At 40.3% G+C, this 72,089-nt stretch overlaps 2 protein-coding genes across 2 annotated transcripts in view; one reads left to right on the top strand and one right to left on the bottom strand.

Annotated features, from left to right (window-relative positions):
* DPYS (dihydropyrimidinase) overlaps positions 1-29,154 on the top strand; it is a 30,015-nt gene extending 861 nt beyond the window's left edge. The window contains exons 2-10 of the mRNA XM_033066849.1: positions 2,740-2,898; positions 5,112-5,291; positions 6,138-6,327; positions 12,944-13,100; positions 14,012-14,153; positions 16,000-16,142; positions 25,380-25,587; positions 27,122-27,227; positions 29,068-29,154. Coding sequence (XP_032922740.1) covers positions 2,740-2,898; positions 5,112-5,291; positions 6,138-6,327; positions 12,944-13,100; positions 14,012-14,153; positions 16,000-16,142; positions 25,380-25,587; positions 27,122-27,196 — 1,254 coding nt within the window. The 3' untranslated portion in view covers positions 27,197-27,227; positions 29,068-29,154. The remainder of the gene's footprint in view (positions 1-2,739; positions 2,899-5,111; positions 5,292-6,137; positions 6,328-12,943; positions 13,101-14,011; positions 14,154-15,999; positions 16,143-25,379; positions 25,588-27,121; positions 27,228-29,067) is intronic.
* An 8,109-nt stretch (positions 29,155-37,263) lies between these two features.
* On the bottom strand, positions 37,264-52,598 carry LOC117007728 (dendrocyte expressed seven transmembrane protein). The gene is given in 5 exon segments (XM_033081045.1): positions 37,264-37,496; positions 38,234-38,516; positions 38,735-38,753; positions 44,135-45,198; positions 52,564-52,598. Coding segments are annotated over 4 exon segments (1,404 nt in total). The 5' UTR covers positions 45,165-45,198; positions 52,564-52,598; the 3' UTR covers positions 37,264-37,424.
* Positions 52,599-72,089: the final 19,491 nt, after the last annotated feature.

Below are 72,089 nucleotides of genomic sequence, written 5' to 3'. Positions count from 1 at the left end.
TTTCAACTTTTTAGCTGATCTTATTGTATTCCCTGCATATGAATAGTATATAAATTACTCATATTAACAGTATTGTTCATTATCTCCAAACAGTTTCCATAACCAAAATTTTCAAGGCACTTTTCTAAGAGTTTTATTGTGCAGACTGAAATGTTTTGTTCAGAGAAAGGATCACATTGCCCTACTTGCCTTGTCTGCTAGTCCTCATCTTCACAGAGACTGTTATACCCAGTTCCCCTCACAAGAGAACACAGAGACTGTTATACCCAGTTCCTCTCACAGGAGAAAAAGTAGAAAATTAGTTTTTAAGGTTTTCTGAATAACTTTGAGGTAGTTATAGGACAGGGAAGCTGCAAAATAGAGGCTGCATACACAAAACAGGATGTCAAGATAGTCACTTCAGTGCTTACAAGAAGATTCTAGATCCAGCTTAGCAATCAGATGTGAAAGTGTTGGATATTGTGAATGTTCTTAACTCAGGTCAAAGTGTGGAAAGTATTCAGACCAATTCACTGAAGGTCATCATCTGGCAAATATTTTGGCAAGAAATTCAGGGAGACAGAGTTGTATTCCAACTATTGTGAAATATGCTACAATGATTAGCTAAGATTTACCCATTCAGTTGAATAAGTAAAGGCATCTTTCTTTACAGATAGATGGGGGAAAAAGATGTCGGGAATAAAAAGAGACTTTGAGTGGAGTTGTGGAACCCATTACTTTTTTCCTTGAAATCTATAAATTTTCTTCAAATCCTGTTTAATAAATAAGTCAGTCTGTCTTGTTGAAAAATACTGGACAGTTCAAACAACTTTTCCTGGAGAAAATGTTTTGTTCAATTCATTAGATATTTGCAAATACTTGTGTCACTCTCCAAACTTCTCTTTTTGCAAAATATGCTGACATATTTACAATTATTCTTCTGATTTCTAAACGAACAGAAAGAAGAATGAGACTAATTGTTGTAGAAAAAGGAAGAGTAATACGGCATGAGGGACCTGGACAGGCTGGATAGATGGACCGAGTCCAACAATACAAGGTTTAACAAGTCCAAGTGCCATGTCCTGCACTTTGGCCACAACAACCCCCTGCAATGTTACAGGATGGGGACAGAGCAGCTGGACAATGCCCAGGCTGAAGGAGACCTGGGAGTGCTGGTTGACAACCAACTGAGCATGAAACAGTGTGTGCCCAGGTGGCCAAGAAGGCCAACAACATCCCGACCTGTATCACCAATAGTGTGGCCAGCAGGACCACAGCAGGGATTGGCCCCCTGTCCTGGGCACTGGTGAGGTCACACATCAAATCCTGCATCCAGTCCTGGGCCCCTCAATTCAGGAAGGCCATTGAGGTGCTCAAATGCATCCAGAGGAGGACAACAAGGCTGGTGAAGAGCCTGGAACACAGGGCCTGTGAGGAGCAGCTGAGGGAGCTGGGGCTGTTCAGCCTCAGGAGCTCAGGGGAGACCTCATTTCTCTCTACAGCTCCCTGAAAGGAGGGTGCAGTCGGGTGGGGTTTGGTCTCCCAGGCCACCAGCACAGCACAAGAGGACAGTCTTAATCTGCACCAGGAGAAGTTTAGACTGGACATTAGGAAAAATCTCTTCACAGAAAGAGTGATTTGGCATTGGAATGAGCTGCCCAGGGAGGTGGTGGAAGTCACCGTCCCTGGAGGTGTTTAAAAAAAGATGTGTCCCTCAGTGCCATGGTTTAGTTGATAACGTGGTGTTAGGTCATAGGTTGGAGTTCATCTCAAAGGTCCTTTCCAACCTAGTCAATTCTGTGATTCTCTGATCCTGTGAATTTGAATTATGCATCTTTTGATCTGAATTGGTTGTTACTGTTTTGCAAAGGGATGTTGTTCAGAGGAATAGATGGGATTTCTTTTGCTAATCTGGAAGAAAGCAACAGTTTCAACAAAGGCATTTCTGTATTGGATCAAGTTCTTTTTGCCAAGGATCTGGCATCTGAGTGACTTTTTCTCTCTTCGAAACAAGAAAAGTAATAATTCAGTTGTCCGTAAAGGAGAGTGGAAATTATTGGTTAAAAAGCAATTTCTGATCACCATTCATCTATTAAGTAAGGTGGTAGTTTATTTATTTACTTGACAACAATTATGTAGAGGATGTAAATTCCACATTCTATTTAAAACCCTCTGTGCAGTTTTACTAAATGGTATCCTGTTACTAATACAAATACACTTTTAAACACTTTAAAGTATTTCGGTGTTAGACAAGAGTTTGGGGATTTTCATTTTGTATTTTCAAACTCAATGGGATTTTTTGTTGTTGTTGTGTATTTGCCACTTAATACTTGCCTGTCACTAGGGCTTGCTTTTTCTGCCGCATAGATTCTGAGGAAACATGTCTCAAGTTGACTGTGCTCTTCTAATGCTCTTCTTCCTCAGTGATTCCACATATCTGAGTAAACTCACTGATGCATGAACACTACAGACACATCTCCAAATCGTTGATAAGTTTTTGTACACAAAAAGAAGTTTCTCCTTCAGCATTGAGAATTTCACTTGGACTTTCCTGAACGTGCTTTTAAAAACATTTTTCCCGAAGCAAATGAAATTAATCTCCATAGTCATTTTTCGAGTCTGGACTTTACTCAGGGGAACTTCTCAGTGGCTTTTGACTTTTCAGTGTATCCAGATTAACAGATATAAAAGGGAGTTGGAGAGGGTGAGAGGAAATTTACATTCTTTCTGATTGCTAAATATTAACTTTCTTCTTTTTAGGCAGCTATAGCAGGAGGAACCACTATGATCATCGACTTTGCCATCCCTCAGAAAGGTTGTTCTCTTACTGAAGCTTTTGATACATGGAAAAGCTGGGCAGACCCTAAAGTCTGCTGTGATTATTCATTGCATGTGGCAGTCACATGGTGGAGCAACAAGGTAGACACAAGAGCTGATTTAAATTCCATACATTTGTACCACACCGGCTTTGAATTAGTCTTCATCTGCTAAATATAACTTGCTGGTTACTGTTTCTGTGATTAAAAATAACATTTGAAATATCCCACACCCTTCTGAGAGTATATGTATTTGAAAAAAGTCTTCAGATAGTCTATATCTCTGCATAATACTGCACAAAGTTAAAGGTAGGGATTATGCAAGACCAGGACCAGGCAGGTTCAGAGAGGGAAGGAGGTGTTTACAATAATTTTGTCTTTTGTTGCTTGAACACTTGACATTTTATGCTTCTGATGAGTTTTGGTGGTTTTGGTTGTTTTGTGTTTCTTTTTTTGTTTTTAATAAGGGCATACCTGAAAAATATGGTATTTGACTTAATTTGTAGAGGAGGAGTCCTTTTCCTGGGTGACTGCAGTAATAGCCCCTCAAAGTAAAGCAGGACTGTAGCCAATATTATATTGAATATGAAATAATCTAAAAAACCTTTTTGAGTTTACATATGGGAGAATCACCTTTGTTGAATGAATGTTTGCTGATAGCCTGAAAGCTTTACTGATAATTTAATTTTTCAGGTGGTTGATATATATTGGAACGAGACCTATGTTTTACAAGATGACTTTGGCTTCTCAGAGAACTGTGCATCAGTACAGAGATATATGATATATTAAGTAAATTCCTATTTTATATATGAGTACTACTTCTAATTTTTAAATTCTAAACTATATGCATGAAAGCTTTCACTCTGCAAACAACACATCTTTGGTATTCTGTGTACTGAATGCTAAAATAGGCTGACCACAACTTCTAACTTAAGGCAAAGACATGGAATAAATTCTCCAATGAAATTTGAGCAATGTGCATTTGACACGGCCTCAGCAGACAATAGTGGAATTGTACTGACAAATCCAATAAAACTAGGGAGGTGTGAATCAATGAAATGTTCTAGTTTATATTAAGAATGTAACTATTTTTAAAGGCCAAGATTAAAAGAAATAGAAAGGTTGGGCATTTTGTAGCTGTAAAAGGCCTTAGTAAGGAGACTGATATCTCATGTCCATCTGATCAGCTCTCACCTTATCAGGATTTGAAGTATTAACTGAAAACATACATTCTTTACAATGCCTTCTGTTAGTTGTAGTAAATACTGAAGAGGATAAATTACATGCCTCTATATTTGTGCCAGAGCAGGGCCTTCTGTCAGGTATTTGTTTGATAATTCCCACTCAAGATGTGCTCCTGTCTGTCCTCTGGATAACTAAAAAAAAAAAAAAATTCCTGGAGTTTTAATATATCTTACCCTGCTTGGGAAGACCCAACCAGATTATTCGAGAGAAGATAAAAAATAATATTTTACTTTTTGAAAGTAATTCATCGCATGCAAATAGTAATAGCATTACAGATACATGTCAATTACTGTAACCATCATTTTACTGGGAAGGGAGAGCCGAAGTTACGTAAAATATGTTTTTAGCTAAACAGTCATGCAAGAAGCTTTGAGACTAGAATATGTGTCTTTCTTTCTTTCTTTCTTTCTTTCTTTCTTTCTTTCTTTCTTTCTTTCTTTCTTTTCTTTCTTTCTTTCTTTCTTTCGCTGGGCTTCATAGGCTCTAGCAGAAGCAGAGAATCCTAACAAGGAGTTAATAAAAGGGAAAAAAAAAAGAAAGAAGAAAAAAAATAACGGGCCTGCACTTAGCATTTTGGAGCTTCTTTGTTTGACAACAAAATGTCTCAAAAGGCTGCGTGGTGTATGTTGTTTAGAGTCGGGACAAAGCTCTAAAAGATGAAATATTTTTGTCATTGTGTTGTTTGCTAGAAGCTGCAGCCCATTGTAATACAGTTTCAAAAATCAGTTTTGGACAAAGGTTTATGTTGTGTAAGTTGGACTGTAGTATCAGAATGGGTGTTTTCAACATCAGGAGTTTTATTTGAAATTAAATTCTGCCTCATTACCTTTTGTAAAAAAGCATTCCCTCCTGCAATTAGCTTGTGCTTCCAATATTTGCACTGCAGTGCTACTCTTTTATATACTTTGAGAATCAATTTGATACAAGAATAGTCTAAGTCAGTCTTAAATATGTGACTTGGACTATTTGTACTGAACATATGTTTGATGGGTGAGTAAAGGCTCACCCTTCATACTTACAATTTCTTTATGCAGAATTATTAACGTAAAATATAATTGCTGTATTTTTCAGGTGAAGCAAGAAATGGAAAGTCTTGTCCAAAACAAAGGTGTCAACTCCTTCAAGATGTTTATGGCCTATAAAGATATATACATGGTCAATGATGAGGAGCTGTATGAAGCCTTTTCTTGCTGTAAGGAACTTGGGGCAGTTGCTCAAGTCCATGCGGAGAATGGGGAACTAATTGCACAGGTGCACATCTGACATTTTGTCCATCAAAGTCAGGAATATAGATGTTCCTAACCCTAGGTCACTCCAGACATAGTCAGCTAATGTAACAGAAGCAAATCCAGAAGTATGGAGAAAGCTTCACTTATTGAGCACAGAAATCTCAACATTCCTTTCTGGATAATTAGCTCACTTCATACTTGCTACTGCCACCTTAGTGCTGTGTGGAGGCACGGAGAGTTCTGAGGCCCTGAGGGTGTAACTACGCTGGTTGTACTCGACACCAGTGATAACTTGAGTGGCCGTAATAGCACAGTTTCTTCAACTGTTCCAGTCAACAATGCTTTGACTCTGCTCCGGGTCCTGTAAGGGAAATTAATTCATTGCTAAATAATCTCAAATCAGCAAATCTTCAATTCCTGGAACAGAGCAAGGACAAAACCTTCTGCCTCTTAAAACCTTGGAGTTTTCAGAGGCTCTGGGTATGCATCTTTGTACTTAGTAAGGATTTTTCCTTTTTTTCTCTTCAAAGAGGGTTAGTAGTGTCATTGGACATCATTAGCCATGATATTGAAGTGTACATATTGAGAGGGGGTAGGGTTTTCAAGAGCAGTGATTCAATCCTGCAAGCCACTGAAGTGCATTCTCTGAATTTACTTAGGTATTCTGAGACGTGAGTTTATTGAGAGATGTATTAGATTTCAGATAAAACTACAGTAACTTATTTTGGAAAAAAATCGTAACTGCCTAGTTATTTTTTTCCTTGAACTGGCTGCAATAGCTGTTTCAAAATCCATTTGACTGACAGCATGCTCATGACACCATAGATACACTTTAAGGGACTCTTACATGCTTTCATGTGGTCTTCAGGGTGCAAAGAAGATGCTGGCAATGGGAATAACTGGCCCTGAGGGTCATGAACTGTGTCGTCCTGAAGAAGTGGAAGCTGAAGCCACACAAAGAGCAATTACCATTGCAAATGCTGTAAACTGCCCCCTTTATGTAGTCCATGTAATGAGCAAATCTTCAGCAAAGGTGATAAGTAATGCACGAAGAGAAGGTAAAAGCCTAATTCTTATATGCTCAGACAATGGCACTGGGGGAAGGGTCATGGAAAACCAAACACAACATTGCTGTCTTACTTTTCATGAGTACCATAAGCCTCAGATCATGGGTAAATTCTTGCAGTGTCTAAACTCTGTGTGTGTGTGTGTGTGTGTGTGTGTGTGTGTGTGTGTATTTGTGTTGTTGGACACGAGGGAAGTAGTGTGGTAGTGTGGAAGAACAGCAACCAGAATTGGGACTTTCCCTTCTCCCCAGAGCAAATTTTTTTTCTTTGTACTGTACCTTCAAGGTCAAAGTGATGGTCAGGACAGCATTATTGCATTAAAAATTATGTGACCAGTTCTAGACAATAAATAGTCTACTGTTCTCCTCTCTTGAGTTTGTCTGCAAGACTTTACCAGATATCTTGATAAGGAATTCTGTAACAGAGACTACACCATATTGTCACAGACAGTGCCATGATGTGACCATGACTCCTATTAAGTGGGCACTTAAAAGTCACTGTGAAGAGGGCAGTGTCTGAAAACCTTGATTCCCACCAGTGCAGGGTGTTCAGGTTTGCACTGCAGTGTTCACAAATAATCTGGTCAGCCAAAGGGGCCTGACTTTCCTGGCCATCTGTTAGGCAGACTAGAAACAGTGTGAAGGCTGTAGGTATTCAGGATGTTTTTTCCCCTCATCTGTAAGTTCATACAGAGCAGCACATGGAACAACAGCACTGTGAGGAAACATTATCAAGGTGGAAGGAGCAGGACAGGAACCCAAGATTTGGAGGACCTAAAATTATCTATCCTCATTATCTTTTTACATCTTTTTTTACTATGTTTTTACGTATTTTGCATTTACAGATTGTTTTCACCTGACTTGGTATGAATTTCATACAGACCTCAGCTTCCCTATTTCTTGTCATTAGATAATGCCCACACAGGGGGCATAGATAGCCTGCATTAAAATGTAGAGTATGAGATGGTGTTAAAGCAGTGTTGTGTCATTGATTGTGCTAATACAGATGGATATGTTTATGCACAATATGTATGACCATGACTTCTAGTAAGACTTTGCAGTAATTCAAGACTGTGTAAGAATTTACCAGAATATATTTTATTGGCACATCTTTTTGTACTGTGCTATATTGGATTCCTCCACTAGATGCCAGTGCTGCCAGGAATGAGGATTATATCCATCAGTTGTTTGTACATTCACAGGTGTCGTGTGAACAGTAACTACAAAAAGCTATGACAACAGTTTAAACAACCAGATTAAAGATGAAACACTGGCTGTGAACATAAAAGAGCTAAGACAGTGTTTTATAATACACTGTTCAAATAACAAATTTTATGCTGAGTAAATACTCTCAATAATGATTAGGCCTGTGTTGTGAGAATACTCTGCAGTGCCAGTTTGATTACTGAGGATAGATGTATGCTTTTCCAATATGTACTAAGAAAAAAATTAGGACATTGATGCACATTGTGATGCAAATTGTATTTTATAGCTTCCTGGCTGATGCAGTCAGATTCACCAATGCTTGCCTTTGTGCACAGCAACATATAACCTGTCTGCATAATTCATATTGATCTGCATAGAAGTATGCTGTTTAGAAAAAAAGAAATATAAGATTGCTTAAGAAATTTCAAAAGATAGCTAGAGTACCACAAGGTAGTTACAAGAATTTGAGCTTTTAATGAGATTGATCTGTACAAATTTTGGTGATTGTAAAGTCACTATTGTTGGTTTCAGTAGCAGTTATTTTCCACTTTTTAGTAAAGAGTAGCAATAAAAAGCAAGGAGTTCCAGACAAAAAAAAAAAAAAATTCTCAAGCTACTGTATGAATGACATAAATAAAACTCAAATATTTTGATGAAAGACATTCAATTAGGACAGGTTAAAAACCACTCTAACGTGAAAGTTGTGTGAACTCTTGAATACTGGAAGCCTCTCACGCATTTGAAATACTCACTCTAAAACAGTCTATTAATGTTTTCAAGATAATTTCTCCATATCTTGATGCTAGCTTCCTGCTATCCACAATTGTGAAATTTTTCATGTTCCTTTCCAAGCACTTAGCATGAAATAAAAAGTGTGTGTTCATATTAATTCCTGCACATGTCAGAGGAAGACTGATATCCCTTCCAACTCCATCACTGATCTCAGAAGGGGTAAAACAGTGAGTGAAATCTGTTTTCAGGTTGACAGCATGATACCAGAATTGAATTGCAATTATATTGCCTCTCAAATTTTATGGGATAGTGATTTTCCTAGTCAAAAATGTAAATCAGAGCCCAATTCTTCCTTGCCTCTCATTTAGCTATACAAGGTGAGAGCTAATATTAGAGACTGAAGGCCTGACAGAGCTTGCTCAAGACAGAAGGCATAATTCTGTTGACCTCAGTGAGCTCAGACCTTGAAGGTTAAAAACAGTCATATCCACTGTAAAGGAACAGCAGTTCTTATTCTAGATTAAGCAAACTTTAAGAGAATGAGGTGAGCAAAAGTCTTTCCTTCTCTTTCATGCCAGAGTTCACCATCTATGTCTGCTCTGATCTCCAGCAACACCACTCAGGGAAGGAGACCTCCAAATTATAGCTGCATGTCATCTGTAATAGCTGCTGAATATTCAACAGAGAATCCAAAATTCCAATTTGTGACCATGTTGGAGAGGGAGAGGCTAACTCATGCCCCCATCCTGTTCTTTTTGAGGGGCCCTACTAACCTCTTTGTCAAAAACAATGCTTCATCTGTTCTCCACTGAGAGGGTCAAAGACAGCACCTCTCTGTGAGAACTGTCCTTACTTGTCTTGGTGGGCTGTTTCTTCATCCCTGTGCAAAACATGGCCTTGAACCTTTACAGAGTAGGTAGAGGAACTGTATTCTTCTACAGAAGAGCAGTCTGATATATTTGTGTGCATGGCACTCTCATTCCCTTAAGTGGGAAGACACAAGGGATTCTCTTCCTGCTATTATGTAAAATCTTCCCTCCAGCCAGAATACAAGACTGTAGAGCTCTGGTGTCAGGCAGTGCAGCTCCTTCTCCGTACCAGGATTACCTGATGTGAATTTACTGGGGAATATTAATGTGACCATGTCACCCAATCCTGCCACCAGAAATGTTTGTGGAGAGAGCAAGGCTAATAAAATGTGTTTAGGGGTACATGATTTATACTATCTCCCACTAAAAATGCTTTCAATCTAAGCTAAATCTCAGCTAAAAGTGGAGACCATAGAGGCATAGAATGGTTTGGGTTGGGAGGGAGCTTAAAGATCATCCAGTGTGATGATTAAAGATCATGTTCCTTTCCTCATTTAATGTGCTGCTACAACCAGGAAAAGGGGGACTTTGTAGTGGAGACCTGGAGAGCACAGTCTTACAGAATTACTGAAAAAATATTTTTTTACAAAAGTTTCTCCTTTTTAAAAAAATGCATACAAAAATATGTCCTTGACCAGATTCTAAGAAGCTTGCTTAGCCTTACAAGATTGGTTCCTACCAATAGTCTCAGGTTATGTCTCTTCTTAGTGAGAGGAAAAGACATGTCCATGGCTGAGGGAATACAAATTCTCAAGCTGATCCTGAGCACAGGAATGCACCTAAAAATGTCAACTTTTTAGCTATCTCATGCAGGACAGCTCAGGTCCAGACTGTATGTAGCCTAATGGATGCAATGCTATCCCTGATTCAATAAACCCTGCCTTGCAGTTATCCTTTCAGAGCATAGCTTGTGAGTATCTTTGCCCCATATGACCTTATCTAAGTGCTTCTAAAATTTCTACTAGAATAAGAACATACAGACTAGTTTTTCAAATCTGTAAATGTTAGTTCGGGTTAATCAGTATTGCAACTCTTTTTGAGTTCTGGTAGGTGGAAAAAGAAATTGCAATTGAATGCTCTTCTTTTTGATAAAATAATCTATTTAAAAATAGCTCTGACTAGCCAGTTTGGGCATCTGATAAAAAGTCACCAAATACACAGCTATTTACCAGCTGCTCAGAGGTGTCAGGAAGATCAAACAGCAGAACACTTGGTGGTTCCTGGGTTTTATTGAATGCTGGAAAACATAACAATTTGAAAGACATGATTCATTACTGCATTACTTCACTTTTATGCCTATAGGCAGAAACCAATCAAGCTAAAAGAACCTTAGTGCAGAATTTCCTTTTTTACTAGGTTTAAAGAAGAATCTAGATATTATTGTATCCTTCAGCCTGTCTAGTCATGGCCCAAATGAGATGCAAGAAATTGCACATTCAGCAGAACTGTCCAGAGGTAGTCGGTTGAAACTGCAGTGTTCAGACTCAAAATCACTTGAGGGAATAACTTCTACTCCTCCCTACTCATGGGAACAAAGAGACCTGGTTAGTTCAAACTCTGACTGCAGAAATACTGTCATCAGCTATGGTACATGAGTTAGAATCAGTTCAGCATATCCAACTTGGAGCTTGGAAACTTATTTTCATGTTGTGAAACTATGATGAGAAAATTATTTTCTTATTATTTGCTGAAGTATTTATTAAGCAAAAAATTTATTATTTTCCTGCAATTTGAATTTGAATAATTTGTAGCTATGTCCTAATGATTCGTAGCTCAGGTTTACTTTGGATGAAAGCTTTTTTAGCTTGTTTAAATGCAGGAGAGACACAAACCACACTTTCCTCTCCTTTCCCTTTCTGGTGGCTTTGGTCATGAAAAATCTGTCAAAAGACTAATAGGTAAATATGACAGATTGGTTGTATATACCAGACCTTCTCTATATACATCTAGATTTGTGGCAGTCTACCCTCAAATACAGTGTTTGGAGCTGGCCAGGGAAGGCCAAGAATTCCTGCAAGAGTCAGGGAAGACCCTGAATTAAGGTAAATCAGGTTTCATCCTAATTTCATCCGTTCTCTGGGTTTTATCCATGCCTCTTTGTAGGTTTCATCATTCAGCTCTGAATTAAGAAAACACTAATCTGGTCAAACCTCCACATCAGTGAGTGGTCATATCACTTCCATGCATGGTCTCAAAGTCAGTGTTTTTGAGTTCTGAAAATAAGATGCAAAAAAACCAGTAAATTACTGTCAAAGTCATGTTTTCAAGTCTAAAAAATGGTGGTCTCCCTCTGAGCTCAAGTATTAATCTATAACATATCTACATAAATGGGACTGAGAACTTAGAATGCTCCAAGCCAAAGCATCAATATGGGACAAGCACATTGTGCATGTCAGAGACACTGAGGTGATTGTAGGAAATTAATAATGCTAATAGGGAGTCTTTAGGCTCTGGACAAAGTTGTACTAGGTAGTACTTGGAATAAATGTACAATACAGTAGAGACCAAAGCAAACCTTGACAACATGTAGAAATAAAATTGCAAAAGGCCTTTTTACAAATTTAGCAGCAAAGATTTCAGGAATGGCAGTAGTGCAATGAGAAACATATTTTGAAAATAACTAAGCTCCTCAGCAGCTACATGCCAGTGCAGGAGTTACAATCCAGTAGCTCACAGAAGTAGTAGTCTAATGTGCCAAGAGAAATCTGCAAAGCTTTGTTTTCCAGCAGTACCATGACGGCTTGACTTGCACACAGAAAGTCAGAGAAAGGTCTCAGTCTTGTATCACCAAGCAATCTCCAGCTGTGGCCTTGCTGGGGCAATGCAGTGATGGTTCTAATGAAAACTGTGTCTGGAGTGAAATCTGGCATCCAAAGCAAAATACCGACTGACCGCAGGGATCAGGGGAGGGAGAACGCTCTTGCTGGAACCTGGAAGAGCCTTTAACCAGCACCAAGTGGCCTCTGAGTGAGTGTGGAAGGTCCCAGCTCATTCTGTTCTTTAGTGACCACTGCAGTTGGAGGCATTACCACCTGTCAGCTGTAGAGCTGCAGTGTCTGGACCACTCAGGCAGTGAAACATCTTGTTCTGATTAATTCAAACCCATGTTTCCCAGGAGAAAAAAGTAGTTAAAATATGCCAGCTGTGTCCAAAGGCTAACAGCTAGTCTGGGTTGGTGTCCTGTTCTGAGGGAAATAGGATACTGTGCAGCAAAGGATAAAAGATTCAATTTCAGAGATAACTTTTAAAATTAAGTTATTTATAGTTTTTTATTTGGGAAATCTTTCTATACTTTCTGGTTTATGTCTCCTGCCATATTCTTCTTCTGGTATAATTATACCCTGACAATTAAAAGTGCCACCTTGCAAAGTCTGTATGCTGTATATAATAACTTACATTGTTCTGTAGTCAGTAATTTAAGAGCACTAAACAGGTGCTACCAAGTATATGAATCTTAAATATAATTAATGCAACTGAGGACTGCATTCCTTTTGAAATCTCAATCACATTCCTAGTAAACAATGTGTAAAATCCATTATAGTATATCTGTCAACAATTTAATTAAAAAAACTTGCCCAAACAATGTTCTTAGGAGGAAATATATTGGGAAATCACTAGCAGAATATTCAGAACAAAGATGCTGTTATATCTTAATTTATTATGTCCTTCCACATGTTGGTATTTAATTTGAAACTCATTCAAATTTAAATTCATTGCCACCAAAAAGATCCTCAACAGAGAAATACAAGTTATGCATACTTATGTTGTTTGATGATGACATCTTTGCTTTACATTTTTCAGGAAAAGTGGTTTATGGGGAGCCTATTGCTGCAAGTCTTGGTACTGATGGCACCAACTACTGGAATAAAGATTGGGCTCATGCTGCAGCATATGTGATGGGACCCCCACTGAGACCAGATCCATCTACTCCTGGTTTCCTCATGAACTTACTGGCCAAGTAAGCAGATGAGTCAGCAGTGACCACTGATACCCAAATGCACAGTAAATTTTGTCAGGAGTACGTAATAGAAGGCTCATGCTCTGGAGATTTTCTAAGTACAGAATGTTATGTTATCAGAAAGGAGAAGTGGAGGGTGAAATCACAGAAAAAAGTTCCATTTCCATTTTCATATTTTATTTTTCTGAACTCTTATGGTCTTCTGTCCACATACGATTTCATTCAATAAACCTTGCCTTGCTTATACCACAGCAAAAATTGCAACATGACCAGGAAGACAGTAAGGCTGTAAGTCAGTGGGAAATGTGTAAAAGGTGACGTCAGAGCTAGATTTTCTGGGGTTTGTTGTCAGCTGCCTTTTTCACTTGAAATTCAAATGCTGCATAAAAACTAAGCCTACTAACTTCTGAAGGTACTTGTAAGGTACTGATTTAACAAGATGTGTGGCTTGCTGGTATTTCATTACCAGTAAAGGTTAACTCCACCAAAAAGCCTGTAAAGGTATGCCTGAACATAGGCTAACTGTTGTGCAGATCCATACTAATTTCAGAGGTCATATGAATGACACAAACTGAATTTGCCCAAAGTGAGGATGAAACCAAGCTGCTTGCTCTGGGCAAAGTGGACAGTCCTCCATTTGTGGGGCATCTTTGACATATCCAGAGCAAAAGTGTCAGTGCTGGTGCTTGTTTTCTTCTGAGGGGTTTCTGAAGAGGAAACTGCTTCATAGGGCAACTGGCTGTTACTGTGGAGCCAGTCTTGGAGGATGGGACTGAAGGCAGACTGGCAAGGAATATCAGTTTTTGTCCTGAAGGATGGATGTCTTGATCTACCCAACATTACAACAGATTTTCCTCTGTGGTACTGTCTGGTACATACTCTGATTCATAATGAACTTTGCTTCTCTGCAGTGGTGACCTATCTGTGACAGGGACTGACAATTGCACCTTTGACATATGCCAGAAAGCTCTGGGCAAAGATGACTTCACAAAAATCCCTAATGGAGTGAATGGTGTGGAGGATAGGATGTCAGTCATATGGGAAAAGGGCGTTGTAAGTATATCAAAATGTCCAAACATAGAGGTAATTGATTTCTCCAACAAAACATAATCTCTCAGCAGGTATTAACTCTTCAGTTTTATCAAGTGTGTTTATCATAGGATAACTAGTTCATTTAAAAACTGTAGCACTCCTTATTAGCTCACACTTCAGGCTCCTGGAAGATGGAAGAAGATTGTTGGTGCTTAAAACATTTCACTAAAGAATAATTTCTATTGTTTAGCAGTAAGGGATTGCTATTTTTTCAGTGGTACTGCAAGTATATTTCCTTGAAGCATTTTTTTCAGGTAATGAAATTGAAATAAAAGGGAAGAGGTGCCTACATTTTAAATTCTATCAGCTGTGTATTTTTTCCTCTTTTATCTCTCTTCAACTCAGCCATTGGAGGAGTTTGCACAGTGGTGTGCCTGTCAACTTCTAATTTATGTTTTAAGAAATGCTTCTGTAATATGTGGTTCAGTGATGTGATAAGATGAAATTAGTGCCTTCAAGTCCCACTGACTTCAGAGTCTCAGTACCAACACAAGAATGGTCAGCGCTTCTCAGATAATGTCTGATGAGGAGGGAGGTAACGAAATCTCTTGAGGAATCTGAGACATGTCAGGTGCTATGATTGCTCTGGCTAGTGGAAAACTGTTACTTTTTGGAAGCTCTAGCTCTATTTAAGTTCTCTTGCAGTAGTGAAGTCACGTTGATAATGCTCTGTGAAGCATATTCATTTGCTGCAGTATAATTACCTACCTCACACACTTGGTAAGAATGTGGTTCATGTTGTCTCTTGTTCATCTGTATTTGGGATTCAGCTCCAGTTGGTATGTACAAAACACACACACTTGTGCCTATACTCACCTGTGGCACAGCTCTAGTGAGATTTCTCATGCTATAAACAGAAATCTGGCTTGTTTGTATGAAACTGAGACATGAATGTGTTCAGCAGTGCTGCTTTTGAACAGTGCATCCTGTTGGGCAAGTTAATTTTTTAAAGTTCTTTTATTGATAATATCCTCCCTTTTTTCACTTGTAAAATATTACACAGCTATGTGAGTTTGTCTGAACATCTTCCCTCCCTTCCCACACACCATTACTTAGAAGAGCAGTGTTCACCATTTTCATTATACTTTTCTTCTCAGATGACTGCTCACAGGCCACCATAAACAGCTTTTATTACATTCTGATTCCTAGACTGACCTATGCATAATATTACTGCCAGAGTAGGTGGCTTTCCAAGCAAACAACACTCAAGGAACCTGGATTGAATTAGTTACACAGCACTGGACAGTCCCAAGATACATGTATATCCACTATTATTTGCTTTTTTGCTGAAATGTCACATCAGCAAATCTAGTTTTTATACTTCTTGACTGCAGCATTTACTGATCACTGCTATACTCTGTGTCATTGCTAAAGAAATTTGCAAATCAGTTTTCCTATATTGCATATTGTACCTTGCTTTGCCATTATCACCTTCTAGGTTCCCTTTAATATTGTATCATCATTTTCCAAAACCAAGATGTTTTGTTTCCTGAGGAAACTGCTGAGCAGGACTAAGACAGACTTGATTTCAGTTGATATGAGGCTGGATCCACAGAGTGTTTGGTTTAAAGTTGTCTTTTTTTTCTCTTTGCTGTGGGATAAAGTAAGATAAAGTTACTGTATTTAAGGAAAATACATTGTATTATGGGCACCTGACACAAATAGTTAGTTTTCCTTCTAAACTCTTCAGTATGACATTTTTAAAAATTGACATGATGTCATTCATCCTAGTTTTTCAACCAGAAAAGCAAATTTTCATTCCTTATTCAGAAAAGTAATGAGTTCGCATTTGTGTATTCTTTTGCAGCACAGTGGAAAAATGGATGAAAACAGATTTGTAGCTGTTACCAGCACAAATGCAGCAAAAATCTTTAACCTTTACCCAAAGAAGGGCAGAATTGCTGTGGGCTCTGATGCTGACATTGTAATTTGGGATCCTAAAGCTACAAGGTATGTATGGGAAGTTATTTCCACGCCCCCCCTCCCCACCCAGTCTTTCTACAGGAAAAAGCATCACAAAGCCTTTGTACAACAAAAAGCCTATGGTGGTTTTAAACAGCACCTCATGTGAATTAATTGAATCCACAATAGTGCATGTAAAAAGAGATCTTTGATCTCTAGATGGATTAAAAAGCATTCTCTCTGATTGCTGATCAAGTGCAAAATTAAAAAGTCTGTATATTATGCAACCAGGGCTTGGTATCCTAAGAGTAAAAGTAACTCCTCTGGGATTTTAGAGCTGAAGTATGTTTGAATTCCTCCACTGCAAAGGACAGGGTGAAGAGCCTGCTGCAGCATGGCCCATTACAAACTTGTGTTTTGAACTTAGAGCCACTTCAAACACATTCAAAGGTGGACTGAACTTACTTCTGAAGCTCAATCTGCTCATGCTTATGCTTTTATTTACGGAGTTTTCTGATTGTGTGCACAGTAATTCTGCTAGAATAGAGCTTGTCACACCAACAGATGCACAGAGTGTCCTGATGTCTCATCCTTCATGACGTGATATCATGGTACATTTTTGCTAGAAAGGGCATGAAGTGTCTTTCTAGGATACTCAACTCACACAGTATACTGTGCATTACAGCTGATTCCTGTCCTCAGGTGTATTCACATAGTGAATGACATAGTGACAACTCCATAGTCAGGACTCTATAAATATTTCAGGAACTATGTCTTGAGTTTTGCTCTGGCTCTTGTGCCCATCCTGGTCTTGTTCAAACTGCCTGGAAATGGCAGCTGTCTGTCACAGAGCCAGATCACCTGTGGAGTTGTGGGATGCCTACGAGCTCTGTGAGTGCATCTCCACTGTCCCAGTACTGCTCAGGGTAATTTAAGTTTGCAAGAACTTTAACAGCCAAGCCCTACCTCTGGCCACCCATGCACACAGCAGCAGCAGGTCAGGAAGTGCTGGGGTGGTGGTTTTCTTCATGGGCTCAGCTCTAGTGAGCAGTGTGACCATATAACTGTGTTTTCAACCTTTGATTTTTGGAAAGAAAAGAGTTGAATACTCTGCTCATAGTGTAGGAAAGTTCTGAAAGTAACTGGACATGTCTGATTTTTGGCCAAATAGATAACATGTTCCACCCCCTCTGCCCAGTCCTAGATTTAGCTTACACAACAGAAGTATTTTGACCGATATTTTGTGTATTTTTTAATTTTTGATATGCAATTTTCACTCATTTCAGTATATTAATGAGTACTAAAAACTTGCAAAAGTGTGAAGTCTTCTGTGTTTTAAGCTACAACATTTGAGGATATTCAGAAGTCCCACAAAAAAAACTGACAGCACCAGCAAAAGAAGTTTCAGGAGTGTCAACAACCCAAATAAATATAGAGGCCTGCCCAGTGCTGGGTCAGGGAGATTTGTGCATTATGCCTTCTGGCATGTTGAGCAAGCAAATTTAGAGATACCAGCACTGAGCTATTTCAGGACAGTGAAGCTATGAACTCTGATTTAAAAAACCCTGAAGGATTGTTTTCTGAACTCTCTTCTGCTCTGCCTGGGGACAAATGAATCCAGAAGGACAGCAGAGTTCTGACAATGTTCTCAAGGTGCTTTGTCAGCTCTTGTAATTATCTTTTTGCCTCTCAAACATTCCTTCTGCCTCCCTTCACTCTCTCCTGAGTGCTCTAATTGTCTTTTCAACCACTGCAGCTGTGAAGGGGCAGTTTTTCCTTAAGCATTTTTTAAGCATTTAAACTGTATTTTCTTACTGAACAAGCTTATTTTAAGTTTAGCCAATATTTTTCTTCCTGATCTGGTACTGTTCCCATTGTGTATCCATTTGCTGGGAACAGTCTCTCTGCAGGTAGAAGTTTGTGAACTATATGAGAAAGTATAAATAAATCTCACTGGAACGTGCCTATTAATTTCACTACAAATCCTGAAGAGGGCATAAACAGCCCAGAAGAAAAAAGGGATCTAGCTAATGTATTTCAGCCATTTAAGATGTTACACAAGGCACATCCTTGTGTACTTTGTTAATTCTGGGGAGTGATTTTCAGTTTCACAATAGGCTTGTTCCTATTTCTTGCTAAGTTCTTCCTCTTTTGTGCATGACTTTTTTTCTTGTTTGCAACCTTAAGTCTTGCGAGAGGAAAATGCAACTTTCCAATTCCGGTTTGAGGTTGTTTTGCTGTAATCTTTAAATTCTGATTGATACCAGCCTAACAAGTTAGACAATTGCTGAAGTATTGCTGTGGGGAATTGATCTTATCACAATCTGTCAGAGGAAGTCTATACCAAAGATTCTAGAGTAATTTAGAAAGGTAGTCCAGCTCTTTAATACAAAAACTTATATCCCTACAAAATCAGCTGCATTTCCCCGCCCACATCATTGCACAACAGCATGTTGGGTGCTATCTGAGCATACAGGATTTTCTCCTTCTAGGTTACAAAACCCTAGGGAATTCAACGTGATGGCTGTGCAAGCTGGGAGCAATTGCAATTTAAGGTTCTGCTTCCAGCACTCTGCTGCTCTAGCTGAGGCTTTCTTTTTAAGTTTCAGCTTCATTGACTGGCCTATATCTGTAGCATTTTCTGGTAATTTCTGCAGAAAATACTATGTCGACAATTATCACATTTGCTACTGTGTTTAAAAGCATCTTTAGCAGGTGTTTTTAGCAGGTCTGAATGACAGCAAGCATTATTGGGAAGAAATATTAAATGTACGATTGGTTAAAAACTGCCTTTCAAAAAATGCATTGTAAGTCCTGCCAAAGCAGGTCTTGTTATCTTCCTTATACTTATCCCATTCATTAAAGGGCTGGAAAATAAAAAAGAGATCTGTTGGTTTGTTGCAAGCCATGTGCTACCAAATATCATATTGCAGACCTCAACACCCTCAGCATCCCAAGTACAGTCTGTGCAAACAGGATTGTTCTGTGAAAACTCCTTGGGAAAATGCACGTAGGCAGCAAATATATACTCACTGTACCATCTTATTTTAATCTGTGCTTTGATCAAGACTGTTCACTGACTTCTTTCAGCTGCACACAAATAATGAAAAGGCCCCAAGCCTGTGAAACAAAAGCAACTGTAAAGACTTATTCAGGAGGAGAAGGCAGAGTAAGTAAGGGAAAGGGAATTTCACCTGTCAGCAAGTCAGTGTCCTCTATAGCTGATGCCTTTAGCTATTTGAAAGCAAGCAAGAGTATAGAATCTCTAGGGTTTGTTTCAGAAATGCTCAGCAAGGAATCTAAACACTGCAGTACTCAATTCAGGCAGTGAAAAGAGATGAGCATCCCTTGTAAAGTAGATGCAGAAGGTCCTAAAGATCTTGTAAAGAGGCATTCGGCTCCCAGCAGATATTAGGGCTCAATTAATTCACTGTAGCCCATCGGAGCCTTGCAAGTAAACTCTAGGTCAGGTCCCAAAGGCAAATTCAAACACCCGTAAGGACAAAAAACCTGTCTCAAATAGAGTTTAACTTTCTAAGTCCAACCACTTCTTTATAACAACATGCAAATTGGGAAGCCACACTCCCCAGGGTTTTCCCATCATTAAATATAGCTGAGAAGTTAGATACTTCTGATTGCAAAGGCAGAGCTGGCTGTGCAGGTAGCACCATCCTCTTTGGGCTTTGCTGGAGGGGCCCACTCCTCTGGCAGGCCCAGTGTGTGCCCCACATGTGCTGGTGCATTTTAAGGAAAACAGTCACTGGATGTGAATTAGCGAAATGTCAGAGTTCCCCTGTCTGCTGGCATATGTTTGCTCAATGTCTTTGCTTGCATGTAGATATGTTCATGGCTAAATCTTCTGCATTTGTCAGAACCAAAATCTGTAGCCTATGTCTGTCTCATTTGTAGTCAAGTCTTCAGCCTCAGAGGCTTAAGCGGGGAGGATACAATGTTTAAGCCCTCTGCCAAATAACTGCCTGTAATTTTTAGTAACATAAGAGAGGAAGAAACCAAGATGTTAGCAGAAGATTAGAATAAATAATACTGCAACTGTCTTACTGTTTTGATGAATAGCATAATTTTGAATACTGAATGTATGGATGACTGCATCTAGTCACAATGAGACAAAATGAAGTAACGTGACATACAAATATCTTTGCATAGGACAAGTATTTTCAGTTTTTATCTCAACAAACATATCTATGCTTCAGTCAGAGTTTGAAATATAAACAGTGAGTTACATTTTCAATAGCTCCATGTTCGTTTGCACAAGTGAAGTGGTGTGCATGCATGGATGTGCACTAATCCACCAGAATCCTGCCAAAGATGTCTTATGTCAAATTAAGAAAATGGTGAGAAGGAAAAAATAGACTTAAATTAAAATATAGGAAATTCCATTTCAACATAATAAATAATATTGTTTTTATGTGATGGTGATCAAACACGGCACAGAATGCCTATGGAGATTGTGGATTCTTTGGAGGCACTTAAAACCCGATTTAACATGGCCCTGAGAAGCCTGCTTTGACTGACCCGGATCAGAACAGAGGGCTTGGAATAGATGATCTCCAGAGATGCTTTCCAACCCCAGTGACACTCTGGTTCTATGAACTGTAACAAGATAAGCCTCTCTGAGAGTGCGTGATGTACGTTTCCCTAGTAACTTGCTGTCTCCAAAATGTCACTTGGTCTCTTTAGAGAAGTGAATCTCAGAAATGTTACCCAAAAAATTAAATCATTCTTTATTTTCACCTTACATAATTTTGACTTTTTTCCCCCTTGTAAGCACTTCAAGACCTTCTCTAGTAATGACTAGAGAAGAGACTAGACTAGAATAGACTAATCTGTGTTCCTCTCTTTTTGTATACTTTTCTGCAAGCTAATTTTTCATTACCATTTTTCTCCTGCCCACAGTTTTTCACAAATGTTCACTTCCATCCTGTATCAGCTCAGAACAATTGGTAGGACCAGACTGGATAATATTGTTGACAAATGAGCTACTTACTATAACAACAAAAATTATTTTGTTGTCATTCTCTATGCCCCTCAAAATCACAAATTCTAGGAGATACGATTGCATGAAAAAAAGATCCCATTACTTCAGGTAAGTCACTTTGATCTGAAGTTCCCAGACATAACTGCCTGCCTCTTCTTGCATCTCTTTTTATCTACAGATCTTTTCAATGCATATGACTACTCAAAAGTAATGTTTATTGACAATGTTTTTTAAGAGACTAGGAACACAACTTTACAAATAGTTGCCTGCATATATTTGCATATGGAGTTATTGCAATTCCTTAATATAAAGTAGGCCATGAGGTTTTTAATCCACATTATAGGCTTATAGCTAGCATTTTTTCAAACAGATTTTAAGACTTTCCTATTTTTCCTCTATTTTATTTTTCCTGTTCTTTGCTTTTCTTTTTAATAAAATTCTTAATCATCATTATAAATGAGTAGTGACTCAGAAAACACAGAAAGGTGAAAGATTTATTTTTTTCTAGATTTTAGAAAAGCAGGTTAACAAAATGTAGAGTTCAAAGGCTTCTGAAAGTGATGAGAAGAGGTAACTCGCAAAGTTTGATACTGTCCTCAGCAAAGTGGCAATTGTCACCTACCCCAGCTCTGAAAAGCTCAGAGATACTGCACTATAAGCATTGAGAGAAGTTACAGCTCAAATACTCACTCCTACATAATCTTGTTTTCTTTGGCAGCTGTCAACAAAGCAGCTGTTTTCAATGATAGACTTTGTTACTATGTTTTAAATTAGGTAAATTGATTATAGAATAGGTTTCCTCCCTTGACTGAGATGTTGAACAGCTATTCTTGCCTAAGGGCTGTTGTCTACAGCATTCCTTCATAATCCTGTATCTGAAATTTTAAAATAAATCTGGGTGAAGTATGTAGCTATTTCCATTGAGTGTAATTAAATTGTTCATTTGCTTGCTTATGTGACCTTGAAAATTAAAGGGACAATCCATATGGTAGTCAAAGTTTTGGTTCTAGAGCTGATGTAGCTTCATGTCCTATGCAGTACCAAAGGTATAAGATCACTGTAATGTCTAATGGTTTCCCTTCATCCAAGTCCTCCTCCTGCCCAACTGTAATTCACTGTTTATATTTCAAACTCTGACTGAAGCATAGATATGTTTGTTGAGATAAAAACTGATCCCTCTAACTCCTTAACAAAGTTTTAGGTTATAAATTGAGCTGACTACCTGTATAGTTGTGAATTTCACCCTATATGTTGCTGCATTAGTCTAAGCTGCTGCTCTGCTCTGCTGTTCCAAGTTTCAAGCTGCAGTCTGCAGTTTATTTAGTTACAATACTCTAGGAGTGGCTGTAAAGTCCTTTCTCACATACGGCATAAATAAATACCATACTACTAGTCACTGAATCACCGAGTTCACACAGTTACAGCAAATCTCAGTTGTTCTTAGACTAAATTAATCTGAATCTAAATTAGTTGGATGGAAGTATGGTGGTGAAAAAAGACAATTTCAGGAGCAAGTCTTCCTCTTTGGTACAAGAGGAATGGCAATGTGTACATTAATAGCTTCAAATCACTTTGCAAGCCAGGTGTATCAAAAGCAGCTGAAGTCAACTGCATGGAAACACTGATGTGAGTAAGAACAACATAGGACTTGATGTCTTTAGAACACCATCTCCGTAGAAGAGAATGTTCTTTTAAATGTTGAAGTAATTGTTCTGATCTCAGTCTCCATTTGAGAAAGGGTTGTCTGAAAGAAGAGCCACTGCAATTTATAATTAGAATTAGAAAATTTTACAAGTTTTATTTAAAAAATACAATACATATTTTGAAACCTGGACTCAGAATCTGTTCTCATCATGAGTAACCCCTTATGTCAGGCTTGCTGGAGACAGCTGTTAAGTTGCACTCTACTGTGGTGGCAGTCTTGGTTTCTTGGATTATTAGTAGGTTACAACAGTTTTGCCATTAGCTGAGACCAAACATCAGAGCTTTGCTAAACTGCCTGCTACTGAAATTGGTGACACAGCTGTAAAGAGTCTGTTGCATAAGGTTGCTGAATTGTGAGCTTCAGACCCGAACATACCATCTAGTTTTATTCGGTTACTTTGCTTGCTATCCAAAACTTATACTGACATTGATAATGTCAAAGGGTTAAATCATGGGCAAATTTTGGTGATTTCCTTCAGGGAAAATGAACTTCACCTTTAGAAAGAGCAGCGTGATCTACAGCTTGTTTCAACAGAAGAGTTATAAATTAATTCTGTAGAGGTTTGTTGTTGAGGCAAGCTCTGGAAATGTGTTTTGTCCAATTTCAAGGTTTCGCTGTACAAATGGATATTACTTTTAAATGTGCCAACTTCCATTCATTTTGTATCTTTAAATAAAGGACATACTTACCTCTGAGGCATGCTTACCTCTAGTGATCCTGTTCTAGCAAATTTAAACAGCTCACATGTTGATGAAGGATCTTGATTGTTTTTCTGTTTCCTCAAATTGCCTTCTCCATTTTTCTTTTCATATCCTGGTGCTATTGTGCAAGTAGATAGGATATATGCACAGAGAATGCTAAAGATTATTATATTACAGTTGTTCTTACTGTTCTAGCAATTGGACCCACAAGAGTAATGCAATAAGCTAGAGGAACATGTTCACAAACTCCTTATAGGGCCATTACAACAACCACGTATAGATGTGTTTGACAGCATTCAATAGGACCAGTGAAAACAAGAGAGGTTTGATTTTTTCCCAGTGTGAACCTACAAGGTGATGCTGATATTGGTGACCAGGCGTGTGTAAGTTTTCTATCCAAGGTGTGTTGTAAAAGGCAAAATTTTTATTCCTATGGGTAGACTGACATAGATGGTATTTACATTTATATGTGAAACTAAATATAGCCTTGGAAGTGTCAATTACCACCAAGATTTAAATGTAGCCCAAGCAAAACCAATTGCTTTTAGTTCAACAGAATGATATGAAAGGAAACTAAGTATCATTCCATGATTTTTTTGTCTTTATAAGTAATAATTTCAAATATTTAATATAATTGATTTTGAAAATGGCTATACTTCAAGGTACAGATTTTTTGTGGCTTTCTCATTTTGTTAAGGATATTGACTGAAGCTTAAAAAAAATTATTCTCCAAACTGATCAATATTTTAATCTATTAATATTTCACATTGCTTTTGACTTTAATAATTCCTTTGCAAAAAGATGTAGTCTCTGGAATAATATGAATGCACATATATGCATTATAATATATGCATGGTAAATTTTTGATTGTGTGAGCACCCACCCTGGAAAAAGCCCAACTAGTAGGCAAAAGCATGAAGCTTCTTTCTTTTCAGAAATTATAAATGACAATAAAAATATAAACTCTGTAAATAATATATAATCTGTAGCTTGGATAAAGGAAGTTAATAAAATAATTAACTGAAATTCAAAATCTGTAGGTAAGTATATAGTAAGTAGCATACTAGGGAAAAGAGACAATGAAGGAAGTATACACAGCCTGGACTTCCAGATATTAATGTCATCCTCAGCATTGGTTCTGCCTTCGAAATAGCCAGTTAGGGTTGGAAAAACTGCCTAGAAAAATGGAAATCATATACAATGAGTTCTATATGTACACAAAAGCAATAATACCATCATTCAAATGGGTACTGTTGAAGTCTGAAATTATAATTTACTTAATACCCTTGAGGAGAGGTGTGTAGAAGTGTGATGTCATTATTATTTAGCAGCTTTAAGATATTTGGGCTGTCAGTCATTGAATCAATTGAGCTCACACTATGCATTACCAAAAATCATTACCATCTACTGACTTTCCAGTGTAATGGTCTTTGTGCTATTTGTGAGACTCAGTCTTTGAAAACATTGCAGACATGCTTTTCAAACTTGAAATTGCAAGTCATTCCAGCTAAAAGGTCAGAGCTTTTTCTGATCGAATTGTGCATAGATATTTGCTTGACAAGGCAAAATGAAATCATGTTATCCAAAGAAAATATTACAACCTGGTCTTTTTTCCACTAATCTCTTTTGTAGTGGAAAATTTTGCATTTAAAGGCTGCTGAGTTCCGTCCTTTTGACTCCCTCTTCATTCTTTTGAAATGCAATTACTGTTCAATGAAATGTTATTGCGCTATCCTATTTTTACAGCTGCTCTATGATGTACTGTAAAGTGTTGTAGTTAAATAATGTTGCTATGTTTTCTTCCTATATCAATTTATCAAATTTTTTTAATGAAGTCAAATACAAGAATCATAGTAATTTTGTGTGTTGTTTTGCAAACACAGGACAATATCTGCAAAGACACATCACCAGGCAAATAACTTCAATATATTTGAAGGAATGGTCTGCCATGGGGTTCCAGTTGTGACAGTTTCAAGAGGCAAAGTGGTTTATGAAGGTGGAGTTTTCAATGTCACAGCAGGAGAAGGCAAATATGTCTCCCGTCCACCGTTCCCTCCATATGTCTACAAACGAGTCAGGCAGCGGGAACAGGTTAATTAAACTAATAAATCTCTGTAATGCCTTGTACAACATGAGGATAACTAGCTCTTGGGAAGAGAAGTTTGGGGATTCAGTGGTAATTTTCCTTACTAATCAAAATATGCCAAGGTGGGAGGAAAGGAAACGAAGGACTCAAATTTTATTGCTCTTTATCTTACAGAAAAATATCACAGACTAGCTCCTGCTCTTGCAGTAATCTGTACAGCTCATGAACTAAGCCTCAGTGTTTTTAAAAAGAAACATGTCCTACTGCAATAAAAGTGGACAAAGTTTTGCTTCTGAATAATCTATCTGCTACATTTCGTTACTGATTTCACTGAAAATCAGAGAGCCTAAACTTCACATGCAGGAAGAAATATTGCACCAAGAAAGAAATTTTTAAAAATTAATAATTCTGTCATGGATCAGATATTTTGACCTAAACCATGAAAAGTGTTGAACATTTTGCTGTGCTCCAGCAAGAATGTGTTAAAACCTGAACATGTGCAAAGGGCAATGCTGGGCCAAGCAAGATAGCTGTGTTCAAGCTTTTGTTCTCTTCTGTTTTTTAAACAGAAATATTTCAAATACGTAAAGATTGGATTTTCAGTGCCTATTTACTGTGCAAGCATTCATAATGCTTTTGCATCCTTAGTGTACTGTGAATAGGATTTTCAAAAGCACACTGAGTAAGTACATTTAAAAATCACCACCTGAATCAGTGAGATTCACTGCAGGATCTAAAAGCTGTATCAGGCTATCCATGTGAAATGAGCCTCAGTGAAATGCCCCCAAGATAATTCTGTATATTTCTTTCTGCTGTTGTCTTGATGGACTGAGAAGGGCATGTAAAATTGGCTGAATGATGCTTTCCTCCAAAGACCAAAATTTCACAGGATGTAGTGAGCTGCCTGCATATTCATACACATAATACAATATCAAAACTAAACTAATCTGAAATTTATAAGAAATTTAATAATTACACAATTCTGAAAGACTTCCAGGAACATAGTGCTTTCCATTTCCCATCAAAGCTAGAGAGAATTTTCCCTTAACCTAAATATCAATTGCAGCATGTCCTCAGAAGTGATTTTTCAACCGGCTCAGCCTCCTGTAACCAGCAGGCGGAATAGTAAGTGATAGATACCCACACAAGGCAGAATTTGCTTTGTTTCATTGATATTTATTTACCTCTCTTACCTGATGTATGAAAAACATCACTGGAAAATGTCAGTACTCTTCAAAATAGAAGAATCTATAAAATTAGGTGGAACATGTTTTTGTTTCTTTAAAAAATTGATTTAGAATTGGATTGTTACAGTGTCGAACAGATTTAGCCTCCCAGCTCCTGATGAAAGCTGAGAACTGAACATTTTAATCCCAGTGCAAGGGATCTTTTCCAGAGGGAAGTTAGATGAAAGTATTGGGATGCAATTCATAGAAAGATGGATTATCACAGGGTTTCTATTTCCAATTAACAATTTTATCCAATTAGCAATTGCAAGAGAAGACAAAATAATGAAAGATTTAAAACATTTTATTGCAGGTATGTCAACCTGTTCCTGTCAAGAGGGCACCATATACAGGCACAGTCTCAGGAGCATCCATCATGAGAAAATAACAGGCTCATTCCCCAGTTTTGGCTGTTGCAGGTAACCATCTCTTGCTTAGTACAAACTACTTAATGCTTCTTTGAAATTTCAAGAAAACAAAAGGGCAGCAGGCTGCCTATCTGGTGACAGGCTTGCCTGAAATAAGCCCTCTCAGAAGCTGAGTTGTCTTGGTATCTGTAAATTCAACAAAAAATGTGGCAGCCCAGGCATGGAGAACCTCATTTTGATTGGAACCTTATTTTAAAAGTTCAGTTGAAAGAACCTGATGAAGTTTAGCTGCTAGATTGAAACATGGGTTTGAAGACCCATGAAAAACCTGAGTTCAGTTAGCAATAGGAGTAACAAATGAAGAATGACTGCTTGACTTGCAAATTTACAGAAAGAAAAACAAAATCATGAACGAAAACAGCTTGATGGGAAAAATTAAAATTTTTAGTGTCCCTGTGTTTCAGACAATAACCATCCCCCCAAAAAAGTGTGCTGTTTGGGTTAAGCTGACAGATTTGTTTTGCAAAACCAAGAGCTGTCTTCATGAAAAGAGAATGCTCCAGGGAGACCTTAGAGCAGCCTTTCAGTACCTAAAGGAAGCCCATAAGAGAGCTGCAGAGGGATTTTTTAAAAAGGGCACGGAGTAGTAGGACAAGGTAGAATGGCTTTACCCTGAAACAGATTTTAGATTTAGAAATTAGGAAGAAATTCTTCACTATGAAGTTGGTAAGGAACTAGAACAGGTTACCCAGAGAATTTGTGGATGCCCCATCCCCGGAAGTGTTCAAGGACACTGTTCAAGTTGGATGGGGATCTGAGCAGCCTGGTCTAATGGAAGGCATCCCTGCCCATGGCAGAGGGATTGGAATCAGATGATCTTTAAGGTCCCTTCCAACCCATGCCATTCTGTGATTCCACAAATAAAGGTGCTCCAGGCAGTGCCAGCGGTGTTTGAATTAGTATGAGCTCATCATTGCTAACAGGAATAACACCTAGCATCCCCCCTTCCCTCCTCTCCAATGTTCACAGTGTGTAACTTGGTCATTGACAGTCCTTGTACATGCCCTGCTGCTTGGCAGATCTTTTTGTGAGCAGGAATCAATTAGCTTTGTTTTCTGGGTTAGTTTTCTGTTGCCTTGGTGAGTTGAAGTGCCTCTGGTAAGAACCAAGCAAAGATCAACGCAGTGCAGCATATGAGTGGGGTGAGACAGCTGAGGACAAGGACTAGTGAAAACACCTCACTCTCTGTTTAACAGGCAGAGGAAATGCTTTAGGAAAAGGTAAAAACTAGGCAAGTCCTTCAGCAAGCACTGTGGAGCCATGCTGCTGCTGCTGTGTGCCAACAGCAGCTGAAATGTTGTCTGCTACAGCAGAGTTGATTAATATGGGTTGGGGGAACAGTGAGTGACAGGAAGCATGCCAAAATCCAAGCTGCAGTTTTGGGTGCATATGTGTACCAAAAATGAGATCAGCTAGTTTGAGAAATTATTTCCCAATAGATGAGCAGAAAGCTCCAGTTTGCACCTCACATAAAATGAGTTCTTAGTGCTAATTAATATGGGACAGGAACAAACCTGCTATGGTAGGAGGGTAAAATTAGATTTTCCACGTTTCATGATATCACTCCTTTAAAGCTACCTTAGATTGAACCTCATCCAGGGCATCAGTAGCAGCAACAGAGTGCAGCATCCTATTTGCTTTTCTTTGTCCTAAGGGAAAAGCTTTTCTAATAGAGAGGACTAAAGGCTAAAGCTTCAGTGGAGTGGGGGAGCAATAATCATTCTTTCTAGCTCCTAGCGCTCCTTCTCCATTATTACCTCTGAGTGACAAATTGCAAAGAAGAGATTTTCTTTTGAAAGATGATATCGTATTGTCTTTTTCTTCACTGTAGATAAAAGCAAATGAAAATGACCTTGCTGCCCCCACCAGCAGTTCCTTCTGGTCCCAGCAATCAATCCACAATCAACTTCTCAAGAACCAACATGAAACAATAGTAAACAATAAGCATTATATTTGGCTTCCTACATAAAATTGTCATTGAAATTTATCTTTGAAAAGACTTTTGTTGTAAGATTGGGAAAATTATTTTTAGAAAATGGAGCAATAATAAAAAACCCCTAAAATTATAATGTGGTAACAGCTTTGTACATTCTTAAAAGTATGTAAGTTTTGGGATGGTATTTCTTAATGTTTATCTTTAGAAAGTATCAGCTGCTCAATAAAGTAAAAGCAATGAACAATGGTGTTTAAGAACATTTTTTAAACTCCTGCTCTGTTTGGTCCCAGGAGATGAATCTTTATTTTCTAATTTTATATGTTAGGAAGATCTCTGTTGTGCTTGGCAATGCAGAGAATTCTGAGAGCAGATGATTAATTTTATTTTTTAAATTTTCCCTATCTGGAAGAGGTCAGTACAGAAATATGACAGTTCAGGAGAACACTCACTATATCAGAGCTGCTTCCACGTCTCCATTTCCCTGTCTTTAAAGAATTTTATATATTGGTCCCTGCCAACTGCACCACCAAGCTTTTTTGGGTAGGTTCAACTATTTCCTCTGCTACACCTTAGGCAAACATATGCCAGCCATACTCATGAACTTGCCTACAGTGATAATTTGTGTTCTGGCTGTAATGGAGAGGCACACACCCACCACCTGAAAGCTTATGAAGTGAGATCACCAGAGTAAAACCATAATCCATTAATGTCAAAAAAACCTTTATAGCTGAAGATGTGAGGTTTTTCCCAATGTAACTAATACTTTGGTTTTGGTAGGGTGGGATTTCTGATTTAAAAAAAAAAACCAAAACACTTTTTCTCAATATATCTAATTTCCATTTTCAGAGGTTGTTGTACTTTCAGAATGTTGCACACAAGCAAAGCAAATCAAGGATTTCACCCCCCATTGTCAGGCAGGTGTTCATGCAGGAAAGCACTATGAATGTTCCCCCTGCTCCTTCCCCCAGTTTTACATGCTGAGCAGGAGCATATGGTCTAGGGTGTTCCTGGAGTCAGCTGAGGTCAGCTGTCCTGGCTGTGTCCCATCCCATCTCCTAGTGCACGCCCAGCCCTATTGCTGGTGGGATGAGGTGAGAAACAAAAAAGGCCTTGATGCTGTGTAAGCATTGCTCATTGATAATGAAAATATCCTTGAATTATCAATTCTGTTTCCAGCACAAATCCAAAACATAACTCCACACTAGCCACTGTGAATAAAATTAACTCTGCCCCAGCCAAAAACATCACAGAGAGAAATGAGGCCAATACAAAATCGCCTGTGTACAGCAAGCTGGCTGTCCTATGTACATAAACAATGTGACCTGTACTGTGCAACTCACAGGCTAAACAGGCACAGAAAGTGAGGTGTATACACATTAAACATATGATAATTAGTATTATTTTTGACAGTGAAAACAGACTTGCAGTTCCTGCTGTACTCACCAGCATACATAGTGTGTATGAGCTTGTACGAAAAACAAACTCCTATTAGGTCAGTAGTTCTTGTGTCTCTAAACACAAAAAGAGGTTTATCCTTTTAAGATGATGGAGGTATGGTCGAGAAGGTCTAGCACCAGTTCCCATTCCTCAGGTTTATCTTTGGGGTGGCAGAACAGCAGAGCAAACAGTCCAGCACTATTACAATGACTGTTACAAGGAAACTGAATTCAATGTTCAGTACAGACTTCTGTACTGTCATGCTCCATATCTCAGCTTGTTGTCCAGTCTCCCTTTACAATCAACAGAGAAAGAGATGCTTCTGCAACGTTTTTTTGTGTCTGCATCTAGATTTCACACGGGTTGGATTAATCTGTCTGGAGCTTTCTTTGGGATGAGGCAGGCAATTTTCTTGCAATGCTGGTTTGTCTCCATCGGCTACAAAATTATATAGGCTGTGTAACTATGGTACAGATTTCTACTCTGCAGCTGTCTTCCACTCAACCCATCTTTGCCTCTCAGAATTGGAACTTTTCACGTATGAAGGATATCTGTCTTTTCTTACATTTTGTCTCATCAACAGTGCAGGTCAACCATTAATCCATTCTTCCTAATTAATCTTTTGCTACATTGGAAGAGGAGCAGAAATTCCATAAGAGTATTCTCCAAACCATTAGCATGTATTATCTATGAAAAAAATATGATATTTTTAGGTTTTCTACCAATTTTTATTAGATTAGAAATGAGTGAACTTCCTCCTGTATAATTAGCAAAGAATCCCTGTTCCCTATGTTGATACTTACTGCCATGTATCATGGAATATTCTTCTTATAGGGCTATACTATTTTTGGGTAAGAAATACCTACTTTTTTTAATTGCAGTGAGTCTTAACTATTGTGCAGATGAAATTACCCGCATATTCTGAAATGGGATTCATACAAAATCATCTGCTGTATTTTTACATTCTTGGGGGCAACAAGCTATTGAGCCTGTCGGATTTGTTATATTTACAAATACTTGTTTTGCCACGACATGTGCTGGCCCTAGGACCTGAATCCTGCCTCAAGCCACAAGGTGCCAAGTAATAGCCCTTGAAGAATATGTGACATCAAAAGAATTTCAGCTGTGCCATTCAGGCACTCCTATTAAAGTTGAAACTGTCAGCAAATCTGTCATCCTTGGTTTTTTTCCACTTACAGGGCTAGGCTATAATGGTGGGATATTCATAGGGATGTAATTTTGGGACTGCCCAGGTCTCTATTCTAAAACAGCAGTAAGGAGTGATAGCACAGCCAAAAACGGTAGCATGGGATTTTTTAGTAGGCATGTAGTCTGGGATTCAATGGGATTACAATTATGTCAGCACAGGTTCTGAACTGGATCACTGAAAGGAGCACTGACTGGTCTCTCAGTTGTACCTCAGTCTCTAGACCCTGACAGGACTTCTAAATTCATTCCACAGTCTCACCACCGAGCTAGCACTTGTTCATTACATTGTCAAGTTGTTGCTGTCTGTTCTATAACTGTTGTGCTAAGACAACAGATGCCATAAACCAGGCTGGAAAGGTGGTTTAGAGATGACTTCTGCAGCCCACACAGTTGTCTTGAGCCTTTCATGGGAAAGTAAGACAATAATTGCTTTCTCAGATGTTTGAATCCTATCTCATTTAGCCATAGTCCTCAGGCTTCTCTACTGAGAAAAAGTTTTGCTTGCTTTGACTCTTCCTTCAGTCTGTTGGTCACTCTAACTGCTTTGAGAGATGATACTGCTGCATTTAAACCCTTTTTTCTGGAGCAGTCTCTGTGCAGAGGAGCAAAGGAACTGTTCTGTCAAGGCTAAAACCACAGAACATCCTTTCTTTGCTTAGCACTTCTCCTTGGAATGCTACTGGTTTCCATCTCTTTCTTGTCTGGAAAGGTTAAAGATTCAAACACTTGGTTAAAGTAAGGAAAAAATATTTTCATCCCTCTCCCCATCCAGACAGAAATTTGGGATCCTTAGTACTCCATTCCCTGTGGTGATGTGAATTCCAGAGGCAGGAGCAGAAGAGCAGTTTGGGAGGTCTGATCCCTGCATGCTTTCATCCCCACCATTTGCCATATAGCCAGTATGTGTTGACTGCTGGCACTCAGCTCACCACCCGTGCAATTCACGGCTGTGGTGCGAACACCCACACCTCAGCCTGAAGCATCAGCGGGTGGATCTCTGCAGAGCAGCAATCCCGGGCCCTGTGGCTGCGCGGGGCCACTGGAGGGCAGGGCAGGTTTAATGTATCAGCAGCGAAACGAGGAGGAAGGCGCTAACACACACAGCAGCACCCGCGCTCACGGTTTGAAATCTGTGCCTCTAAAGTCGACACTAACATCCCTCTTTTCAGGCTTTACTTCAGCAGCAGCAGAGAGTGATCCTTTGATCGTTACTTTCCACTTTTGCGATGTAAAACGGAGTTAGAGGAAAAGCTTTGATTATGCATTTATTTTTTAACTGCATCTCTGGGCTATTTAAACTGCGATGAAAAGAGTGAGTCAATGTAATAATATTGACAGAGCACAGGTCACAGTGACAGCAGTTTTAAACCCAGCATCCTCTGACTTTGCACATCCAGCTGCACACATGAAATGCTGCAATAAAACAAGCACAGAGGAAAAGAAGCCTTTAGCTTGGCTTGGCTTTAGAAGCCAGGCAGGTTCGGGGGTATGGAGTGGTGATAAGGAGAGGTCCATAAACACAGTTGCTGAAAGGAAATGTTCTTGCTTGTATTCCACTCCAGGAGGGTCAGGAGCACCAGCGTGTCTCTCTGAATTACCTTCACAAGACAATCAGGTCAGCCTTTCATTAATTTTACAAACCAGATTTGATCCAATTGGAGGATTTTTCACAGTAAATCGAACAGCTCTTACTCTAGTGAAGGACGTTTAAAAAGGAAGTTGAGTTCTGCTGTGAGCTGAGAGAAGGACAGGGATGACTGAGTCAAAACCCAAATCTGGACTTCTCAGACTCTTGTTTTTAGCACTGAATGTGTTTCTGGCAAGCCACAGAGAGTCATTTGAGACAAAGTCCAGCAACATGATATTAATAGACATGAAAAATTTCTATTACACCAACAAATGAATAAAAATTCTTAATTTCAACTGCACTATAGCTCCCTTGTACTCAACAGAAAGAAAAGCATTGCATGCTTTTATGGATGAGAAAGAATGATCTGTTGGAGATGAAGAAAACATACTAAAAGAGGAAAGAAGACTATGAATGACAGAAGAAAAGAGCCAAAATAAAATGTAGGAAATCTGAGGAGAGGGTAGGCAAGAAGAGGAACAGAAATAATTGTGGGTGAAATGCTGGGTTTTTATTCTAACTTGTAGACATTTTTTTTTTTTTTAAGAAAAAAGGAACAACTGAATCCTGTGGTTGAGGGTTATGGTAAACAGAGAGGCCAAGGAAATAGCTGAACAACTTGCAGAGGAGACAGCTGAAGATAAACAAACTCCTAGACTTCCCCTAGTAATGGGACAGAAACAAATGGAAGAAAACAAAAAGAAAAAAGGTCTGGAGAGAGTAAGAAATATGTCTCTGTGTAATTTCAGGAGAGGAACAGACCTGCCATTTCATCTGTACTAGCTGAAGAAAGGTACTGGACTGCTGAAGGAATAGGTCTAGTACTGTAGGTCAGGCTAAGAATTGTCCTACCTCTGAGATAAAACTCAGTGCCTTTGAGGCATAGGAGGTGAACTTGATTTAGGAAAATAAAATAAAAGGTGTAGAATGTGCCATTTTCCCTGATAAACCAGGTTTAAAGAGATGGGGGGAGAGCAAACAGATCTTTGCCTACCATTCAGCTGATATTCAGCATACAGGTATACATGTGTATGAACAGAGAAACAAAGTGTGCATTAGTCCACTCAAGTGTGTGACTCTTGTAAGAGTGTAATGGTAATAGTATTTGTCAGGTGGCACCCTTGATGCTGCCACAGCATATTCACAAATTAAAACAAGCTTTTGCTGTGCATATCTAGTATTTTTCTTGCAATGTGCTGTATTAAATTCAATAATCACAGAATGGCTGAGTCTGTCAGGCAGCTCTAGAGATACCTGCGCCATCCTCTGAAGTGCTCAGAGGCACATCTACTGGCTTTTGAGTATCTCTAAGGATGGAGATTCTGTGACCTCTCTGGGATCCCATTACAGTGTTTGAACACCCTTACAATGAAAAAGTTTTTCTTGTGTTTCAGTGACACACCAGTCAACTTCCTGGCCTTTGTGTTTGGAAGCATCTACCAGGGGAAATTATTCCATCACCTTCCCACAGATTGAGAGGAGTCTGACAAATCTGTAGTTGCTCAGGTTTTCCTTCTTGCCCTGCTTGAAAATGGGAGTGACATGTGCTTTCTTCCAGTCCTCAGTAATCCCTCCTGATCACCATGACCTTTTACAAAAAAGCAAGATACCTTTCTGTGACATTAACCAGCACCCTCAATACCCATGGATACCTCCCATCATGTCTTACGGTGTTTGAGTGCTCCTGTGTGTTTGAATGCTCTCTAACTACAAGGGGTAAGTCTTCCTTGCTCCAGCCTTTCCTTCAGGTCTGATAAGTCTGCTATGGCTAAAGATCAGTCTTACCTGGAAAATGCCTTGGGTTTTTCCATGTCTTCTGTCAATGGTAGTGGTGTCAGGCATCTAGGTAAAATATTTATCAGAACTGAACATGTTGTACAGGATTACAATTAGTTACCCAAGAAGGCTTGTTTTTTTATCAATTTGAAGGGCAAATTTAGGAATATTTATTTGTTCTGACAGGTTGGGTGGCGGGGGAGGATGCGTCCACATTCAACATTGGCTGAATTTCCTTAAGGAAATGAAAAATGCAGATATGGTATTGTCCTGAGAGTGTACTACAGAATTCAAAATCCTAACAGATTTAGGCATCTCTCCCAGTGATTGACCATCTGAGTTATTTTGATGAACCATTTCCTGCAAAGCTTTTGCTTGCTCCTTGTAGAGCAACAGATTGAAATGTTATTCTGAGTGACAACTCCACCTAACTGGAAAGGCAAGAAACTCCAAACCAAAGTTTTCCTTCTGGTGGTAAGTGCATGCTGTTTTGTGGTTGCCCCCTATATTTGGGATTCTCACCAGCTTGTCCTTTGGGATTGGGAGGAGCACATCCAACTCTTGCCAACAATTAGTCAGAACTCTGCCAAAAATATTCAGCTCTTATTGGCGTGTAACTCTCCCCCTTTCATCTGCAATGATAACAAGAGTGTAATCTTCTTATCAGTAGTACCTGGACAGCTATTCTGTTCTGAGTCCAAATTTAGAACAACCTTCTAAAGGCTTCTCTCTCACCAGAATGCTTCTTGCTACTGGTGCTTGACAGTAGAACCTAAAATACAAGCTGACATCCTGCTATATTCAGGGCTGTCCCACTTTAGCAAAAACGACATAGTCAGGCCTCTCAGAGACATTCAGCACAACCCTCAATAATGCATGACTTTAATCCAGCACCATTTCCCAGAGAAAAATTTATTGTCACACCAGCAACCTGAACCACCTGCATACATGGAGAAGTGAGACTTTGGAAGCCAAAAGAAAAACAGTCTTTGTGGTTTTCAGTGGTTTAAGTGGAAAATAACTTCTGACACTTGCTACTGGAGAGTTTTAAGTCTTAATTCATTCAGATAATAGAGACATTGATCAATGGCTGTCCTGAAGTCATGCATGTATTATACAAGAAGAGAGCAGAATTTTTTATTATCCGGACTAAAAAAGGAAGTTGGCTGTGGCTGAAAATCAGAAATACACTGCCTGGTGGGTACATTTTTTAGCTCTACATTAAATCTCTAAAGCTACATAAGTCATTCCTATGTCTTTAGGCATTTTGCATTTGTTCTTGTATCATATGGAGATCACATCACTGAAGTTGGTCAAATAGGTGAAGCACTTCAGTATTGGCTCAGCTTTATTTCATTGAAGTCAATGGTGCTTACGCAACATAATTAAGCCCATTTTTGTCCCTTCTTCAAGCTTCTGCAGTCTGCAAGATTTGAAACATTGTTCACCTCTTCTTACATGCCTCACCCTTTAAAGACACCTTGTTTGTACCCACAGCACCTGATTCCTCTCTATACTAGCTCTTGTGATCATTCTCACTTCTACCTGTTACATGACCTGTTCTGTGATTATCAAAGGCATCATATAATCTGCACTAGGGATACAATCTATGGATATGTGGAAGTGGGAGACTAAGACCAAGTAAAGAATTCTGTGTGGGAGACTAGGTAGGAGACTAGAAGTTAGGGATGGCAAAGATCCAAGCTGAAGGGCTTGAGGCTTGAGAAATAGATAAAAATGTCTAGAAACATCTAAGTCCTGGTTTTGTCCATCCCAGAAGGCAAAGGACAGCCCCTGCTGTGTCTTCTGTCTTCAGTGTCTGGCAAATGTGAAGACAAACCTGCTGCTGCTATTATGTCCTCTGTTAGTTCAATCCAAAGAGCTTTCTGCTGCAGTCCTAAAAGCTCCAAACTGTTTTATTGCTTTTAGACAGAAGAACAGATCATCCATGATTTTCTCAAGTACCAGATAATGCAAATCCCAAGTTGAAAAACAACTGTTAATGCAGTCCAGAGCAATCTGTAGTGAACTGCACACTATCCACAATGGCATATTTTCCAAAATACTGCTGCTCAGCCTTTGAGTGTGAGATTTTTACATTTCAGAATTGACCTTCCATGGGAAAGATGATGTAAAACACAGGTGGAGCTACAGCATCTCAGCCATATCCAAATATTTACTTGGTCTTTTTCACATCATCCTTTCATTCTGCTACACTCCTTTCTTTCTTCCTCACTGCCTCTCTTGCCTTGAGTATTGGAAACCAAAAGTTCACCTGAAAGACAGAAATATGATCTATATGATAGTATTACTGAGTTAAGACCACCCAGACACTAATACCCTGTATAGTCAGTATTGAAGGCTATTGAGAAAACAAACTTAAACAGAAAGTCTGTAGCTTTCTATCTGGATATGCCATAGGTATACGCATGTGTTAGTTTGTTCCATTAGTGTGTTTCTCTGTGAATATAAAAATAAATAAATAAATAAATAAATAAATGTGTGTGTGGGTGTGCGCGTGCACATAAGATAAATGCTTTTGCAAGCAAAAAGTTCTGTATCCTAATGGTATTTGTAGTTACACTGTGTTTTAGAACAGAAATCTATCACCTTCCATTTTGCTAAGCAATACCAGAACATCTTTCTCTACCTTTAGGGCTGCTCTTACTGCCTAGCACTTGCTGTCTAGACTGCAGGAATACCCTAAATGCTTTCCATATGTTCATGAAAACAAAGTTTCTTCTCTGGAGAACTCTGAATCTGAGAAGTATTTTCTTGCCAGCACATAGTCATTTGAGCATACCAATGTCATGTCTGAGGCATGTGTGCTGAAGTACAGAACAAAACAATTAGATGATCTAATCTTACCATTAGGCAATGTGTCTCTGGCTCCTGAGCTTTGGGGAAAGTCTATTAGCACATAATTGAAGTTAACAAGTGTTTAAGTATTTCCTGGATCTGGCTACCACCCAGTGAGAATATTTTTTTTTTTCCCCAGATCTCGTGGCTTACCGTTCTGGCAAACATGTTCTTCCCAGTTTCCTCTTGTATCTTTGCTCTTTTTTTGAGTAATTTTGCATGTAAATAATGTATCCGTTTCATCTCAGTATCAGGATAAAAAGAAGATGACACAAGTATATTAAGTTGGGTCAGGAGGCCAGAGAATAACCCAAACATTATTAAGAAGAAGATGATAACTCCAAGCTGAATCCATGCTGTGGAGAGAGCGAGCTCTGGATGAGGGATGCAGTTACGCTTAAACAAAGGGATTTTGAAAGAATCAGTCTTCTCATTCCTCTGCAGAAGAAAATGGGAAAAAAGCATTGGTTATATATTGGTTATATATTGGTTATATTGATTATCTAGACCATCTAGTGTCTATTATATAGTATGCTCAAACCAATATATTTATTGGCTGTTTATAAATGTTTTGGACTCTATTTTCATGATTTCTCTTGGGACTATGTCCAGCATTTTGGACCATTAGAAACTTATCTTCTCAGTGGTTCTGACAGAGAAATATTTAGTTAATCTGGTTATAATGGTTTAATATTTTTCCACTCTGCTCAAATGCTCTGTTGGGGGGTCCTTCATTGAGAGCAAAACTGCAGAGCAGAGTGTCTGTCCCTTTGGTTTAGTCTCAGCACACGATCAACAGTGCTTCCACACCATGGTGGTTTAACATCAGCCAGAAATTAAATTCCAATTAAGCCTGTCCTCTTCCAGTAAGAGAGGGACAAAGAGACTGTGGGTTGAGATAACAAGTTACTGAAAGCAGCAAGCAATGGAATAAGAGATGTACAAGTAACAGCAGCAACATTATTAACAAAAGTACAGTAATTTCACAACTATAAGGCACACCCTTTTGACTAAAATTTTCCCCCGAAACCGGAAGTGTGCCTTATAGTCCGGTGCGCCTTATCTGATGTACAAAGTTGCAACATTTGCCACCCCGGAAGTGCGAGCCCGCCGGCACTGGGGGTTCCCCGCGCAGGGTGGGCCCGCCGGCATCAGGGAGTCCCCTGCGCAGGGAGGGGGAAAGCTGCCGGAATCGGAGCAGCCGGAATCAGGGCAGCGGCGGCACAGGGCAGGCCTGCCGGCATCAGGTCACCCGGAGCGCCAGGGAACTCCTGGAGCGCGCCAGCAGTGCGGGCTTCCTGGCGCGCCAGCAGGGCGCATGACATCCGGAGCGCCAGGGAACTCCTGGAGCAGTGGGGCCCTGGGGACGCTGCACGGAGCGGTGGCGGACATAGCCCGGCCCCGGGGACGCTGCACAGAGCGGCAGCAGACATAGCCCGGCCCCGCCGGGTACAGGCGGGCCCGGGGGCCAATGGCTGCCGGGTTGAGGCGGGGCCTCGGCCAGCAAGAGCGTGGGGGGAGCTGGGGGCAGAGCCTTGCTGCAAAAAAAAGTGCGCCTTACAGTCCGGTGCGCCTTTTCTGATCTACAAAGTTGTGAAATGTGCCGGCTTCCGGGGGTGCGCCTTATAGCCCGGTGTGCCTTATGGTCGTGAAATTACTGTATATAAAAAGAGAAGGTGGTTTCCCTACAAAAGGCATTCACCCACTCAACTTAGTTCCACATGGCCCTGGGACAAAGCCAAGATGGTGGCTCTTCCTATGCCCCGCATCACATGGCTGTCCCCAGACAAAGACAAGGTGGCAGGCACTCACCACTGCACTCGAGCTGAGACAGCAGAAAACAATGACAGACAAACCCCTGAAAGCAAGATTGTCCCTGCCACACTGCGCCACTGCTTCAGACGTGTCACTCAGCTCTGTGCAGCTGCTTCCAGTACTGGCCCTGGCACTATTGACTGCTCCACCCAGCTCCACTCAGCTCCTTTCAGCTCAGCTCCTTTCAGCTCAGCTCAGACTTGGCTGGTCTCAGGCCTGCCTCTGCCACTCTGCTCCCTGCAGCTGCCTCCAGCACCAGTGCAGCTTTTCAGCACCACATGCTTGAGTCAAGTCTTGGACCAACAGGCCGGCAATGGGCAGCAGAGGATGGAGGAGGCAGGGGCAGGGCTGGTCCTGACAACCTTCCTGATGGACAGAGGGAGGCAAAAACGTTGCACATTCAGGGGTGCTCACCCTTTCTTCCACCTGAAACCACACCTGCAGTGATGTTATGGCTGGTATAGAACAGCAGCAACCCAGCCATGCCCACATGGCACTCAGCCCTGTCCCCTCTCTGCAGCCACACACTGGCCTAGGCAGTGCTCTGATCAAAGGTTGTCACACAAACGAGGCTGCCTGACCTCCTCTTGCAGCTGCCTTTGCTTAGCTGATGTCTTTCACTGCTTGTGGACTAAAATGCTGAATAAAATGGGTAAATTAGGCATGTGCTGGGATGATACTGGCAGGCAACTTTCTGTTCTGTGTGTAAAAACTCTGTAGGGACACTGAATAACCCAGCCTCTTTGATCATGTCAGAGGAATAATAAGCTCTTCCTTGTGGCTTTTCTAATCACCCTACAGAGGCCAGGCACTTCTGTTAGATGCTCACTGGAGAAATCAAGTTCCCAAAGCATGCTACCCAGCTTCAGTCTGTTAACCTTTCCTTGACATTATCCTGTTTCAAACTGTCTCAGGACATTTTATCTCTAAACTGAACCGATGTATAGCCAAGGAAAATCTTCATTAGGAAGATTCAATATGAAACAGGGGTACTAGTGCATGAAGAACTTTATTGCTCATGCTAATTAATAAACATCTCAAGTCTCTTAGTCTTTCCTGCTCAGCCAGCTTCCTGGACTCCCTGAGATCAGTAGCCCTGAGGCTTGATATAACAAATTTGCTGGGATTAAATGTTACATTTTAATGTAATTAGCTTTCCTTAGGGAACTAGAAACAATCTGATGATGGCATTAGTTTTCTGTTTTGAAGGAGTCAACCAGCTTTCCACAAGAGTGAACAATGCACATGAAGAGAGCAAATTCATAGTACAGGACCCTGAATCAGCCAGACATGGTCAGGCTCAGGACTTCTGTCCATGGGTAGTGGGATTAAGCTCCTTTGCCCTGATTTGGATCACACCCAAGGCCATGTCAAGCAGGTTATGACAACAGGATACTGTTGTGTGTGGTTTTGCCTGTATTTCTAGAAACACAGTCAAAACCATGCACAACAGCAAATAGCGAGGCTACAACAGGTTGATTGGAGTCGTGATCTGCTGGGTTTTTATTATCTCTCCAGGAATGGAGATCTCACAACCTATCTCAGAAACTTGTTCTATTGTTTGATCATCTGAAGAGTAAACAAAAAAAAAGTATTTCCTTTAATTTGTCCTAATTTTCTCTTCTCCCTGCACTGTGCACCACTGAAATTCACAGAATCATACAACAATTAAGGTTGGAAAATACCTCCATGATCATTGAGTCCAATCTTTGACAAACAACACCATAATAACTAAACCACTGAGTTGTTTCTTGAACATTTCTAGGGATGGTTACTCCATTACTTCCTTGGGCAGCCCATTCCAATTCTTGACAATCTTTTCACTGAAGAAATTTTTCCTGTGTCTGGTTCCTCTTTCTTACATCCACTCCCATCACTTATTTACACACACTTATAAGATCCCCCTGAATCATCTCTCCTTCAGCCTGAACAGCCCCCACCTCTGCTCATGTGACAGATGCTTTAGTCCCTTAATAATCTTCCTGACCCTTTCTTTGACTCCTCACTCCATTACATGCCCTTCTTGTACTGAGTCTCAGCAGTGCTAAGCAGCATGGAAGGATCACATCCCACAGCTTGCTGGCAATGCTCTGCCTAATGCAGCCCAAATTAGCATTTTCTTTGCCATAAAGGCACAACTTCGTCAACTTGGTGTCCAACTTTCAGGGCCTTTTTGTGCAAAGCCACCTCCCAGTCAGTTAGCTCCCAACACGTAAGTGCATGGAGTTATTTCTCTTCAAGGACCGCAAGACATGGCATGTTCCTTTGATGAACATTTTGATGTTCCTCTGGGCCCAATTTTCTTCTGAATGACAGCGCAATCCACTGGTGTTTCAGACATTCTGTCCAGTTGTACAGTGTCTGCAAACTTGCGTGGCTATAATCTGTTTGTCTCTACAGGTCATTAATAAAGAGGTTAAATAGTGTAAGTTCCAATGTCTACTCCTGGGAAACATCAGAAATGGCTGTGTTCCACAAGTCAGAGCTTTTTGCATCCAAGAGTTCAGTCAGTTTTCAGTTCATGTCATTCTCCTTTTATCTAGCCCTCAGTTCATCAGACTGTCAATGAAGATGCTGTGTTTCAGTGTTCCAGCAGTGGAAGCCTTAACAAAAGCACAATCAGCATCCTCTGTTCCCCCTTCATTCAGCAACCCAGTGTTTTTATCATAGAAAACTGTTAGATTGGTCAAGTATGATCTAGCCTTTATAAATCCATGCTTAATAAAACAAATAGATTTCCTGACCTTCACATGTATGAAAATGCCTTCCATGATTATATCCTCTGCCACCTTCCCAGGGATAAAGGTGAGTATGACCAGACTGTAGTTTCCTGGATCATCCTCCTTCCCTTTCTTGAAGATGGAAGTAATATCTGCTTTCTTCCTCCCTTCAGGAACCTCTCCCAGGCCCCATGATGTTTCAAAGACAACAAGAAGTGGCCTTGCAGTGACATCAGCCAGCACTCTCAGCACCCATGTGTGCCTCCCATCAGGTCCCATGGTTGTACATTTGCTTAAAAGTGCCATAACTTGATTCTCCTCCACCAAGGGTAAGTCTTCCTTGCTCCAGTTGCCCTTGTGTCAAAGGCCTGGGATTCCTAAAGGCTGGACTTCCTAGGAAAAGCACAGCTTGAAGACACCATTCAGTACTTTGGACTTTCTGTGTACTTTGCTGCCACCAAGACCTCCCTGCTCTTCACAGCAGACCTACACTTCCCTTTCTTTTGCTGCTTATGGACCTTTGTGCTGCCTTTCTCCTGCCTCACCTCATTCAGCTCCAGGTGGGCTTTGGCTTTCCTGCCCCTATCCTTATACAGTCAGACAGTGTATCTCATTCCTCCTGGGACTGCTGTCCCGTCTTTACCTCTTCTGTGCTTTTTCAGGAGCTCCTTGCTCACCCAGGCTGGCCTCCTGCTGTCCTTGCTTGATTTGGTTGGGATGAATAATTCCTGAGCTATCAAACCTGGCTTTACTTTGCACTAAAGGCATTGCTCCAGTGGTGAAATCTTCATCTTTAAGAATATTCAGACAATATCCTGAGCAATCTGATCTGTCTATGAAGTTTGACACAGAATCACAGAATATTCTGACTTGGAAGGGACCCACAAGAATCATCAAGTCCAACTGTTAAGTGAATGGCCCATATGAGGGTCAAACCCACAACCTGGGTGTTACTAGCACCATACTTTTACCAGTTGTCCTTGTTTTGAGCATGAGGTTGGTCTGATGCCCTCCAGACTTATTTTCCAACCTAGTCAATCTATTGTCCTCTGTGCTGCTGCTGCTCCTGCTAAAGGAACCTGGAGATTTTGGCAACACACCATAATTTTGTGTGTATGTGCCCATGTACATAAGTGATGAGCTCCTCACACAGCTCACTTAAAGAAAGGTAGGCATCATCTCTTGTCACAGTGACTTTTGAGTATAAAAGTAGTGCTTCACAAATGTCAGTTTTGTGAGTTTCCAATTTTAAGCTTCTGGTTTTCTTCATATGCATAAATGGAAGAATGAAAGTCCTTCTTCTAAAATTTACCATTCTCTAGAAATATGACAAAGGAAATATGGAAAGGACTCTCTGTTTCCATCCAACATACATATCTGTAGAGCAATGGCACTTTATGAAATGAATGATATTCCAGGAAAGAATTGATGGCTCATTGTTATATGTCTGCTCTCGCAGCTGCTGAAGAAGGGAAATTTTTCAACACTAAACAAAGAAATATATGGTACTGGTAAGTACTTACATTCTGAAGGAGACTGACTTGAATGTGTAGATCCGGTACTTCTTGGAGATATTTGTTCACAGAAATAATTAACAAATAAAACAAAGTGTCTACTGCAGTAAACAGAAGCCAGATGCAAAGATGAATAATTACAGGGAGAAAAGAACACAGCATTTTTTTCCTGTCCTTCCTTGTGAAGAAGAAGGATGGGATTGTCATGTAATATTTTCTCTCTTTTCTGTTAAGTGGCAGAACACAAGGTCTTTGCTGTTGCTTTTGGCCCTCATCAAATGCAATGAACTGTTTTGTGATATAACTATTCTTAAATTTGGTACTATGAGAGCCCAAAAATTTTTTGATAAAGAGGCCAGTTCCAAAAGAAACTAGAAAAATCCCAAATATAGGCAACACCTTCTGACCTATATAGGGCAGTATAGTCAACATAAAAGATATCTGGTTAGCAATTCTCTGGATTTCTTGCTCTGTGTCATTTAGCTCTTGTTTTAATGCATCATCTGAAATTGAATAAGATGGTGTGAATTTGTGCTTTAGGACCGCTACATCTTCAGGTAACTCAACAGGAAGCTTGGCCACCTCATAAATCCATGTTATTGCCTCAACATAATATTTTATCAAGGCAAATTGCTCGTGCTTTAAATGACAGGTCATGCTGTCTGCCAGAACCTTTAGATTATGAAAAATATTTTGAATGTTGCTGGCCACCACAACACCTGTGCCAGCAGTAATAAGAGCATCCCTGCCATTTTTCAGTCCACAAGAAAGGAGGAACAGAACACTAAAACAGCGCAGTTGCTTGAAACAGAAGAGCATGATAGAAAGCAAAATCCAGATTAATGCAGAAATCAGTAAGGGCCCCAAAGAGTGGTGTGCCAAGGAGAAATGCATGCTAAGGAAAAATAGGAAGCTGGAGAGGAAGCCAACTGCAGAGCAAATTGCAAAAAGCTGCATCTGATATTTCCAGTCAGGCCTCCTTTCAGATATAAAAATTTCCCACGCGTTCCAAGCTATTGAGATGAATTTTTGCATTTTCTTCTGATTGCTGACACTGCAATGGCTCAAACTAAATGGAAAGATAAAGAAAAACAGTGTTATTTACAGGGTCACACCACTGAGAATGATGTGCTTTTAACTGGTTGTCTGAAACTTCTTCACACTGCAAAATATGCAGGTCTGACTCACATGGGGTTGAACCACCGCACATGAGACCAAAATTTTTGTCCCCAATGTCACAGATATAAAGATTGAAGAGATGACTCTGAAAGGATTCTATCTCTTGTCCTTTTATGTATTGCACACTTTGATTAGCTATATAGAGATAATGGTTCACATGCACATGTGTGTGTGTGTGAGTGTGTGTGTGTGTTTTATGTATGAGAGACATCCTCTCCTGCAGCACCCACTGCTCCCCACAGATGCTAGCTGTGCCTTGTAGGCACCAAGAAGGGAAAGACAGGAGCACAGAAACTTCCAGTTGGTAGTTCCATGAAGGGGAGCATGGCTCAATCTGTGGGGAGCAGCCAGAGCAGCTGCCAGGGAGGAAGGAGCTGGTAAAGCAGCATGTGCACACTGCCCAGGGATGGGGAATGAAGCAGAGCTTCTTCAGGTGGAGGTAGGTTAGCACAGAGCAAAGAAAGTGTGCCTCAGAGGCACCATTCCTTCTTTGGTCTTTCCTGGGATAGCACACCTACAGATTGGTCCACATAGAACAAGCTGTCCATGAGCCAGCAGTGTGCCTCATGGCCAAGAGGGGCAGTGGTATCCTGGGGTGTGTTAAGAAGGACATTCACAGCAGACTGAGGGAGATGATCCTGCCCTGTGGAAGATCAGACAGCTGCAGAAGCTGAGCTGGGTAGCACCACCGACCTCTTGGTCCTGGTACCGTGGAGGCTGTGGGAGAGATAAAACCAAGGCAAGAACAAAAGTGAAGACATCATGTCTGGTCACTCTGGCTGCTCCGACAAGAGAAGATGTAACAAGGACATTGCTGGTGCAAGAATACAACAGGGACTTGATAACTGAAAAGATTGTGTTGCTACGGGAACAGAGGCAAAGGGGTCAGAGTGGAAAAATTTGTATGGAAATTAGAGAACTATAAACACTGGTGACTAGTATAATAAACACTTTGCTTGCATAGCATGGTCTGTGTCTCTGAATCCCTGCACTGCCCCTCTGCACAGCCATGGAGAGGCACATCTGGAGTTCTATGTCCAGTTCTGGGCTCCTCACAGCAAGAGAGACGTGACCTTCTGAGACAGGCTCAGTGAAGGGCTATGAAGATGATGAGGGAACTGGAGGAGGACAGGCTGAGGGAGCTGAGCCTGTTCAGCCTTGGGAAGAGATGACGGAGGGGAATCTCATCAATGTATACAAGTATCTGAAGAGAAGGTGTGAAGAGGATGAAGCCAGGCTCTTCTCAGTGATGCCAAGCAACAAGATAAGAGCCAATGGGCAGAAACTGATGCACAGGAAGTTCCACCAGGACTTGAGGAAAAACTTTACTCTTGTAAGGTCTCCAAAAACCTTGCTCGACATGGCACTTAAAAGGACTTACAATTGTTCTTGTCAGCTCTGAGGTAGACACAAGGGACAAATATGGAGAAGATATTCTCAAGAGGTCAAAACAACTGAAAAACTTTACTGGCAACTTTAGAAAAACCGAGAAATCTTTGGCAAAAGATTTAGTGCAACATTCAATCAACAAAAAACACTTCTCAAAGCATTAATCTCTAAGCCTGTTTGATGTTAAGTTACATAAAAATTCTGAGAAGAAAGAATTACAAAACAGAAAGACAGAAGAACAAAATACATATAAGAGGAGCCACATACTACCATTCCTGGGTTCCAGTGGTGTGCAGCTGATAGAAATTCCAAGAGGAGGTAGAGTCAACACATGCTTGCCTCATGTTCCCCTTTAAACACCCCTTGGCCCTTCCCCCAGGCAGGACTTGTAGTTATTTGGCCGCTTAGGAGCTGGGTAAGGGGCTCCAGGGGCGGGGTGTGCAGCACTGCCTCCAGTGTGCCAGGGACTGTGATACAGGGCTGGGGGCTGCAGGGCACTCCTCAACAGGGCGAGGCTCAACCTGCCCCTTCCCCACACATGTGCACCCCAGGATGTCTCGAGGCAGCCTCTTATAACTGTGAGGGTGAGCAGGCACTGGAAAAGGATGCAAGAGAGGTTGTGGAATCTCCCTGGATGCAATCTTGTGCCATTTGCTCTGGGATGATCCTGCCTGAGCACAGATGACTCACTCTGGTCCCTTCCAACCTTGCCAATTCAACAATGTTGTGTATTTAAGGGTTTTTACAGTTAATAACTCGTGCTTGTCACCATCTCTCCTGCTTAACCAGTATGCTCGTTATGTAAATAACTAAATATTTCTGTGATCCAATTCAGTTTGATGGAAGACAGTTCAGTGCATGCATCTTTCCTTGGTTTTTTATAATACTTATCGTGCAATTTGTCCAAAGATGCAAGGTCAATTCATATGTGTACTAGTAATTTAACATTCTAGAACAAATGAGATACTAATTAAATAAAATAACACAGTGGTAAATTTATCTTAAATAGGGAACAGTTGTCTTTTTAAAATCCATCCTGAAGATATTACTTTGTCTTTTGCTTAGCTTGAACACAGCAGGTAGCCAGGAATTAAACTATAATTTTGTACACATACTGTATTTTATTATCATTAGACTTTATGAACCCTGCTAGCATTCACTGCACCATTTACCCCTCCTTCTCACTGTTATTAGTTACTAGTTGTGTCATTATCTCCTTTGTGTGCAACAGGAGCTGAATATTATGGGAGCAAGCATCCATCACCAGCTGGGACCTTCTTGTACTGATATTATGCTTTTCCTTGGCTTTACTTGAGCCTGATCCTTTATAGTGCTGAGGACTATCCTGAAAAATGCTGAGCGTTTTCCATGTTCAAACACTTCGGCACAGGCGAGCAGTGGGCAGTAGGCTCTCAGGGTGGGCTTAATTCCTGGCACTATCACATGGCCTGGCAAGGCTGAGGAAATTGCTTCCCTCCAGGGCCTAAGTGAACTCAGCTGTAAATGAAGTACAAGAGCAATTAACAGCTCCTTCACAGGAGCAAAATTAGCTAATCAGTGTCCCAGAAATAAGTAGATGTCACCATATTTGGGGGGGGTGGGGGGTGGTGTTAAGTGAAATGGGGAGAAGAGTTAGCTCATGAACCACCTCACTCCAGCTCTGCTATGAGCAGAGCTACCCTTCTGCTTATGTGGATGAGCTGCTTTGTCCTCTTTCTACTGAAAGACATTTTTAGGCAGCATAATAAAAAAGGAGATGTTTATGATCCTGAAATCAAGCAGAACCAGACCTAACAGCCAGCAAACCTTGTCAGCAAATCCTGTACCTCTGTGATCAGATCATTAAACAGTATGTGCTGCCACAACTTCTTTGCAGATCAAAGAAAAATTGCCTTGCACAGTGAAAACTTCTGGCATTCTGTTCTTGATTTAAGAAACCTTAACCAAATAAAATGCAAAAAGGCTAGCATTTATCTAATACTATCTAAAACAGCTGTGTAAGAAAATAACACATTTTGAGTTTTCTTCAGCAGCACCAATTTCACAGTTGTTCTCAGGCAGTTTTTACATGGTTTTGAGCATTTGTATGTATAGGTATGGTGAATTGGGGTTCATGCTTATAAGCATTCCATAAACGTCTGTAATATGTGACTGAGATTTTGGCACGACTGCACCCTTAGATTTAATAAAAGTACTTCTGGACTGGGATGCTGAAGACTTGAAAAGTATGGACAGAACTTGAATCAAAAAGTCTGCTTTTCAAGCAGGTTCAATGCTGTTACATGAGATCCCTGCAATACTCAGAACATACATGGTAGGTTTGTCCTTAACCTACATGAACCCAGAGCTTTAAGGCAGGAAAGGCATTGTAAGGACACACTGAAAACTGAAGCTTGTGGCATGGATGCTCAGGTGTCTCTCCATGGTCACTGAACGGAGTCTTCTCATCCCCTCAAGAGCCCGTCTCTAAGCTTAAATGTTCCAGGTAAAAGTCAGGCTCACAGTGTGCTTTGCTGTGGCTTGTCTGACACCTCAGTTTTCCCCACATAAGGCATCAGCAACAGGCATAGATATTCAGCACTGAGTACAGAAGAATCACTTAAAGGATGAAAACTCTGAACCTAAAAAGAATGTCTGAAAAAACTCTAAACCTAAAAAGGCTGAATATTCTTATGTCACCGGGCACTTAAACAGCTGTGAATGCTTTGGAAAGGAAAATAATCTGGCTTAGAGGTAAAAGTACAGTAATTTCACAACCATAAGCTGCACCATTTTGACTAAAATTTTGGTCCGAACCCAAAGTGCGGCTTATAATCAGGTGTGGCTTATAATCGTGAAATTACTGTAAATGTTTAGCATCACTAAAGAGGCTAATCCAGAACTTAAAGAAATAGTAAACTTTGAGAGCTTTCTGGAAAGATTCCTCTTAAAAACGTAAATCACAAAAGATTTCCTGAAGCTGTTTGGTGCAGTTAGGAATTCCAACAGGAGGCTGACAAGAACAAAACCTTAATTTCAGTTGCAGTCTGAAGCAAAGTACTTTTTCTTCTGTCCTGTAACATAAACTAAAGTGGGAACTGCTACCAATATTTATGTAGCATAAGGAAAGACTTATTCTTGGAATGCTGTTTCTTGCTCTGGACTGCCAATTTCTTTCCACCATAGCTCCTAGGTATGAAAAATTCCCACTCCCACAGAGGGGAGCTGGAAAATCTCGTGCTCTAGTTCTGCTTCTGTAACTGATTTTTTAGTTGGGTCCAAGGGGAACCTCTCTATGCTATAGTTTCCCTCTCTAGGAAATGTTTACTCAGCTCTGGAAGCATGATATTCTTCTACCATATGGCATGCTGGCAGGAGTAATTATAAAAACACATTTTCCAAAGGAGCTTCTCTGGCAAGGATGTTGGGCCACAGTTGACTTGTGATGTACTGAATTTAATGCAACATATTTAAAAGATATTTTTCTAGTTTCATTTTAAAATAGACAAGAAAAATTTTAAAGCATTTTAAGATCCTCCTTGTGGTATTTCAGATATGGCTACAGATTTGAGGAAGCAGAAAATAAGTACATAGCACCAAAAGTTCCTAGAAAATGTCCTTCCAGCTCAGCCATGAGCCCTGTGCTAGAGCTATGTAATTTTTTCATAGTATGTGTTTATTCTGTATATGATTTCTTCCCTGGTTTCTATGGACACTGCTCCATATTCATCCTCCAAGTAGTTGTGGCTGCCTTTGTTACCAGCTTGGTCCTGTCCTAGTCCCTTGCTCACCCTGCAGCTGATGATGGCTTGCTACAGATAAAATGGAATAGAATAGGGCAATTGAGTTGGAAGGGGCCAACAACAATCATCTAGTCCAACCGCAATGGATTGAAACTCTAAATATTTGCAGAGAGTATTTGTGAAATACCTAGGCTATTGCTTGCTTAGAGGTGAACAGCAGGTCTGCATGTCTAGTATATGGATTAGTCACCCATGCAAACAGCTTTCCAATTTTTAATATAATGGAAGAAACAGATATCTCCTAAAATATATAGTGAGTAAAAGAATGGGATTTACTAAATAATTAGGGTTTTTTTTAAGAGACACAGCTAACTTGACAAAGCATGACAAAAGGAGTCAGATCTCTAAGTCGACTTTCTACTTTGATACAGACCTAAGTCAGGCAAATACTGGGGACTGCAAGTGCCATTGAGTTAGGACTGAATAGTACCACCCAGTTTTCGCACCTTCACACCAGGTCTGATATAACTTTCTTTGCACAACACTGTTGTTTGGGCTGATCTCAGGAGCAGTATGGAAGTTTGGCAGACCCTTTGCCCAGAATAGTGTGCGGCACCCTTATACATAAAAACAAAATCTTATTAAAAGAAACTTAGATTAAATGGGAAACTTAGATCCCATTGATGCTTAGCTTCACAGTGATCTTTGCCTCATAAATCCTGTCGGGATTTAATACAGGAATTAAAGAAGAGTAAGTACACAATAAGAATAAAAAACAAATATTTCTTTTTTGGCAGTTTCAGGAGCCTTCTTTTCTCGCCTGAATGAGTGGCACTGAAATGTAAGCAGATTACTTCCCTCTTTTTGATACCATAAAAATATCCAGTGCTGAACTATGGCATAGGAAAAGCAAAAATACAGGAAGGAGTCCCATATTATTTCCTTTGGTCAATGCAGAGCATTAAATAGAAAAATAAAAGCCCAGTCAAAAATCCAGCAACATTGCTGCAGCTATTCCCAGAGTTTCATTGACACCCTCATAATTTCTCAAGTTCACATTATTTGCTTTTAACTGCATGAGGAAGGAAAGTAAATGGTACTAAACACATTAAACAGAAGAGGTGACTAAAATATCTAATCATATATGTGCTCATAGGAACTTGAAATACTCAACAACAAAGCAGTGCAGATAAAATTTATACAGAAGAAAAACAAGCAAAAATAGCAACTGAATGAGATCTCTTTTTCTTCATGTATTGAAAATAGATAGCCTGGGATAATTCTAAACACTACAAGATATTACAAGTTTTTTAGGATGCCACAAATTGACTAAATGTCATCTAATATGAGCTGTCTATAGCACTGGAGGCTGGAGTCAATGATCTTTTAAAAATGTTCTTCCAACCCAAGTGGTCTGTAATTCTGTGATGTCCACATCTGAGCTGGCTATATGTCAATGAACAGAAAAGAGCAGTTTCCCAGAACCATTACTTCAGACGTGTTTTAAAAGTCCACCCTCTCAGAAGATGGATTGCATTCTATGAAAACTTTAGCTCAACTGTGAAAAGTGTCTGGGTTACTCAGACAGAGCTATCCAAAGCCTAGGAAGATTAACCTCTCCCTGTGTTTCCTAATTGCCAGCACAGGTTGTATTGGACTAAGATGGGCACTCAGAAAAGGACACAGAGAATGTGTTGTGTGCAGCCATAGAATATGGGCAGCTATGGAAGGGACATAGAACAAGAAATCAAATTTTCTTACAACTCTGTGGGCTGTGTTAGGAAGCTGTGATGCAACAAGTCCTCAGACACATTCTTCCCTTAAAACACAGGAAGGAATGTAGGCACAGTTTGGGAAACCCAAATAACAATTTTCCTATTGCCAAAAAAAACTCTACAAAACACAGAAAATTCCAGTGTGAGGAAAGGAAACTAACATATGAGATTACATAGTCGCTCTCCCACATCTCTGCGTAGTTTTGGGAGAGTTTAGGAGTAAATTGTTTCACAAACTTTAGGAATAGACTCTCCAATCAGTACATTGACAACAGTTAACTTAAAGCAAGTCCTTTTATTTAGAACAGCTAGCTCAGTCCATGATTACTGTCCAAAATTCCTTGATATTAACCTTAAAGTGTTACTTACAGGCACTCCTGTACAGAGCACGAAGGTTCTTCACAGTTCTGTGTGTCTCTTGACTTCGGTGGGGAACTGAGACGGACAGTAGTAAAAAATCTCACATGAGTAATTTTTTTTCCTATACCCTCCCTTAATGAGTCAGACACACTACAATTTCAAAATTGTTCTGGTTTTGACAAAGATTCATGAGGAAGTAACTTATGCATAAGACCAGAATAGTACATAATTTGCAAGTACCACTTTCCACCTTTTTTTCTGGCAGAGTAATAGATATCAGCAAATGAGTTCAGGGCCTAAATTTCAATGATTTAATATTATGTTGAGTAATGCCTTAGGTCTAGAACATTTTGGCTATTTTAGTACTTCCTTTGAAACTAGCAGCAATTCAGTACCCAAATAAATGTAAAATCTAATAATTTTCACCCCAAAAGCGTTCCTACTGAGATCTGTGCAAATAGTTTTGTAGACAGTCTGTCAGAATATGGTCCTTAGAATAAGACATACCTTAAATATACAATAAAGACAGAAGTTATATACAAGAAAGATGATTTATATACAGGAGGGTAGAACTGCTATGCAGAGGAACTTTTGCTTTGACTTTGGTACCTAAACTTCTATTTTAAATCTACTATTGGTATCTGCAGACACAGTTTGCACGTGCATTTGTGTGTATTGAGAAGAAACATTCTGGACACCCATACTCCCCACTTGGGTCACACATGTCCTACAAATTATTGATCTATTGAACCAGTCAGTCCTTTCATTCAGTTGTCATTGGGGCCATCTGATAAAGAGGACAACAAATTTAAAGCAAATCAAAGGCTGATACACAGCTTCACAAGGACAACAGCAACAAAAATAGTAAGAGGATTCATACCTATAATACCATTTCAATAACACCCTTCATACCCTGCCTTTTTCAGAACTATAGTAATTTCACGACTACAAGCTGCACCTGATTATAAGCTGCACTTCCGGGTGTCAGCGACTTCATTCTTTGTCCATACATAAGCCGCATCTGATTATAAACCGCACGTTACAATACAGAGTGTGATAAAAGGTATCTATTCTATCACCATCTGTTGAGGGTGGGGGCAGTGATCCTTATCTCAACGGCAGATATTCTGCTAATGGGCCATCCATTGAAACCAGGCAGGGCATTGTTCTTTATCTTTTCACAACCCATCCTTCCTCCAGAGAGTCATTTTCTGCTAATGGCCCATTGAGTCCCACTGTGTGACTGATAAAATTACTGCATCCCATTGGAAGTTGCTCCAGCCAGGAGGAAGATCCCAACTTTTCTTACCAAGATAAAAACAGAGGTTTGGGACACTAAGGGAGCCCTTTCTCCACCGGACTCCAGAGGAAAACCGGATTTCTCCACAACCCCACTGGACCTCCGGAGGGAAACTGCACCTTCTACAGGAGCACTGCTCCAACTGAGCCACATCTGTCACTGCAGGAGGATGCAGCCACCATTTAATGGGACTGCTACCAACACCCTGCCTGATGGGATGTCAGGTTGTACTCTGACTCTGTCAGGGTTTGGAGTTTTTTTCTTTGTAGTACTGTATTTCTATTTTAATTTCCCTAGTAAAGAACTGTTATTCCTAATTCCCATATCTTTGCCTGAAAGCCTCTTGATTTCAAAATTCGAATAATTTGGAGGGAGGGGGTTTACATTCTCCCTTTCAAAGAGAGGCTTCTGCCTTTCTCAGCAGAACCTGTCCTCCAAACTAAAACAGCAACTTTTCGTTCTTTGTCCATATATAAGCCGCACCTAATTATAAGCCACACTTCAGGTTTGGACCAAAATTTTAGTCAAAATGGTGCGGTTTATAATCGTGAAATTACTGTAACTTGAAATTATGGTTTTACTGTTTATGTTTAACCTTTCAGATTCATTTTTCTCAGAAATGTTGTAGGTGGTTTGGTCCATTGCAGAGATGTTACCTGCTACATGTAAGGAATTCTAAATTGGAGACTGACTCTCATTTAGACTCTGATTTCAAAGATCCAGAGCTGTACCCTAGTCTTGGTTCTGTCCTTGAGCTCTTTGCAGAATCCAATCAACAACTACTGTAGTGCTGGCATGCACATTACCTATTTGCCCTTGGTTGAAATGTCTCTGTGTGTAATTTTCCAGACAGCTGGTTTTCCAGCAGATGCTGATAGCAATGAAGTAGCAGGCTGAGCCCAGCTTACCCCTCCACAGAGCAGCCATACCCCTGCTCTTCCAAAAGCAGCTACTGAACAAGTTCAGAAAGCTGGCAGACAGAAAGGTGAACATAGCACAATGTTCATAGCATCTAAATTATACATAATACAGGGCTATGATTAGATACAGTGGACCATCTGTAACTGGAGAAAGTCTCTGATTATTATAGGATGAATGGATGAATGATCTTTTAGCAGAACATATCGTTCATATTACGAAATAAGAGAATGTTCTGTCAAGGGATGCACGTAAGAGCAGATCAAGTCAGACCCAGCCTCCATTGAACCCAGCATCTCAGCCTTGATAGCAGCATATAGCAGATGTCCACAGAAGCACACAATGGGGAATATGGACCATTTGGACATGGTCTAGGTGACCCTGCATAGCAGGGAGGGGAGGTGGAGATGGCCTCCAGAGGTCCCTTCCAACCTCAACTATTCTTTAATTGCATGACCATTGAGTTCCTCTTTTCATTTTTCCAGCCTCTGACGCCAATCCAAATAGCAGCACAGCCATCTGGAGTACAGACACTCCTCTTAGGTTATTATCATCTGCAAAGCTCCTGAGGGTGCACCCCTTCCAGGTCAGTAATGAAGATGTTATACTGTATTGGCCTCAGTGTCAACCCATGGGACACCTCTAGGGAACTTTGTGTAACTGAACTTATCATTGCTGATCCCTGGGCCCAGTAGTTCATCCAGTTTCCAGTCCAACTCATTGCCCTTTAATCTACCCAATACTTTGTCAACTTGTGTATGAGGATATTATGGGAGACACTGTGGAAAGCCCTTCTGAAGGCGAGGTAAACAGCATCCACTGTTCTCCCCTCCCCCACTTAGTCACCTCGTGGCAGTCTGTCACATTGGGTAACTATGAATTCCCCTTTGTAAATGCATGCTGAATACTCACTGAAAATGGTTTACAAAATTAGTTGCTTTGTAATCTTCCCAGAGAACAAAATGAGGCTGACCAGTTCCCTGGATCATCTTCCCTGGATCATCCTCCTTCCCTTCTCAAAGCTGGGAGTAACATCTGTTTTTTTCCACTCTCAGGGAACCTCTTCCAGGCCCCATGATGTTTCAAAGACAATCAAAACTGGCCTTGCAGTGATGTCAGCCAGCACCCTCAGCTCCCATGCATGCCTCCCATCAGGTCCCATGGTTGCACATTTGCTTAAAGGTGCCCTAACATGATTCTTCTCCACTAAGGGTAAGTCTTCCTTGCTCCACACTTGCTCTTGTGTCAAAGGCCTGGGATTCCTAAAGGCTGGTCTTCCTATTAAGGGCACAGCTTGAAAAAAGGGATTTTTGCATTCCCTTGGGCTATATAGGAGAAAGAAAGTAATTTTTGGTCATCTGGATGGACTATTTCCACCCCTTATGTTTACAAGAACAAGGACTTGTATGGGCAGGCTTTACCCATACCCACCAATTTGGATCAAGTGCTGGCAGTATTTCTAGTGTCTCCTAGAGAATCAAATGTGCTGTAGAGGACACACAGATAATGTAGAAATCAACCCCACAGTCTGAAAGCTACCTAAGGCCATATCTCCCTTCAGAGATACAGCATTTTCATAAAGAGCTTCAGCTGATCTTTCTTAACCCATATGCTGCAACCAGATGTACAGATGTCACTGCTTTTTTTTTTTTTTTTACCAGGTTTTTTAACACAGAATACTTTAGTGACCCACTCACAGCACATCCTCACAAACCCTTGGCAGTACCACATTTTCTGGGTTCAAGGTGCATGCCTGATGTTTGGTGGTGGCTGAAGGGGGATAATATTCCCTCTCTTGGGGGAATATTATCTCTAGCAAGCATCAGCTGCTGGGGCTGTCTGGTTCCTGCAACTTCCCCACTGACACTGTTGACTACTGGCCACTGTAAAATGGGAGGAACTGACAGTTTATAAATTTGAACAACAGTACAATAATGGCTGCTGTTTTTTCTTCTGCTCTGTCAGCCAGTGCAGTGTAGATGCTTCTGCATGTAAAAAATTGAGGATCATTTCAAAATTAGTGCATTTATGACTTTTTTCCTAATTTTCTTCTCAATCCCTGTGACATGACTAGCAAAACTTGCACATAAAAGGCATTAAAAATGTCACTGCTGGAGATCCTACTGTTCTGGCAGTTGCTCAATGCATTTCAACAGATAACAACGTGAGTAACACAGTACGTGTGTTAATTTGAACCATGATTAGCAGAGTTTGGATAACACTGTGCTTCAACCATTGTAACATGCAGTCTGGATGAGTGGTTTTTCTGGGTTTTCTTTAGGATGCTGAAGATTGCTTCCTTTTGTGGCAGCTGTGTGTGGCAAAAACAAAGCAAGTTCAGAGCTCTGAACACTATGTCTCATTGAAAGCACTCCCTATTCTGCTTTCCTCCTCCCTAAGAAAGACCAGCTAGCAACTAATAGTCCTTCCTTGTAGATGGCTTCCAGAGAGCAAGGAAAGAAACAAACATAAGCATTTGTAAATATTTGCACCCTTGTTTTTGAGTCATGGCTCTAATTATTGTTTCTGTTTTACTGCTGCAGCAGAAATTTAGATTAAAAAAAGACAATTGCATTTTATTTTCTAAATATCCAAGGAAATGAAATAATGACAGTGGATTGTTATTCCCAATGAGCAGAGCTCCACCGGATGAGCAGTATGTCTGGAGCCAGCAACAAATCATAAGTAAATGGTTCTTGGATTGAATCAGGATTGTGGAAACTCACTTCTGAGGGACCTCAGAGAAAAACCCAATCCAAACACTGCTGAGCTTCAGTAAAGTTTGTATTTTATGCGGGTAGCTGAAACTAATCCTTATATGATACAGAGGTATTTTTGAATCTTTGAAAACACTGACTGGACGTTTGCTATTAACAACTATTCCTGTAGGCAGAGCTGAGGAAGGTTCCTTAAAGTCTCCAGGAATGTAGTTAAGCAGGGAGTTTTCAGCTGACTAATTGTCATTGATAGCCACATAAATGCTTCTGACTTGTCCCAGGAAAATGAGATCTTGATATCGCTCTAAGGAGTCTTGATTGAGTGTCCAACAGATATCATGAAGTGGCTGTCCAAGGCATAGATTTATCACATCCTTTTATTTTTAATGAAAGCTGGAAGTGCCTCTCTTGGCTGCTCCAAGTTACTTTACTTTGTTTATATTTCATAACCTCTTCTATGTAGGAGATGCCACTTCCAACAAATTACAGAGCCAGCTACAGCTGCTACCTCCAAATGCAGAGAGAATAGGCATTTCAAATGAACATAAAATCAAAGTTTAAAAAAGCACTTTTAGCAGTTTCACAGTTATAATGAGGAGCTGCACCTGCCAAACTAGCTCTTCCAAAAAACAGGATACAGCATCTGTGAGATCCTGGATTATGGGATCTGTAACCAACCTTATGTGGAAATAAATGCTGGTTGGTTCATGGCTGCCTGTAGGATTCATGCCCTTCACCCCACAGACTGAACTGTGAGCAAATTCATGGGCACATACTTTTGGGCTGGAGTTTTGCCTGGTGCAGTCATGTACCTTGTTTTGGACTCATGTGAGTCCCTGGCCTGAGCATTCCCACCCTCCTTAGCATTATGTGCCCAGATGTTCAACTATTCCTGCTTTAACTCATTACAAAATCACACTGCTTAGAAAAAATACATTATTAAAACCCCTTAAAATAAGTGGTATAACTTTTACTTTGCTAGACTGGATAGAGACTGAACAAGAGATTATTCCAGAAAATTTGAAAGGGGGAGTATTCTCTGCTGAGCCACAATAATGGGAATGGACTGGGAAGAGTGCAGAAAGTTCTCCGGCTGTTGTGTACATTCCTGCTTGATGGGGTACACCTGGGGATACTCACAAGGCACATTTCTGGGAAGTGGCTTCCAGATATTTTCAGCTTAAAGTGGCCCTCAGACTATTCATACATTGATAACTGATTTTTCATTCCTTTTTTCTCGTTTGTGTTTTCATCCAAGTCTTTACTTAATATCCTAATAGATTTTACACCAAAGCAAAAATACACCAGACATAAGAGTTGAGTCCTTGAAAAGACTCTAAGAAAATAAAAAACAAATAGGATGTGTCACAAAAAGCTTTTACTCCAGACAGCTAAACTGTAATAAAATACCAAACAATTGCAATCTAATTTTTCTATAATATATACTATTCCAGATAACTGAAGTCAGCACTGCTCCAGTGAAGATGCCCAAACAGCAAAGACTGACAAAATTATAAAGGAAAACGGTTATATGGAAAAAAGAGAAAAATATAATAACAGCATTTGTTGGACCGTGTCTTACCAGGAAATCTGATACATTGCTAGTAAATTTCTTACTTTATGCTACGAAAAGAGTCAGCGAGATAAGGAAAGAAATAATATATCCAAGGAATAGCAACTAGATAGCAATCTTAGCTTAGAATAATGTAAGTTGAATTTATAAAGGAGCTATCAAATCATCTGCAATGTTGCTATAAAATAGGTCTGGTATTTCCATCTTTACCCCTCAGTTACTTTGAAGGCATTTATAACTTTGCTAACCTGCTTGAAACTTGCAGTAAAGTATTATTTTCCAGTCTTGCTTGGATGTTTGGATATTGTTAGTGACTAATAAGAAAGTGCTTTCTGATTAAAAAAAAAAAAAAAAAGAAGAAATAAGTCAGCCTGAGGGTTACAAGACAATACTTGCTCTTTCCAAAACCTTTCCTTGTGTTGCCCACTTCTGACCAAAGACTGAAATTTCTGTTTTCTGCCTTTCACGTGGTTGTGCTAAAGAACGACTTCTTTATATTAAAAAGAAATTACGAGGGAGGAAGTGGTAGATGGAATGAAGTTAGTTCTTGTGCACAATGAATATATGATACTAAAATCAGTATAGAAGTAGAGTGGTTTGAGAAAGAAGAAGTGGTAAAACAAAGGGGAAGACACAGAATGAAACCCACAGAGCATTGTAAAACAAACCTCAACACATATGAGTTTGCAGAGTTATGGAAATAGTTAGACTTTCATGAGATATTAATTTATGGGTTTCCATCTCCCTGTAACTTTACAGGATATGCTGTCTCCCAGGATAATTATTGCTTTGGACTGGAAGGGACCTTGAAGACCCTTTAAAGACCTTAAACACCCCCATGGGCAGGGGCATCTCCCACTAGGCCAGGTTGCTCAAACCCCATCCAGCCTGGCCTTGAACACTTCCAAGGAGGAGGCATCCACAGCCTCTCTGGGCAGCCTATACCTCACCACGCTCATAGTGAAGATTTTCTTCCTAGTATCTAATCTAAATCTAATCCCTGTCAATTAAAATATATTATTCCTTATGGAAGCAAGCAAAGAGAGATGCCATACAGCCTACCAACTGGAAGTTGCAGCTCATGACAGTTCTGGTCAGGAAGAAGATAACTCAAATATGGAGGAGTTAATATTTATTTATAAATTATATTATAAGACTAGTAAAAAGTGAGCTCCCAGTGTGAAAAACTGAAAGGTGGGAATCTGCTTTTCTTCTGACCTATGCAGAAAATTTTTGACCCTGATATTTACTGATAAAATCAGAGGACTAACTGTATGACACCTTGAAAGAAATTTGGTGTAGTGAAAAAGTAAAAGAAAAGCATTTCCTGATATAAATACTGCAAAGAGTGGAAAATATAATAAATTTCCTGCATTTATACTTTTTTTTTTAAATCTTATTCTTTATAAGTCTTGAAGTAAGTCTGGTACAGTGACGGCAGCAATTAATTATTTAAGTTGTTACAGGTAAACAGTGTACATCAAATGAAGCAAAATATCAAACCCAACATGAAATGGTAAAATATATGATTTATAAGAAAAGGAATTTCTATTCTTGCAGATGTACTTCCTTCTGCATTTTTATGAAAAGCAACATTCAGGCTTCCCATAAATTATCCTTTCTTCAGTAATCAAAACTTCTATTAGCATTTGTCAACATTTGTACTTTGTTAGGAAGAAAACAGCTTATGAGCCATTTCCTTTCCTGTAATCAGGCAAAGATTGTGTTCAGGATGAGACAAGTCAATTTGGAGCTACAAAACTTTCTGTACAGGGGAGTAAGGAGGCTTTCAGGAAGGCAACTTTCCAGATGAAGCTAGCCAGTCAGAACCTGAGTTTTCTGCAAGTACTCAAACAACAAAGATCATATGCCAACACCAGGCAAACATGGTTAAAAACTGATCTTAACAAAAAGATTTATAGGAGAGGTAGCTGTCTTCAGGACACTTTTGTGTTGAACTGTAATTGCTAATGGGATGAATTAAACTCTGCTGAAAGAGCTCAATAATAGCCATGAGACTATTAAGGATTGTTTTGAGACACCAACCAAACCTCCTGGAAGCAGGACAGGGAGCAAGCCTGAATCTGGTTCCTCCCTCCCCTGTGGGAACCTGAGGCAGTATAGAAGGGGGTTTGCAAAGAGAGTTAGCTTGGGATGTGCTCAAAATCTGAAGCGTAGATTATACTATATTTTAAAAGCTCTACCATAGGATAATTAAAGTCAATAATTCTTGCTGAAAAACTTGCTCCTAGCTGGCAAATGCCCTATTTTGTACTTTTCAGTGTTCCTAAGAAAATATCAGTGCTATGACATAATTATTGCATTTTCTTTGCTTTTGGCATGCCATAAATATTTTACTCAATTGGATGAGAATAAAGGAAGATGCTCAATACACTGTAATTACTTTTACTATTTCTTGATTAACCAGTTCTCAATGGATCTTCCCTCTTCATCACAATTATACTGAAAGCTCTTTATTTCTGTATCTTTTCCATAGATATTGTTTAAATATGAATGAGATTAAATGACTGTAAAAGGAAGTGCAACCAAGACTTTTCAGTAACAGTCAGTGAATTTCCTCCTTGTTTTACTTAAGTTTCATAACAAGATTTATATCTTAGTTACTGGAAAGAAAAAAATAATTGTCATATCTTTAGTTAAATTGATTTGCTACCATTTATTCAGAACACCAGTGTCATGGAGAGTTTAATCTTGCTCTAGGGTAATGAGTAACTATTGAAGTCTGATAGGTATGAACCCTATATTTCCTCTAGTTTGCTAAATATTCATTAAAATACAATAAGCTTGTTTCATTTTTTTAATGAATTTTTTTTTTTCTATTTGCCACTGCTCCAGTGTCTCTAGAAGGGAAGGGCCCAATCCACATTAATGGAATTTATGTGGTAGGCAGTCAATTGGTTTGCCCTTCTCTTTGGCAAAACCCCCCACCTTGGACCTTTTCCTACAGCTCTAGTCCTCTATTCAAGCAGAAAGTCCAGACTTTGATTTAGACACATGTTGTCTCATAGCCACACAAACATGTTAACATTTCCAACACACTCATGAGTCCTTTCTTCATGCAACCCAAACAAACCATAATGCAGACAAAACAATATAATACACCTTTCCATGCCTCCAGGCTTTCCCACTCCTAACTGGTTTTTTGGCTTTTATTTTTCTCTCCGGGAAGCAAACCCCATGTTCTATACCAGGCTTTTTTTTTTAAACCATGGAGCATCTCATATCCTCTCATATCCAAACTTCCTTTCTGTATAGTTTATAATCCATATCAGGATGAAGCCATGAAAAGAAAAAAAACCCTTTTCAGGTTGTTGTTACTGACCCTACCAGATCTTTTGCTTAGCTACCAGCCAACCTAGGTGCCTTCTTGGTCTGTCCATGCCCCTGCCCAGAGATTCAAGAAGAAATGTTTTAGAGCTTCACAGAAGTCTGGTTTTAGTCCTGTGACATCACTTCCAAAAATTTCAGTCCAAGGTGAAGGCAAAATTTTGCAGATTTGGCTACTTCAGTAATCAACAAAGCAGTGGCAGTTCATTACTTCAGCTGGAAATATCACCATGAATTGGCTAGAGATCACAAAATTGCAATCCAGAGCTGCTGGTTGTATTCCTCAGCCCAGATAGATTAGAAACTGGCTGAAAATGGGCTTGACTCCAGTGCTCATCTGAAATGATCCAGGCCAGATCTGACATGGTGGACAGATTTCCTTAAACCCTGCTACAGGGTCAGAGCTGTGACATGCATCAAAGGAGCACCCAGTGCTTCAGCTTCATCACAGACACTGCCCTCTCCACCTCCAGCCACAAGCCCAGCTAGCAGCACTCCTGCACCACTCAGCCCTAAGAGCTCCCTGCAGCTCCTCAGTCCCAACCCAGCACACCCAATGCTCTCCTGTGCTCCTCTCACACGGTGGGAGAGGAGATAACTGTGGGGAAGGTGGCAGGAGAGAGGAAAAACTAAATTAGACAATTTTAAGAACTTTCTGGGAAAACAGGAGGAAGGAGATCTTTAACCTTGGCTGCTAGTCTTGGTCCACTCTCATATCATAGTCAATCACCTACACAGTTCCCACTTTAGAGACAGGACTGGAGGCTCTCCCAACCCCACATCTAAGTGTCAGTTTTTTGGGGGGACTTTTTGATTCATTGTTTGGGAGTTTTTGTGTTGATTTTTGGTTGTTGTTATTTTTGGTTGGTTGGTTATGGTTTTGTTTTGGTTGGTTGGGTTTTTTGTTTTGTTTTGGTTTTTTGTTTTTTTTCTTTTTTTCTTTTTTTCCCTGTCCAGGATACATATCTCCCTTTTCATATAATATAAAGAAAACTCTCAAGCTGCCTTGACTATCAGCAGCTGGGCTTGTTGTGCGAGTGTGGAGTTGGCTTCCCAAGGATCATTTGAAGGATTTTGGCCCACACATGTGTAAAGCTGTGTAACAACTCTAGGCACATTTGAAGTTTACTTGACCTTCTGTCAATAAAAATCCTTACACAGCCTCCAGGGCTATTCTTTGATGGCCCTTTCTCTTGTGTCTTTGCATTTAATAGGTTGCTCTTCAGTTTTAGAGCGGCAAGGTGTGCCTTCATGCGGGTGTGTGTCAGAACAAACATAAGACTTTTACAGCCTAATTAAAAGGTCTTGTTTCCACTAAGAAGGAGTTGTCTAAGAGTTGTAAGAAGAGCAAAACATTCCTTCAGCTGAGCATACCTGGTGGATGCTAGTGGGATACACAGTACTGACAGTGCCACAGGGTCTTCCTGGGGAATGCAGTGGCAAACGAGTCCACTGCACTTCCTACCCAAAATCAGCGTTACTCAGAATGTACCACAGAGCTTTCTGCTGATCCTTCACCCCAATGTGATTCCAAAACATGTTCTTGAACTACACTAAACTGATTTTAAAACTCTGTGCAGGCACAGCTCCATGCTCGCCAGGATATGTTCTGTCCCCAGTCCAAGGTTAAATAATATTTTCAGTATAACTGTAAAGCTGTATTTTTTGCAGAATATTGTGGTTTTATTTATGAAGTGAATTAAATTATGACAAAAAATTCTTAGTTTATATATTTATCTCCCTTTTAACTGCGTAGCCATATTTGAAAGACCATGTAAAATTACCTGTGGATAGTTTTTTCCCCTTAAAACAGGTTAAGATAAATGGCTTTGACGGCACAAATGCAGCATATTAAAACTGGTTATTAGCCTATGTGGCAAAGAAGAGTGGAACTTGTTTCTGTTTTCCAAACTCAGAATCATTGTGTATATTTTGTTTTGTTTTTGTTTTTAATTAAAACTCTAGTACAGGATCTTTTGTGTTTGTGGTAATTATGCTGAACTTTGTATCCCAAAGGAGAAATGTGTAAATGGTTCACTCTTTTGTGGCTATTTGTTCATCCCATCAGCTCAGGAAATATATTTTCCAAGCTCTGTGGTAATTTAGCCAGCTGGTGACTAAAGCAGTCATTTGTGTTAACACAAACAGAGCAGAGTTAAACAACAGAATAGACTACATTTCTAAGTAATATAATATGGCCATCTGAGGAAGCAGTAATTGTACAGAATGATTTAAGTTTATTCTTTATTATTCATATGCTAGTTTTCAATGTGGATGGAGAATGGCTCATAAATCATTTAAAGCTGTCACTGGAAATGTTTATGTCTTGACAATTTTTCAAGCTGTCCTGCTGTCCTCGAAACCAACATGGATACTACTCTCAACTTGCATTGTAACAGGGAAGTTAGGCTTTATCAACCATACATGATACTGTCTGCCTTGGATTTGAAGGATCCACTAAAGACTCAGCCTGGATAGGTGGCTGAGGCTCTGTCCTGAGCCAGCAATGCTGCAGCACACAAGCAGTGATGCTGAGGGCCACTTACCAGCTGTCAGAGGGGCAATAACTGAGTCATCCTTCACCAGCACAAATATAACTTGCAGAGCAGAATAGCAGCCATGAGCTCCCTAACCAAAATTTTGGAGAGAAAGGGGTGTGGATTCAAAACCCAAAGCATTGAAGTCAGTGCAAGTCCATCAACTTGCAGCGACTTCCCATGAAGGGAAATGTTAGAGCACAGTTTGCACTTTTAGGGTCCGTGGAGAATACAGGACAGATCTGAACTTCACTGGCACAATGGAATTCAGGACAGTGGTAGCTGCTCCGTGGTGGTAAGCCACATCCAGAGCTGCACATGGTTGCTGAAGGGCCCCACAGTGCTCCTTGATCCCCACAAACTCACTGGGACAGTGAATGACACTGTTTTCAAACTCCCACAGGGCTCTGGAATTGCAGACAATTGCCAAGCTCACCTCCTGGCCGTGCTCCAGCTCCATACCCTGAAAGTCCCTACTTCCCCCTCAATTCCTTTCCACCTCCCAGTTCTCCTCTGGGCATCCCAGGGCTGCTACTTCTGCCACCTCCACTGCCAGTCTTGGTCAATCCTGAAAAGCAGCCTGAGTGTGGGCTGGCAGCACCCACGTTCCTGCAGACAGCCTGCCACCCTGAGCTCCCTGAGCTCCCAGCCCCATGTTGTGCCAGCCCACCCCTGGCACAGTCTGTGCCTTATGCCAGGTAGCTGCCTGCTTTCTGCAGCAATGCCCTGAAAATGCCTTTCCAAAGAGCTTCTCCACTTAATATCAGGAGTCAGCATGGAATAGTGCCAATGGATTATTTAGACTGCCTGGTATGCACTTTCTCTTAAAAACACCACCACTAAACCCCTTATGTTCTACAATTTTTCAAATACTCCTGTTTCATACTAAAACCAGGAGGTATTCCTGTAGCAAACTATTATATGCAATAAATCCTGATGAAGAGACTTTTGCAGTAATCCCGTAAGTTTAAATTTCACTACAGTTTGCACTTCAGAACTTGAATCTCATAAGAGGTGTGTGTTTTCACAAACCTGTGCCATGTCAAACTGAGGACCCTCCCATCCCAGCTGACTCCACCAGTTCACATCACCTGTACAATGATGTCCATACGCCCTGAAGTATCCTCTCCAGCAGGAGATTGGACTAAAGTCCTACTGAGGTCCCATCCAGCCTGAATTATTCTACTATGATTCCACTATTCCTTCCCAGGTACAGGACTTTGCATTTGCCTTTGTTGAATTTGTGCTTTTGGCCCAATGACACAGAGCCCTTGAGCATGTTGTCTGATTCCTTGCCCCCCAACTGGTGTTGAATGCAAACTTGCTGAGAGCAAACTCCATCAGGGTCATCAGTAAAGATGTTTAAGTTGACAGGTCCCAGGACAGACCCCTGAACTCTGCTCCTGCAGCATCCAGAATTCTATGGATTATATCCCTTTAACCACTGTCCTTTAATCCTGACTACACAATCAGTTTTTTACCCATCCAGTTGTCCACCCATTTAGACTGTCACATCCTAACTCTGATACTTGATGGACTTTCTGTTTGCAAAACAGAGCACATGCTCTGTCAGATCTTACTTCTCAAGCTTTTGAAGAACTGCCATGAGGGTCTATTGATCCATTTTTCATGTCAACTCTACAGTCTTTAAAAGCCTCATTGCATGTTCTTTCCTTGGTTTGGATCTGTCTCAAATGAGTCTGAATCACTGATTATCCAAACTTTAACAGGAGTTTAAAGTCAGAGTAATCTGATGTGTCAACTAGGTTTAGAAAACCATTACATTGTAAACACTCTAGACAATAGCTGTTTCAATGACTATTTTATGTGAGTTGTAGTTGACAGCTGAGAGCTTTCTCCTGTCTGACTGTTACCATTGACCAGCAATGCTTGTATTTTCTGTAATGGCTCAAGGGCAGGTGAACAAGAGGCTATTCTGTCCCTCACAAAATACTGGTCTTTATAACAGTGTGCTAAAGAAATCAGACATTTGAAAACTAGACACAAGTAATGCTTGGCTGGTTTTCTGCTGCTCTGACAATGCAAGCATGGTTTTGCTGGCCAGTGAACTCTGCCTGCTATGGACTGTTCTGAATCTTTCCTTAAAAGTTGAAAAAATTTGAATGATTTTACCACCAGGCTCCATAACAGAAAACATTAAAAATAGCAAGAGATGTTGTTCAGTGTTTATTTATAGACTCAATGCTAATTGTTAAAGCCCAAAGACATTTCTGGACAAAAATGGAGATAAAGCTGCTCATCAGCAAGATAGGGGTAAGATACAAATACTCCAAATTACCTAGTCTGAACCTCAACAATTCAAACCTACGGAACTGTGCTGACTACTAGTGAGTCAGCATCACTGAGACACCCATAAATGCTTGGTGCTTCCCAGCAGTGATAATGTGAAGACTTTTTAAAAAGCCTGCTTTTAAAAAAAAAAAAAAAATTCAAAGTACTTGAGGCTGACAGACATCTCTGGAAACCATCTACTCCAGCCTCCTATTCAGAGCAGGTATGGCTACAGCAGGTTGCTTGGGACCATGTCCGGTCAGAATTTGAGTATCTCCAAGGATTGTCAGTCCACCACCTCCCTGGGTAATCTGCACCACTGTTTGACCAACTGAACAGTAAAATTACTATTTTCCTTATGTGGGAGTGGAATTTCCCATTGCAAAGTACCCCATTGTCCCTTGTCCCCACACTGGGCACCACAGAAGAGTTGAGCTTTGAGAAGAGGTTGGACTGAGAAGTAGATTGGAGTCAACGATGTCAGAGATGTTTTTCAGTCTAAGATTCTTTGATCCTGTGATTCTAAGTCTAAATTCTCTTCTTTACACCTATTCCCAATCAAATATCTACATACACTGATGAGATCTTCCTGAGCCATTTCTCTTCAGCCTCTCATATCACAGAGGCTCCTGTTCTTTCATCAACTTGGCAAACCTTCCCTGGGCTTGTTCCAGTCTGTCCTTATCTCTCTTGTACTGGGAAGCTCAGCAGGGGTACAGTTTTCCAGATGGGCCTCATCAGTACTGAGCAGAGGGGAATGTTGCAGTGTGTTTCTTGTTAATGGTATGTTCTGTTATTGCCCAAGTTAATGGTTTGGTGCAAATTATACCCTCCCACCCACCTTGTCAAAATCTACCCTGAATTCTCTGTCAATCCTATCTTGTGCCAATCTCCTGCTTGGAATTCCCCTTCAGAAATCCTCTATAACTGGATGTCTATAACTGGATCAGTCCATGTGACCCAATTTCCCCACCTACCTCCGTCATTGGACGATGGTTTTGTGAACCCTGCCTTTTACCCCTCCCCAGAATTTCTCCAGTTTGCTAATGATTTGTACCCTCCCCTTGAACCTCCCCCATATTTCAGCTGTTGCACACTTGCATTTTCTGTCTTTTGCCCCCAAATTCCTCAGACTAATAAAATCCTCTTTTAATCTATGCAAAAGACCTCTTCCTCCTCCTTGCCTCCTCAGAGCGCAGAGTGACAGCAAAAAGGCTGTAGAGTAATTGTTCTAGCCACACCTCAGGTGATCTGCCCCTGGGGTGTGACCCACTCTCAGCAGAGGCCCTAGTGGCAAAGTGAGTGCAGCTCTGGCTGATGCGCCAGGGGAAGGATCCCCTGCCTCTACCTGCTGGCAATACTTGACCTAATACAGCCCAGGATACATTGGCTCCCTTGCCACAGTTCTGCTTCCATGATCAACCTCTTGCCTGCACTCACAGGGTTTTCTCTGCAAAGCTGCTTCCCAGGCAGCAGGCTCCCAGCCTGTGATGGTGCATGAATATCCTTACAGTCTGTCAAGAAAAAAATAAGGGAAACATTCATCAAATGACCAAAGTCATCTTGGAGGCCTCCTTTTAGGGGTGCACTGAGTGTCTCACACATGCTGACAACACACCACACAAAACCTGCTGGTGTGATGCTGCCTCTCACTGCTTGGCTGTAATGGTCAGAACACCAGAATGTGTTACTTTTCCTTCAGCCCTTGCCCAAGTTGCCCTGTGCTGAAGGCATGTTACGGGGAAGGAAAATAAGAATTACTTTTAATCACCTTAGTGCGAGGACCTGACACAAAGCCTTCTTCTACTGAGCCACTGGGGTAAAGATACACACAATGGCTTCCTTCTATTTCACTTTTCAGGGAAAGAAATGTAAGCCAATAATTTCCATTCAAAGAATGTGACTGTGCAAAATCCAGTCCCACAAAACCACCTCAAGGTTACAGGTAAGCACTTCTGCTCAGGAAAGAAAGAGAGAAAGAGGGAAAAAAAGTCAGTTGCTTCTTCAGATTCATAATTCCTTTTTCCTCCCTCTCTGTGCTTTTCCTCCCTCTCTTGTACTGTTGTCATCTCCCTCTCAAGACAAATGGGATGACTATGGCATTTCATCTTTGCAGGGCAGAGACAAAGATGCTTGAATGTTCTAAGAATATTACAAGTTACTTCATTTCAAGTTACAATTTGAATACCATTTTCCAGGTTTTTAATGAACTGTTTTAATAAAGTTATAACTTTCTGATGCACTGCGCTTCCTTTGCTTTCCTTTTCTTTCAATGTCATCTTAATATATCTGGGAACATCAACAAAAAACTTATTGCAGTTTTTCTGTTGTGTTGCATCTCACTCTACAAGCTCTTCTTTGGATATATGAACTATATGACTAAGAAAACTCCCAAATTCTGACTATTCTTGTGCTATTGAAGCTGTGCATTCAGGAATGTCTAAACTTACTGAAGCAAGGACAAAAGGTTGGAGGCTTTTTTGTCTGGAATATGTATGAGCCACCAAGCATTGCAAAACCTGAGGGTCAGGGTAAGGCCACAGGAGTGTTGTACCCTCTCAGAAAGTAGAAGTTTCCTGCACAAGAAGCTGCAATGACTCAGCGGCAGGGTGCACAGTGACTGCAGGTTTCAGGAGCAGCTGGGTAGGAGTGATCCAAAAATATCTTCTGAATCACCAAAGGATCCAAAACTGCATTCTCTGTGATGCCATGACAAAGCTGTTTCTGTTTCAGGTCTTTTCTGAGAGTGGGTGAAATTCCTGGTGTGCTCTTGACATGTTGCCTGAGCATGTAAAGACAGTTTTTTTCCTCTCTTCAGCTGCAAGCAGAGAATACACTACAATCAATCAGAGCAAATATCACCAAAATCAATGGACCATGCTAACAGATTTCTAAATTCTATGTGGATGTCACTTTCATAGCACTTGATCCTAAGTCTTTTACAATCAATGGATTTCATGTAAGGACTAGGTATAGAAAACAATATATGACAAGTTTCTTTATATACTATAATGAAATAATTGGTTAATATATTTCATAAGCAATATATTATATTAATAATATATTATAGAACAATGTATTAGCAATGTATGAGAAATATATAATAATGATAATAAATACAGAAAAATATGTAATATGAAAATATAGAAATGTCAGGTCAGATACTATGACTGAATTTTTAACAGAGAGTACTAAAGTCCTTATACTTGTGCTTTTTATGTTTGAGGCACAACATAGTGGTATAAATCAGCCACGTATGAGTGAGGTTGCTCAGCAGGAGCAATAAGTGACTCTTTAATCACATCAGCTGCTTCACATGGAGAATGTGCAGTGCAATGCAAAGTTCTCTTCCCAGTTGAACCTGCAGAGATCCCTCTGCCAGGAAGATACAGTTGCCTGGGACAGTGTGCTGGTTTGGCACTAAAGACAACCCACGGAAGTGATTTTTTCTGAGAGAAGCAGCTAGAGCTTCCTCTGTGTCTGACAAAGGCCAATCAGTGATTGGTTTTGAGAACTGACAACCTGTTAAACCACTGAAAGAGATGGACACACACCTGTGAAATTCACATTTTAAAACAAACAAACCCTGGGAATCTCTCTCTTTCATTTCTGGCCTCTCAGAAGGTAACTTGTCCTACCTAGTCTCCTGTGTGGCCTGTGGGCCTAGCCCTGGGCCCTGCCTCTGCTGCAGTGCTGCTCGGGTTGGGTTTCCTCCCCCAGCATGGCCAGGCCAAGCCAAGCCAAGCCGGGCCCTGGGCCCTGCCTCCGCTGCAGCGCTGCTCAGGTTGGGTTTCCTCCCCCAGCACGGCCAGGCAGGCCCACAGTGAGGCTGAAACGCTGCCCTGCTGAGGCGGCTGCTGAGATCCTGGCTGCTTCCCTCCTCCCAGGCCCCCTCCGCACAGCTCACGTGGCCCAGCAGAGTCCAGGCAAGGGGAGGGGAAGGCCATCAGCTCACAGATGGAACTGAACACAGTAAAAGCCAGAAAACACCTGTGTAGCCAGAGCAGCCACCACCATTTCTCGCTGGCTCCTGCTCTCCCGGACCAGCCCCCAGTGTAGCTGCTGCCTGGGCAAGATATTAACTTTCAGTACACAGATGACACCTATGGACCTTCCATCCCCTCTTGAGTGAAAGAACAGGACAGTGATAGACACACAGAGAAACCACCTGAAGACATCAAGGTCAGTGAAGTAGGTGTCAGGTCCTATATGGAAGGGATTGATGGAGATACCTCACTCTTGGGCTGAAATCCTCTCATAAGGCTGTGGAGAAGATATGATTGATATGTCAGACACTTTATTTTCCCTGTAACTCATAGAAATGCATTATGGGGTGGATAAAATGTTCTAACTGTAGACATGAGCAGAGGCATTTGTGCTAAAGTAAGCAGATGTTGAAGTAGCTGTGATCCCATGAGAAGTTTGGACAGAGAGATGAAGATCCCTGTCGCTCCCCAGGGAAGAAGAAGAAAAAAGATCTCTGTTTTCAAAGACAGAGCTTTTGTTTGAACTGTTATAATCCTTGAAGTATGCCCTGTAAGTTGACATGGTCCTCAATAACGATTGTGGGAAGACTGTTAGTCAAGGAAGGGATTTTTACACGGTAATCAGATTTCCATCCTCCCATGCAGCCGATCAATGTAATATTGAGGACACAAGAAAACTGTTTCTTGTGGAGAAGTCTCCATAGACTGAAGAGAAGTCTCCTCTCCCTAGATAAATTGGTGAAAGATTATTTTTAGAGATGGTAAACTGATTGATTTGTTTCTGTACGTCACCAGTGTGAAGGAAAAGAAGTTGTGGGGGGAGGAGAAGTGTTATGAAAGTTTCATTCTGATTCTTACTATTTT

This window comes from Catharus ustulatus, chromosome 1 (assembly GCF_009819885.2).
Source record: "Catharus ustulatus isolate bCatUst1 chromosome 1, bCatUst1.pri.v2, whole genome shotgun sequence".
NCBI lineage: Eukaryota > Metazoa > Chordata > Aves > Passeriformes > Turdidae > Catharus > Catharus ustulatus.
Note: the sequence above shows the minus strand (reverse complement) of the source record. Positions and strands in the feature narration are given on the sequence as shown.